This window comes from Felis catus, chromosome B4 (assembly GCF_018350175.1).
Source record: "Felis catus isolate Fca126 chromosome B4, F.catus_Fca126_mat1.0, whole genome shotgun sequence".
NCBI lineage: Eukaryota > Metazoa > Chordata > Mammalia > Carnivora > Felidae > Felis > Felis catus.
The window spans coordinates 81,352,629-81,424,717 of NC_058374.1; the positions used below are offsets into that span (position 1 = coordinate 81,352,629).

General features: G+C 36.5%; 4 protein-coding genes across 4 annotated transcripts; 3 read left to right on the forward strand and 1 right to left on the reverse strand.

The window, feature by feature from the left end:
* Window positions 1-1,189: 1,189 nt before the first annotated feature.
* On the forward strand, window positions 1,190-2,161 carry LOC101083947 (olfactory receptor 9K2-like). Its single transcript, XM_006933788.4, has one exon. The coding sequence runs from the start codon at window positions 1,220-1,222 to the stop codon at window positions 2,159-2,161; it is 942 nt and encodes a 313-aa protein (XP_006933850.2). The 5' UTR covers window positions 1,190-1,219.
* A 10,655-nt stretch (window positions 2,162-12,816) lies between these two features.
* LOC101084207 (olfactory receptor 9K2-like) lies at window positions 12,817-13,830 on the reverse strand. Its single transcript, XM_003988836.5, has one exon. It carries the CDS (start codon window positions 13,777-13,779, stop codon window positions 12,817-12,819), a length of 963 nt encoding a protein of 320 aa, XP_003988885.3. The 5' UTR covers window positions 13,780-13,830.
* Window positions 13,831-22,044: 8,214 nt separating this feature from the next.
* LOC101084462 (olfactory receptor 12-like) lies at window positions 22,045-22,983 on the forward strand. Its single transcript, XM_003988837.2, has one exon. It carries the CDS (start codon window positions 22,045-22,047, stop codon window positions 22,981-22,983), a length of 939 nt encoding a protein of 312 aa, XP_003988886.2.
* Window positions 22,984-34,960: 11,977 nt separating this feature from the next.
* LOC101084720 (olfactory receptor 12-like) lies at window positions 34,961-35,908 on the forward strand. The gene has a single exon (XM_003988838.3). It carries the CDS (start codon window positions 34,961-34,963, stop codon window positions 35,906-35,908), a length of 948 nt encoding a protein of 315 aa, XP_003988887.2.
* Window positions 35,909-72,089: the final 36,181 nt, after the last annotated feature.

A 72,089-nucleotide genomic window follows, 5' to 3' on the forward strand; every position in this document is an offset into this window, starting at 1 on the left:
CAAACAATATAAGGTAAGAGCACATCTTAAAACATGCAAACTCTGACGATTAAGTCATAAAGTGAGCACTCTTTTATTGGCTACTCTGGGAAAAATTCTCCATTTTCAGTTCTTCAGGTGAAAACTTATTAACATGACAACAAATTTGATAGGAATAAATTTGGAAAATTCAAATGAACAGTGTCCCTGCCCCTAGGCAAGATTACAGGAAAATAAGTAAAATATATTATTTTTCAAAAAATATTCATGGCTACATCAGGCTCTCTTTTCATGGCTTAAGTATCTTATACCTCCATAGGTCCTAAGTATGATCTATTTATAACTGCTCTTTTTTAATACTGATGCTGGCAGGTGGTCAGAGGACCTGGAGTTGAGAGGAGTCTCATAGGACCAGCTAAGAGGGTTTTTGGCTTCACACAGGGTGGAAATCAAACATGAGCCAACAGGATATGAAAGCAGAGTTTACAGAAGATATATATATATATATATATGGAGAGAGAGAGAGAGAGAGAGAGAGAGAGGCACAGAGAGACAGAGAGACAGAGAGAGACAGAGAGAGAGAGGGAGATGGAAAGAGTGTGTCCAGGAGACTTAAAAAGGAAAAGACCATGAGTTTTGTCTTTTTTCTGGGTCTGAGGTTTTTACTGAAGATGGTGGTCTGATGTACGTGTCCTCTCAGGCAACGAGGAACTGGTTTGAAGAAAGATGAGGGCCCAGGTGTTATTCCTTGGAACCAGGGGCTCTTGGCTTTGAGATATGTAGCTTGGTGTCCTGGAATATGCATATGATAGATTTATAAGGTCCTTTTCACCTGATCTTTTCTTAGATGTTATTTTTTCTAGAGAATCATTACCTCCATGTCCCTTACTTGATGGGTATAGGCTATTTGCATTACAAAGCATGTAGAAAGTGGGGTGGGGCTGCAGGTCCTAGAAAGAATAGAAGTAGGAAAAAAAAGCAGCTTTTTCTCTCTTGGGGTCCCTTAGGTTTCCCTGTCTCAATACAGTTCCAATGCTATAGAAATACAGCCCCAAAACTAACCTTTTGATTCATCATCGGTTGTAATTGGCTTAAACTTAAGTCAGAATAATTTACAAAGTTAATGAACAATGATTATAGAATAACTTAACAAATCCTAATATTGTAAGAGATTATTTGGAGCTTGGATCAAATCCAGAGTTCATTTGTTTTGCCTTGTGCCTCTCAGCAGGTTTCTGCCATGGGTGACAGGGGAACAGACAATCATTCGGAAGTAACTGACTTCATCCTTGTAGGCTTCAGGGTCCGCTCCGAGCTCCACATTCTCCTCTTCCTGATCTTTCTGCTTGTGTATGCCATGATCCTCCTAGGGAATGTTGGGATGATGACCATTATTATGACTGATCCCCGGCTGAACACACCCATGTATTTCTTCCTGGGCAACCTGTCCTTCATTGATCTCTTCTATTCGTCTGTTATTGCACCCAAGGCCATGATCAACTTCTGGTCTGAGGGCAAGTCCATCTCTTTTGCAGGCTGTGTGACCCAGTTCTGTCTTTTTGCCCTCTTCATGGTGGCAGAGGGATTTCTCCTGGCAGCCATGGCCTATGACCGCTTCATTGCCATCTGCAACCCACTCCTCTACTCTGTCCAGATGTCAGCACGTCTCTGCACTCAGTTGGTGGCTGGTTCCTATTTATGCGGCTGCATCAGCTCAGTTCTTCAGACAAGCACGACATTTACTTTGCCATTTTGTGGTTCTCGGGCCATTGACCACTTTTTCTGTGATATTCGCCCACTTCAGAGACTATCTTGTTCTGACCTCTTCATCTATAGAATGATTTCTTTTTCCTTATCCAGCATCATTACCTTGCCTACAATAATTGTCATTATTGTGTCCTATATGTATATTGTATCCACAGTACTAAAGATACGCTCCTCTGAGGGACGTAAGAAAGCGTTCTCCACTTGTAGCTCTCACCTAGGAGTCATGAGTGTGCTGTACGGTGCTGTGTTTTTTACATATCTCACTCCGGACAGATTTCCTGAGCTGAGTAAAGTGACCTCCTTATGCTATACCTTAGTCACTCCCATGTTGAATCCTTTGATTTACTCTCTGAGAAACAAAGATGTCAAAGAGGCTCTAAAAAAACTTTTAGAGATGAAAAATGCTATTCCTTGATTATTATTTCTCATCCATCGAAGGTATTGTGGCTATTTCTTTCATCTTTCTTGTGACCATTAATGAAAATTAATCTCCTGAACATCATAAAAATATTAACACAGCTTTTTCAAGATGATGTGTGTTCCACATATGACATTTTTTTTGCTCAGGGACATTGTTAATCCAAAATGTCCTTGATATCGGAAATGTCCTGGACATTAGGGCAGCATTTTTCAAGTTGAACCTTCCCACTGATCTAAAATAACATTTTATTTCCTGAATTGACTTTTATATTTTTATAGCTTGCTGTTAAATGTGATTTTGATATTTTATTACAGTGTACGAACAGTACTTGTTAAACAGTTATCAAACATTCAGTTTGACAAGTGAAAAAAGTATTATAAAATACTTTCACCAGCATTTTATATGTCATGTATTGAGAAGAAGTATAATTAGGAGAAACAAAAAATAAGTAATCTTCATAATACATATTAACTTGAAATATTGTTTATTGATGTGTTAGAGGCTCTGAGGCCCTCTAGGTGCTGGATCCCAACTAATATGAAGAAACAAGTGGGACAAAGAGAACTGCAAATATTTCTCAGTAGTCACTTCCTCAATTTGGATCTTCATAATTTTTTTGTGTTAATTATTCCATGAAATACTTTTTGAAAATTATAGCAGGAAGGTAGTCATCAAATACTGTATGATCCAAAATCACTCTTTTATGCTTTAGAATATTTATTTATTTGATTAATTTTCTTGATTACTTATTTGATATGTTCACATCTTGGGGTAAGCTCAGGTATAAATAAGGTCATTCTTTTGGGGGGATTGCATTTATGTATTTAATTTTATTTTTGAAAATGTAAAGTGTTTACATAGTTAAAAGTCAAAACTGTATACAAATATATTCAGAGAAATCTCACTGCCATCTCTTTCTCCTCCATGGTGTTGCCACCAGCTCCTTATGAGAAACCATTTTCAGTAAGTTTCTGATTTATCCTTCCTGGATAAATGTTGGCATAGTTAAATAAATAAGTACACACGTAAATAAATGGCTTTTCAAAAGTTCTTCTTACCTGGAAAGTAGCATACCATATACAGTCTTTTATACTTTGCTTTTATTTTTTGTTTTTGCTTTTATTTATTTATTTAAAAATTTTAAAGATGTTTTTATTTTTATTTTTTAATGGTTAATTTAGTTTAATTTAATTTTAATCTATGTTAGTTAACATATAGTGTATTAATGATTTCAGGAGGAGAATCCAGTCATTCATCACTTACATATAACATGCAGTGCTCATCCCAACAAGTGTTCTCTTTAATGCCCATGAACCATTTAGCCCATCCCTCCACCCACCTCCCCTCCAGCAACCGTCAGTTTGTTTTCTGTATTTAAGAGTCGCGTATGGTTTGCCTCCCTCTCTTTTTTTTTTATCTTATTTTTCCTTCCCTTCCCCTGTGTTCATCTGTTTTGTTTCTTAAATTATACATGTGAGTGAAATTATATGATATTCATCTTTCTCTGACTTATTTCACTTAGCATAATACACTGTAGTTCCATCCAGGCTGTTGCAAATGGCAAAATTTCATTTTTTTGATCACCAAGGAATATTCCATTGTATATATACACCACTTCTTCTTTATCCATTTGTCATTTGATGGATATTTGGGCTCTTTCCATAATTTAGCTATTGTTGGTAGTGCTGCTATAAATTTTGGGGGTGCATGTGTCCCTTCAAATCAGCGTTTTTTTATCCTTTGAATAAATACTCAGCAGTGAAATTGTTGGGTCATAGACGAGCTCTATAATTAAGTTTTTGAGGAACCTCCAAACTGTTTCCAGAGTGACTGCACCGGTCTGCATTCCTACTAACAGTGCAAAAGTGTTCCCCTTTCTCTATATCCTCGTCAACATCTGTTGCTTCCTGAGTTACTAATTATAGCCATCCTGACAGGTGTGAGGTGGTATCTCATTGTGGTTTTGATTTGTATTTCCCTCATGATGAGTGATGTTGAGCATCTTTTCTTGTGTGTGTTGGCCATCTGGATGTTAAATAAAATCATTCTTTAGGGAGCTTACAATTTAGTGTGAGAGTCACAGCTTACACAGGGAATTATAATCCAGAGATGTGGATGCCAATAATACATGCAAGTGGTAAGATTGTGGTTGGTAATAAGTGAAAATCTGCAGCGCTACGTGGAAGATATATTTAAAAGGAATAAGATTGGAGTCAGGGAAACTGCTGAATCAATTCATATTATTGATGAAAGCTTAAAGTATGCCCATGTAAATCTAAAAAGGCTGATTTGAAAAGCTGCACATAAAATACACAGTACTGGGGCACCTGCGTGGCTCAGGTGATAAAGCAATTGACTTTTTTTTTTTAATTTTTTTTTAACGTTTATTTATTTTTGAGACAGAGAGAGATAGCATGAGTGGGGGAGGGTGAGAGAGAGAGAGGGAGACACAGAATCCGAAACAGGCTCCAGGCTCTGCACTGTCAGCACAGAGTCTGACGTGGGTCTCGAACTCAGGGACAGTGAGATCATGACCTGAGCTGCAGTCCGACGCTTAACGGACTGAGCCACCCAGGCGCCCCATGAAGCAACTGACTCTTGATCTCAGCTCAGGTCCACAATCTCTTGGTTTGTGAGATCAAGCCCCGTGTTGTTGCGTTGGGCTCTGTGCTGACGGCAGGGAGCCTGCTTGGGATTCTCTCTGTCCCCATCTTCCCCTCTCAAAATAAATATACTTAAAAAAATACACAGAACTGATTAGCTGATTAGTATGAGGAGAGTACACCAAAGGAAGTGTGTCTCACATTTTTGAACTTGTATGATGTGCTTGGTGATGGTAAAAAGTCAAGGAGTTCTCAGCAAACTAGGAATAGAGGGGAATTTCCTAAACTTGAAAAAGAACATTAAAAAAAACCCCAAAACTACAATTAAGATTATATTTAATGCTGACAAACTAGAAGCTTTCTTGCTAAGATAGGAATAAGGCAAGGATGTCTCCCCTGATCACAACTTCCAGGATCCTTTTGCAAGTCTTAGGTAATGCAAAAGACAAAAAGGGAAATAAAAGTGGCTGAATTATGTCTTCCCAAACTCTGATTTTGTAGCCCTAACCTCCATTACTGTAATATGTGCCTCTATTTGGACACAGGGCTTTTAAACAGGTCATTAAAATACGGCTGTTACGGTGGATTCAAATATAATCTGACTGGTGTCTATAAGAGATTAGGACACACAGAGAGACACTAGATGTGCACATGTACTGAGGGATGACCATGTGAAGAGAGAGCGAGAGGCAAACAGCTGCAAGCCAAGGAGAGAGACCTCAGAGGAAACCAAATCTGCTGGCACCTTATTCTTGGACTTTGAGTCTCCATAACCATGAGAAAATAAATTTGTTATTTAAGCCACCCAATCTATGGTATTTTTGTTTTAGAAGCCCTAGAAAACTATTCCAGAAAGGTATACAGAATGGGAAAAGGAAAAAAAAAACAACACTTTTTTTTCACATGATTCTATGTAGAAAATCTGAGAGAATTGACAAAAACAAACAAACAAACAAACAAACCCTGAAACAGAGATTATACAAAGGTTGTGGGATATATGGTTAACATACAAAAGTTAATTGCTTTCCATACACTAGCAATGAGCAAGTGGAATTTAAATTAAAAACATAATATCACTTATATTATCATCCTTACCTTGAAATAAAATATGTATGTATAAATCTCACAAAATATGTACAAGATCTATAGAGGGAAAATTATAAAACTCTAATGGAAGAAATTAAAGACCTAAATAAATGGAGAGACATTATATGTTTGTGGAAAGGAAGATTCAATATTGTCAAGATGTCAGTTTTCCCCAACTCAATCAACACATTCACTGAAACCCCAATCAAAACTTCAGCAAATAGTTTCATGGATACTGACAAACCTTAGAAGTTGAATCTAAAGTGTATATGGAGAGGCAAAAGACCAGAATAACCAACACAGTATTGAAGGAGAAGAACAGAATCAGGGACTGATACCACACAACTTCAAGACTGACTATATAGCTACAATAATCAAAACAGTGTGGTACTGGTGAAAGGATAAAAAGATCAATGGAATAGAATAGAGAGACTAGAAACAGAATGACATCAATAGAACCAACTGATCTTTGACAGAGGAACAAAGATAATAAATGGAGGGGGGGAAAAACAGGCTATTTAACAAAGAGTACTGGAATACCTAGACATCCACATACAAAAATGTGAACCTAGATATAAATCTAACAGTGTTCACAAAAATTACTCAAATGAACTGTCGACCTAAATGTAAAACACAAAACTGTAACTTTTCCTAGAAGATAATATGAGAGAAATGTATATGACCTTGGGTATGGTGATGCCGTTTTAGATACGATACCAGAGTCATGGTCCATGAACAATATAACTGATAAGTGGGACTCCATTAAAATTAAAAACTTCTGCTCTGCAAAAGACATTGCCAAAAAATGAGAAGAAATGAGACAGGCTGGGGGAAAATATTTTCAAAAGACATATCTGATAAAGGATATCCAAAATATGCAAAGAACTCTTAGTACCGAACTGTAAAAAAAACAATCTGATTGGTCCAATGTCTTGAACTGACAGATCACAAACAAAGATATACAGATGTTCAAATAAACATATGAAAAGATGTTCCACATCATATGTCACAGAGAATGCAAATAAAAACAAGATGTGCTATAATCCTATCAAATTCACCCCAATCCAGAAACCTGACAACATCAAATAGTAGTGAGCATGTGGAACAAAAGGAACTCTTTACATTTTCAGTAGAAATGCAAATAATACAAGTACTTTGGAAGACAATTTGGTAGTTTCTTATAGAACTAAATATACTCTCACTGATCTGCAATACAGAAATTGCCCCTTGCTGTTTACCCAGTGGAGTTGAAAATTTATGTCCACACAAGAACCTATAGCAGTTTTATTCATAATTGCTCAAATTTGAAAGCCATCAAGATTTCCTTCAGTAAGTGAATGGATAAACCGTGGTACATCCAGAGAATAGAATATTATTCAACACTAAAAAGAAATGAGCTACCAGTGTGAAAAGAGAAGGAGGAAGTTTAATTGCATAGTACTAAGTGAAAGAAGCCAGTGTGAAAAGTCTCCCTATTATATGATTCCAACTCTACGACATTCTGGAAAAGACAAAACTATGGTGACAGAAAAAAAGATTGGCAGTTGCCAGGAGTTGTGGGATGAAGAGATAGAGCACAGAACATTTTTAGGGCAGTGAAAATACTCTACATGATACCATAATTATAGATACAGGTCATTATATATATAATACCATGTATATATACATAGATGTACATATATGTACAGAATATACAATGCCAAGAATGTACCCTGAAGTAGACTATGGATTTTGGATGATAAAATATGTTAATACAGGTTGATCAATTGTAATAAATTATGCCAGCCTGGTGAGGGATGTTAATTAAGGGCTTTTAAGCTCTGGAAGGACATGGAAGAATCATAAATACATATTACTATGTGAAAGAAGCCAATCTCGAAAGGGCACATACTGCATGATTCCCACTATATAACATTTCAGCTGTTGTATTTTTAAACTGCAGAATACATTTTTGAAATAATTTCTATATTTTTCTTGTTATTTGCCTATTTATTTATTTATTTATTTATTTATTGACTGTTTTATTGGCTTTTGTTTGCTCTGAGACGTCATTTGTGTCACTTGTCAGAGGCACAACCTTAGGCTTGTGAGTACTCTTGGATGACAGTGGTTTTATTGAAGCTAGTTTCTGCTGTATCCTCCCCTGAACATTTTATTGGGTGTACCTCTGTAGGTTTCCTAGCTAGCAGGGAAGCTCCATTAATTCTCCTTTTGTTCTATTGTTTTGACAGCATTGTGGGGCAGATATTTCTCTACTGTCCGATCCATTGTTTTTGTCACCTCTGCAAGGGTAGCCTTTAAGTCCAGTCTTAGAGGTTTGCCCCCATCCTATGAGGGCCTTCTTCACTGTCTCCTTCCCTGGTTCTCTCTGGTAAACTTCTACTTGGTCTGCATGTAGCTTTTTGTTCTCATGGAGCTACCAGCTTATCACCAAATGTGTATAATGTTTGAGAGTCATTTATGCCTATGCTTGAATTTTCCCACTTTTTTCCAAATAAATTCAGTTCACTTGAGGAGAGCTTTGGGGCCCTCTGTTATGGACTGCCTTTCTTTCTAGGTAAAACCTGTGTTCACCTGTTCTGGAACTGGGACAGGAGCAGTGGCCCAGCTCTCTCAGAGTGACACCCTGGATTTAGAACAGGTTTCTGGGTGAGTTCAGTAGCCCCTAGTTTTCCAAGCTTGTTTTTCTTGACATAGAACCTCTATCCTTTGAACTGAGGCAACTAAAATTGGGGAACCCATTATTCTTGCCCTATCATGCATGGGGTAGATCTCCTACCCTATGAATGGGCTTTAGATAGAAGAAGACATCTCCAGACATTGTAGCCACTCTTCCCTTGAATAGAGCTTCTGCAGCATGGAGCTGGAGGGAAAAAGGATTGTTTTCAGCCTGCCACTTTCGAGGTGATATGGTAGCTCTTGCCTGGGATGTAAGGGAAGAGTCTCTAAGTTCTTTTCTGCACTTGCCTGTGTGCTTCCTATCATGCTGGGCTGGGAGAGAAGAGGGAGGGAGTAGGTCCTGATTCAAATAATACAAGCAAATGTTCCTATTGGCTTTACTCATAGTGTCTAAAAGGTGAAAACACCTCAATTGCCCATGAATTTAAGAGCACATAAGGAAAATTTGGCCATATGTGTACAATGAAAAGCGGAATATGACTAAGCAATAAAAAAATGAATTACTTAAACAGATGATAAAATAATTAAATTTCAAATTCATTTTACTCAGTTAAAGAAGCCTACCAGAAACGAGTGCATACTGTATGCAGACTATATATATAAATATGCCACACAAAAAAAACAAAAAACAAAAACAGATCACTGGTGATGTGGAAATGGAGTTGGACAGAGGCATGGACTAATAGGGAGTATGATAATCTCTTAGAGGTAATGGAAATTTTCTGTATCTTATTGTGGTGATGGTTTTGTTGATGTATAAAACTGTTAAAATTCACAGAATTGTACATTCTGAACAAACATAGTTCATTTCACACAAGTATTCTTCAGTAAAATATTTGAGGAAAAAAATCAGAGGAGCTTTTTTTTTTTTAGATCCACAGACTTCATTTTAGAACAATGACTCAGATCTTTTTTTTGCACTGAAAAACAGGCATCTACTCAGGGCAATAGAAGATATTTATTGTAATAAAAAAATCAATGCAGAAAGTAGGATGAAACCTATTAAAAATATAATTATTATTAGTGTAGCAGCAGTGGAGGGAGGATTCACCACCATTAACACTATCATTTAAATTAAGAAAACTTTACCAGTTATTGATGCTGCAGTCAGCTATAATTATATATTTAACGGGAAGTCAGTAGATGCGTTTGAAGAAATTTCTTATGTGCATTATATTTTAGGTAAGGGTATTATTTAGGTACCAACAATGATGTTTTTAAAAAACCCAGTAATTCCTAAATCAAAATATTAGCTATATAGTATTAAAATGGCTTTTTACATGACTCGCACTACAACTTTGATTATTTGATGACCAGCATTATGACGTATATATCATATTTAGAGAATTACATATGTGTAAATTTATGTGTATGTATGCATTGATGCATATATTTTTATTAATTTATATTAACATGCTAGTTAAAACTATTGTTATTTTTGCTGCTTATCCCTGCTTTCAGAAATACTCCATACAGCATGTGCACCTTCTTGGAATCTAAAAGTAAAATGAGAAGAGCAAGTTCCAAACAAGAATGAGCACAGAATATACCTGAATATAATTCCTGTAGCAATGCCAGACAGTACTGGACATCAGGAAAAGAAGAGAAAAAGTCAGCATTGAAAATTTACTGCGTGTGTCATCTTACGGTGAGGTCTGTTAGCTTCTCCCTCTGCCTGAGGATTCTTTTCTGAGTCATCTGGATGATGCTGAACACACTGGGGAGTGAAATAACCAGTGATCATTCTCACAAAAGTATCCTGGAGAGAGAGGGAGAGAGAGAGAGAGAGAGAGAGAGAGAGAGAGAGAGAGAGAGAAAGAGACAGAGATACACAGAGAGACAGAGACAAAAAGACAGAGAGACAGAGACCATGATTATGTTTGATTATGTATACATATGAATGTGTCTGATGGTGGTTGTGGGGGTGCAGCACATGGTGAATATGGAGGAACGTTGTTCTCCTAACAGCACGATTGTTAGGGCCTTTTTTCTCAGTTTGATAAAGGATTGCTAATATTCAGTGGATGAAGATTCAAAGAATGAGAAGCCTCTTTCTTTGCAGGCTCGTTCCATTATAGGACCCAGAATGTTGGCAAAATGATTCTGCATTTTACTCGTAGGGGAGGGTTAGTAAAATGTGCCTCTCTCATCCTAAACATCTTTCTGCTTCCTGTCAGGAAAAAGGCAAGACGCCATCTTAAATCTTCATCAAGTTTTTCTACCTAGTGAGTCCCCTATTTTCTTCAGTAACCTGTATTAAAAAAAATGTGGGTGGAAGAGGTGACATTTGTTAAAGTATAAGGAAAAATGCTTAGAGAAAGACATGGGTAGAGACATGAACAGATATAGCATATGATGATGAGATACCATTTTGCGTTTAATTGAGACTCTTGTTATTTTGGTTTGTTTTTAATCTTTTCTATTAGTTCTCAGCAAAAAGAAAAATAAAGACTGAAATAACAAAGTTGGGTAAAGCAACCTCTGTCTATGGAAATGAAAACACAGGTACTCTTGCAGACATGGGATGCTTCTCGGCAGAGAGTGAAGTTACTGAGGGACAGAGAATGTTACTGTCTTTCTTCCTCTCTCAGACTTAACATAAATAATAGTAAAGGCATAAAGAAAGAACAAATCTGGTAGCCAATAAATATACAGATTTAACAAATAAGTATGAAATTTATGTCATGTAATCATTCAAGTAACTCTGAGATGTAGATATGTACCCCATTTTACAGGAGGAAATTACAAAGCAGAGATACTATGTTATCTTTCTCAAAGTTATACTATGTATAACTTTCTCTAAGCTACATTGGCAAAAACAGAATTTGAAAACTAAGTTTGACACCTGAGCTTATTTTTTAACTCTTAGGTTCATGATGAACTATATTACCCTTATATTTCCTTCCTCATTTTATGAGGTAGCATTTCTCCAGCAGAGATGCTCAAACATTAGAAGTCGTTGTTCAGTTCTACATCATTCTCATGTTATCAACCAGCAATCAATATTCAGCTTACTTTAGCTGCCATTCTAAAGGTCATCTCTTTCTTCACAGTCCCTAATAAGACTGCTTTTTGTAAAGCCATTGCAACCTCTTACATGGATGACCGCACAGTTTCTATGACTATTGTCTTCTCCTCCTGAATATTTATTTTCCATAAAGCGACCAGTATGGTTTTTGTGAAATGCCAAGTTGAATACAATATTGTCTTTTTGAAAAATCCCCAGAGCTTACCCCTTGTCTACAGAATAAAGGCTGTCTTCCTAGGCTCGACATATAGGTCTGCATGATTGCCATGAATTTCCTTTTAAGTCTCATCCCTCACTCTTTGTCTTGTGCATTAAAATACTAAACTTCATGGAGTTCACCATATAGTTATTTATTTCTCTTTGCACAGAAACCTGCTCAATTCTACTTATTTATTTTGCAAAGCACTTAAGATTTCTCTGACCATCAAGAACATTCACCTCTAAAGGCTGCATTTTTTTTTTGTATATTCTATAAATGCATTTTTCACTGAGTTTCTGTGTGGTGGTTTAGTTATCTATTCAGCTCTTTTCTCCTCATCTGATTGTGAGCTTAAGTACAGATTATTTACACTTACGGATTTTCATATGGCAAAATGCACATCAAAATTCAATAAATATCATTTGATGAATTTTTTCTAAGGCATGTACAACAAAAAATGAATTATCTTTGTTTTTGTTTCATTTTCTTTATGGTTTTCTTGTCAGGGGAGGATTTTCAAGAATAATTTAAGCCACAGAAAACTGTGAAATATGTGTGTCACTCATTGACCTTCTGGACAATTAAAAATGACTCATATGTCACCTTTAGGACTGTGTGCACTGCAGAGTAACTGTTTCTCTCATGCAGCATTCAAAAAGATTTCTGCAATAAATCAGATATTTTGTTCTGTCTTCTTATCATATCAGATTTTGTTACCCTACCAGTTACATACATATTACATAACATAAGTCAAAATAAACAATACACCCCAAACATCATCCTTAGAGTGCCAGCAGCAAACTTGGGATATATTTTCCCTAAAATCAAAATATATGGGAATCATCATCTTTACCCATATGAAGATGAAGTATGGCGAAAGCCATTCCACCCCAAAATCAACAGCCAGGCAAAATGTAGTCCTAATGTATCCTTCAGCTGTAAGTACATGGGTTTCAAATACGCAAAATTTCCAAAATTAAATATTTCTAATATCAATGGGCAAATTCTCTGTGTCAATGCCTCCCCAGATTGTCATAATGCCTCTGCCTTTCAGTTATGTCACTGTTAAGATAGAATTAAATAAAAGTATTTTTTTCCCCAGAATCTTTCTCAAAGCTTCTTTGACATCTTTGTTTCTCAGAGAATAAATCAAAGGATTCAGCATGGGAGTGACTAGGGTGTAACACAAAGAGGCCACTTTACTCAGCTCAGGAAATCTATCAGGGATGAAATACATAAAAATCACGGCACCGTACAACACACTCACGACTCCCAGGTGAGAGCTGCAAGTGGAGAATGCTTTCTTACGTCCCTCAGTGGATCTTATCTTTAGAACTGTGGACACAATATACATATAGGACACAATAATGACAATTATCGTAGGCAAAATAATAATGCTGCATAAGAAAAACGTAACCATGTTATGAAAGTAGAGATCAGAACAAGACAGCCTCTGAAGTGGACGGTCATCACAATAAAAGTGGTCAATGGCTCGGGAAGCACAAAAGGACAAAGTAAATGTTATGCTTGTCTGAAGAACTGAGCTGATGCAGCCGCATAAATAGGAACCAGCCACTAACTGAATGCAGAGACGTGCTGACATCTGGACAGAGTAGAGGAGTGGGTTGCAAATGGCAACGAAGCGGTCATAGGCCATGGCTGCCAGGAGAAATCCCTCCGCCACGATGAAGAGGGCAAAGAGAAAGAGCTGGGTCACACAGCCTGCAAAGGAGATGGACTTGCTCTCAGACCAGAAGTTGATCATGGCCTTGGGTGCAATAACAGACGAATAGAAGAGATCAGTGAAGGACAGGTTGCCTAGGAAGAAATACATTGGTGTGTTCAGCCGGGGATCAGTCATAATAATGGTCATCATCCCAACATTCCCTAGGAGGATCATGGCATACACAAGCAGAAAGATCAGGAAGAGGAGAATGTGGAGCTCAGGGCGGACCCTGAAGCCTACAAGGATGAAGTCAGTTACTTCCGAGTGATTGTCTGTTCCCCTGTCACCCATGGCAGAAACCTGCTGAGAGGCACAAGGCAAAATAAACAAATGAAATCTAGGTTTTGTTTCTAGTGGCATAAATAATTTCTTAAATGTAGAATAAATTATTTACATCGTAATTAACTATTGCACATAAAACAATTTTAATGTCATGAAGAATCAAGAATTTGCATTACATAATACTAGGCTTATGAGACTAATTAAGCAGTGAAAAAATTTTCTGGGTCACTGTACTTAAATCACAAATTTGCTGTGAGTTCAGCCAATAAGTAGCATACAATATTGTCTAATTTCAATCAAATTTGAAATTTCTATGCTTAACATTTTTATAGTAAAATAATTTTCACAATGTAAAATAGGAGTGTTACTAGGATCTAAAGTAGAGATATTACATGTAATCGCTATGACAATGTTTATAGCCTGTGATAGCCAAGTCAGTGGTTGAATCATTACATGACAGTAATAAATATATTTTAAAATATTGTTACCTTATTTACCTCAATTTCTTTCCTTTTCATTATTACTGTATCCATCTTTGAAAAAAAAATAAAAATAGATAAGTTATTTGTGTGTTAAAATTAATAAAATTTAAAAACCACTAATCCTAGATCAAATAAAATGCTCTAAAGGTCATTTTAAATAAATGGGCATTTCCTCAGATCAAGTCCATTCCCCCAAATAAAGGAATTTTTATTGCTTCATTACAAATATTTTACTTCCACTAGTAGTTGTTTAATTAAAATATGCCATAATCAGCTCCTTTTCTGAAGCGGGGAGAAGTTAATGAACATTCTAATACTTACAACACAATGATGCCTTTCTACCACAACTTCATCAATTCATGGGATCTGGCTCTTTGGGCAGGGCAAGTATATTTAAGGAATATATATAAAGGAGGGTTCCTTTCTTAAATCCTAGTAGGCTTTATACATCTTAAAATAAGATGAGTATTAAAGGACCATAGGAATTTTGTGTCATCTATAGTCTATCATCATTTGCTCCAGTATCAACAGTGGTTGTTTATGATGGTCTTACTTATTTTAGTCCTATGCAATCTTTCCTCAGGATATTTCAACATTAAGGTTTTGCTCATCCTCTGTGATGGATTCCATTGGGAGAGGAGTAATCATAAAGTCAATTATAGAGACATAAGTACAGGCTCCAGGGCCGTTGTCCATTAGGACTGCAGTAACCTCAGACACAAACAAATAATCTAATAATAGTCCAAATACAAGGAACTTTTCCTTTTGGTTGTATGTATGCTTTGGGAAATTTCTTTGGACTTAGTTTTCTTCATTGACAAAGAAAAACTTTCTGGTAATTATCATAGCATACATATTGGTATGTACAGAGAAACAGATTTAAAAGGTAGTACTATATGAGAAAAGTGTTAGATAAGTGAATATTTTTAATTACGTAGTAAATTACATTCACTATGCTTTAAAAAAAGATAAAAATTCACTCCAAGATATGGTTTGTCTATATTTCTTGATGTAGACATATTTCTTTTCTTTTTTTAAAATATGAAATTTATTGTCAAATTGGTTTCCATACAACACCCAGTGCTCATCCCAACAGGTGCCCTCCTCAATGCCCATCACCCACTTTCCCCACCCTCCCACCCCCCGTCAACCCTCAGTTTATTCTCAGTTTTTAAGAGTCTCTTATGGTTTGTCTCCTTCCCTGTCTGTAACTTTTTCCCCCCCTTCCCCATGGTCTGATGTAGACATATTTCATGATATGACAAGTACCCTGTAAATCACAAACTCAGAGTCAGATAATATTTTTCTAATGCTATGCTTTCTTATATTCAAATACTAAACAATTAGAGAAGAAATAAAAGCACTCAATAAAATGATTTTAAATTTCCTTACTAAAGATTTTAAAATATCTTAACTATTTTATCACTAAAGGACTGCATTAAAACCATAGACATAGGGGCGCCTGGGTGGCTCAGTTAGTTAAGCATCCGACTTTGGCTCAGGTCATGATCTCGCGGCTTGTGGGTTTTGAGCCCCATGTCGGGCTCTGTGCTAATAGCTCAGAGCCTGGAGCCCGCTTCAGATTCTATATCTCCCTCTCTCTCTGCCCCTTTCTTGCTTGCACTTCTGTCTTTCTCTCTCTCTCTCTCAAAAATACATAAACATAAAAAAAATTAAAAAAACAATAACCATAGGCATAATACTCTATTTAATGAGCTTAGTATTTTGAGCTTTATATATTTTCATCCTAAATATTTCCATAAGTTAATTGTAATAATACTTTTTAAATCCCCTTTTAATTAAAAATTATTTCTAGAGTTTATTTAGAATTTTCCTCTGTATGGAATACAAAATGATATAGGGTAAGAGTTTCTCATTATAATACAGTATTAGTAAAAGTTTGGTCAGTGTAGGAAGAAAAAGCAGATTAGGTATTTCATGTTTTTATTTTTTTAATATATATTTATTATAAGAGAAGGAGAGAGATAGAGGGGCAAGCAAAGGAGGGGCAGAGAGAGAGGGAGAAAGAGAAAATCCCAACCAGGCTCCACATTGTCGGCAGTATCTGATGTGGGTGGGGTTCAATCTCATGAACCATGACATCATTACCTGAGCTGAAACCAAGAATCAGTTTCTTAATAGACGGAGCCACCTAAGTGCCCCAGAAGTACATTACGTATGTTAAACAGGAAAATATTAATTAAGGTGAATTGAGGCCTATCAAATTTGGAAAGGCTGGAAGAATTTCTGGATGACACTCTTATAATGATTCTGAGACAAATTTAGGATACACTCACAAAGAGATACTACCATTGGGGATACAATTCAAAAGTACAGCACCTGACCTATGGTCCAAGGGATCAGATACACAGAAGCAAAAAAAGTCACTACTTCCTCATCCATCAAAATCACTTTTCTAGGAAGTTGGGGATTCAACAGCACTGCAGAAATAAGCCCACATGTTTCTACAACTTCCTTTTTCTACTGGTAGAAAGAATGGACAGAAAGTTGATCCCCAAGTCATTGTGCCCTTCTAAATTCTGAGCTTGTATAGATCTAATTGGTAGAGCAAAATCTGTGTCAAGAACCTGTGTGGCAGGAGACATTTGAACTTTCCAACATCTCTATCTAGAAAGCACATGAGATAGAGTTTGAATATCTAACCTGTAAAATGTACCATAATCTAATATGCTTTTTAATCCTTAAACTTTCCACAATAGCATTAATGGTAACAACATGCTATTTCTGACAAATACGTAGAGGGCCACTAACTGTCACAATAGTCGAGACATCAATAAACCCTTAACAAATTCATTGATTAAAATCATTCAAAATATGTTCTTGAGCATATTCAACTTAATATAGAAATCAAATAGATTTTTAGGAAGTGTTTATTTTTAGTGTTCATGCCCATAGAATTTTCTGGTTATCTATCATTATTGATTTCATAAGTGATAGATAACTAGAAATCTTTATGGGCATGGACATTAGAAATAAACACTTCCTAAAAACATACTGATAAAAAAGAAATCAAATAAAATTTTGATTTCAATTGAACTAAATTATAATGAATCATGATATATTTAAGTTTGGTAAGAAAAAGTAGTACTTAGAGGGATATACAAAACCTTACAGATAAATATGAAGAAGATAGGCAGAAACATTTAGATTTTAATAATAATCTTCTTAATAATGTGAAATAGAAAACAGCAAATCAAAACAAAATATGAGGCGCCTGAGTGCTCAGGGGGCACCTGCATGGCTCAATCGGTTAAGCATCCGATTTCGGCTCAGGTCATGATCTCGTGGTTCATGAGTTTGAACCCCAGGTCTGGCTCTGTGCTAACAGCTCAGAGCCTGGAGCCTGCTTCAGATTCTGTGTCTTCCTCTCTCTCTGTCCCTCCCTGACTCACACTCTTTTTCTCTATCTCAAAGATAAACAGTAAAAAAAAAAAAAAAAAAAAAAAAAAAAAAAAGCACAAAACAACAAAAATAGAAAAGAAATAATGTAGATAAAAATTACTTAATTAGAAAAAAATATGTATAATATAGGATAGCCACATAGTCTGACATTGATTCTTTGAAAAATTAGTAATGTGTATAAAATCCTAGCCAATTTAATGAAGGAAAAACAGCAACATTAAATCACAAGAGTCAGGAATTAAAAGGTGATGGCACTACAGATTCTGCTGATATTGCTAAAAAAATATTTTTACCAAAAATTGATGATTTTTTAAATAAAAATATTTTAAGTAGGAAAAAATTATGCGTAAAAGACAAGTATGAATTTTTAATCATATTTTCTAAAGAAATTGAATTTCGTTAATGATATTTCCATGAAGAATAGTTCTTGCCTAAATGACTTCACCAGTGTTTACTTCTGAACATTTGAGAAAGAAATAAGATCATTTATACATAAACTCTGTCAGGAATAGTCATAAAGGAAATACTCTCTAACTATAGTTTTGAGTCTCTCATAAGTGTCATAAGGACATTAAACTTTATAGGTAAATCTTACTCATAAACTTAATGTCAAAAGTCTAAACAGACAATAAATAAAATACTTCAGTAAAAAAAAGAATAATGCAATCTCACTGAAGTGTTTGTACTAGAAATGTTAAAGTCATTGAATATTTTTAAAAAATAGATTTAAGATTTTCCACATCTAGTTATTAATGCATAGCTTTTATAGATTTGCTTTCCATCACAAAAAAATTAAACTCTGGAGAAAATATATGAACCAAATATTTTTAGAGATTGCATAATAAGTGGTAAATGACTAAATACTGAGAAAAAGGAAACATACCAGGAGAAAAAGATTTTAAACTTAAATACACAGCAATAGAAACAAACCAAACCTAAGATTGAGTTAAAAAGGAAAAAATAGAAAAGAACAGATGTTCAATGACAACTGAGAAAATATTAACCATGTAATTTGGAAAAAGAGAGGCCAGAAAAATAACAGAAACTATGGTGGGCAAAAATTTTTTCTAAGTTGATGACAAATCTAAACACACAGATGCAAGGAAATGGGCAAGATCCCAAGCAGGATGAACAGAGAGAAAACCAAATAAAACACATCAGAATAAAAATCTGAAGGTGAGTGAAAAAAAGACACTGTCAAGAGGGGAAAAGAGAGACATTACACACAAGCAAATGAAAGTTAAATCATACACCTTGGTCAGAAACAATTCGAACCAGAGACAATGGAACAACATCTTTAAAGCACTTAAAGATAGGAGGAGGGGAGACCAAACCAACAAGCATGTGCAGGACAAATGGGCTTCAGAACTGAAGGCAAAAAAAGGAACTTTCTGACTAAAGGAAAACTAAGAGAATGTGTCATGCCAAATTTGCGGCACAAGAAATAGCAAAGAAAGTTGTCCTCGCTAAAGGAAACATTGTCAGGATAAAGTGGGAAGGATCTCTAGGATCCTGAAGACGCTGCTTTCACATTGACAGCAGAACTAAGGATGTGTGTGGGGGGCGGGGGGGGGAGTTTCCTTGTCTTTCAGTGTGCTCCTTAGGTTTTTTTCTTGTTGGTTCTGGCACAGGTGGGCACACCCCACCCTGGTGCTCACTCTTGAAGCAATTCCCAGGCTTCTGGGATCTTTTAAACCACCTCTTCTGTTGTCTTGAAATCATAGATGGAGGTATGACTGCCTCCTCTTGCCCATCTCTGTGTTACTTCTAAATATGCACCCCCGCGTTTCCCCAAACTCTTTAACTGACTGTTTATTCTCTGCGTAAATTTTTCTTCTAATACCAGCATGCTGTATTAACAGTAGAGTTAAGAAATGAGTTTCTAAAAGTAAGGGTTGTTTATCTACTCAAATGAAAACTAGTGAATATCCTTCTATATATCATGAAATTAAAAAAAGAATCAGGGGCGCCTGGGTGACTCAGTCTATTAAGATTGTACTTCCGTTCAGGACATGATCTCATGGCTCTGTGCCGACAGCTGGGAGCCTGGAGCCTGCTTCAGGTTCTGTCTCCTCTCTCTGCCCCTCCCCAACTTGTGCTCTGTCTCTTTCTCTCTCTCTCTCAAACATAAATAAACATTAAAAAATTTTTTTAAGAAAAAAGAATCAAGTACTTCTCATCCAAATGTGTTTGTTATTGTTATTGTTTTTATTAATTTTGTTCAGTAAGTAGAAGGTACTTCTCATCTCCTCAAGACAGCCCTTCTAACTTTCCAAAGTTCTGTTGAGTTTAATACTTTCTTTCCTCATTTTTCTTTTGCATTCTGATACAAAATACATTACTGGTGAGAGAGAGACTGTTGTCCCTGGTTAATATCTTGCAGAGGGAATGCTCACCACTTTGGTTTCCATCCTCATGAGAGAACTTCTCTTAGGAGCCACCCCAGGTCTGATTGATTTAATCAATGAAAGAGCACATTAAAAAAAGAGAGAGAGAGAGAGAGAGAGAGAGAGAGAGAGAAACTACAATTGTTGCTGGTACTTGTTCATCTTAGTGATTGGACTCTGATCTGAACAGTGAGGAAATACAATCCATTTTGCAGGAAGACTTCCTGTTAAACTAAAGTGTGCTTCTTTTCATACTTTTGTTTCTTCATGATTTCACATAGAGTAGAAGGTTTACAAGGTAAGAAATGTGTTCATTCTTAAGAATATCGTTTATATTTAATTTGTTTATTCTCAACACTTCTTTTTTAGATAATTTTAGTTATATCTTTCTTTTTTTCCCAATTTTTCTGTTGAAGTCAGAAACTTCTTTATGTAAAACATAAATTTAAGGAAACCGTGCATTTTTGTAGTTGATAGGCCCTACCAGAGTATATTTTGGTGATTCTCCTGCCTGCTAAAATAAATCAGTCAATATTTCTGTTAACCTTTAATTTTTTTAAGAAAGTAAGTTTCATACATACTGGACCAAATTGACTCTAATATACTTCCATAGTCCCAACTGTCTTAAAAGAATGTCAAAATTAGTGAAACCATACCAGTGACAACAATAAAAATTACAAGAGACATTATAAGGCATTTTATAATTTATATAATTTTATTTATGTATTATAATTCTATAATTTACATAATTATGTAAATACACAGAATTATAATTTTTATACTTATAAAATTATAAAAGACATTTTCATAGTATGTGAATCTTTGAATTTCTTGTTTGCCAGTTTTCTTTTACATGTTTTGATTATTGAATAGTAAACCCCTTTGCTGCTCAATCTCATGACTCTAAAGAAGCCTTTTAAATGTGTTTTTGTCTTAATTTCCCCATACATAAAATAAAATAAAAATTACTTCCTCCCTCTACCACAATATTTTAAGAATGCTTTATAGCCATAATAGTATATGCTGAAATCAATATAATGTAAGCTTGTTTAAATATATATTTCTTCCTTTTTTTCCATTTATACCTATCTTTAAATTGTCCTGTGTGTGTTCTATCTTCCCCATTCACAGATCTTTGTATTTTTTGTTAGATTTGTCTGTTTCTGAGAGGATAGAAAAATTGCTACCCAAGATCTTAGAATTCCTCACTTGCATTCCACTCTGTAAATTCCAAAGGGAATCAGAGAGGGAAAGAAGGAAGGAAAGAAGAAGAGAAAAAAATAAAAATCTGATTACATTGTGTTCAGAAAATACATGCAAGAATCACTTCTGTTTTTAGCAGATGAACTGTGCCACATTAAAGTGCATGTCACTATAGGGACAAAAATAATGGAAGAAATAAGAAGATGAAGTTAATGGGTAAAAGGATGATGCCTTTGTCAGAATTTGAAGGTTTTCTCTCCATATAAGAAAGATGGATAGATACAGTATTAGTATATCATTTTTCTATAATAGATAAGGAAACTAAATTATTTCTTTAAGATAAAATGAGACCATCAATTGAATGGATTTTCATTACAAATGAAAATTTAAGTGCATTGTAATGTCTGTGACAAATATTGTCCACTAGAAGAGCCAACTTTCAATGGCAGTAACTGATAATAAATCAAGAAGGGAAAACAAAGAGCAAGCTCTTGTTTCCAGACAGTTTCCTGGAATCTCCATTTCCCCAAAGCACACCTTGAGGGCACATCCTCATTATTTGCAAAATAAGTATATCTAAAGAGGCTGACCAATGAGATTGGATTCTTCATTAGGAAGACTTTTTAAAAACAGTAATCTGTCCTTTATTGGTGTTGTGTGATTTCTTGGATGATGAAAATTTTCCAAGCTGGATTTTAGTTATTTTTCCTAAAACAAGTATTCTGATGACTCATTTCTTTCATTTTTACCATCTCTCCAATTCCACCTACATCTCAGCCATGAAGAGCGAGCCTAACAGGAATTACTCAGAAGTGACTGAGTTTGTTCTACTAGGATTCATAACCCCTCCAAAAGTACAGATCCTCTTATTCCTAGTGTTCTTGCTGATCTACATGGTCACTGTGGTGGGAAATATTAGCATGATAATTGTCATTAAGGTGGACTCCAGACTTCATATGCCTATGTATTTCTTCCTTAGAAACTTGTCTTATTTAGATCTCTGCTACTCCACAGTCATTGCTCCCAAAACCTTAGCCAACTTCCTATCTAAGGGAAAGAAGATTTCTTACAATGGCTGCGCAGCCCAATTTTTCTTCTTTGCCCTGTTTGTCACAACTGAAGGCTTTCTTCTGGCTGTCATGGCATTTGATCGATTCTCGGCCATTTGCTCCCCTCTCCTTTACCCCGTGCACATGTCCCAGAAAGTCTGTGCTCAGTTGGTGACTGGATCCTACATCTGTGGAGGCATCAACTCCATGGTTCAAACAGGTTTCACCTTCAGTTTGCGTTTCTGTGGAGAAAACAGACTAGACCACTTTTTCTGTGACGTCCCAGCCCTGATCAAGATCTCCTGTGCGGACACATCTGTGAATGAGATTGTGCTGTACATTCTCTCTGCTCTCATCATCATCACCACCACAACTGTCATTGTGGTTTCCTATGCTTACATCCTGTCCACCGTCCTGAAGATCCCCTCGACCCATGGCAGGGGTAAGACCTTCTCCACCTGTGGCTCCCATATAGCAGTGGTGAGTTTATTCTATGGGGCTGTATTCTTCGTGTATGCCCAGCCTGGGGCTATCTCCTCTCCAGAGTCAAACAAGATTGTAGCTGTGCTGTACACACTGGTAATACCGATGCTAAACCCTCTAATATACAGTCTGAGAAACAGAGATGTGCAAGAGGCTATGAAAAGAATACTACTACACAGGAAATGATTCCTCCCCTGATAATTGTAAAACCGTCATTCAGTGGACACATTTTGTTTCCTAAGGGTCTCAGTTATCCTTGTTCTTGTAAAATTAGTATTATCAAAGATATTTTTATATACAGCAACAAATGTTTTTCTAAGTGTTACAAAATGGTATTTCTATGCTTAGAATATATGAAAGAATTATCTGTTTTCAATTTCTGATGTGATAATGTTTTCATTTCAATTTTGCTTTAAGAAATAAATGGTAAGAGGGGCGCCTGGGTGGCTCAGTCGGTTAAGCGTCCGACTTCAGCTCGGGTCACGATCTCGTGGTCCCTGAGTTCGAACCCCGCGTCGGGCTCTGGGCTGATGGCTCAGAGCCTTGGAGCCTGCTTCCGATTCTGTGTCTCCCTCTCTCTCTGCCCCTTCCCTGTTCATGCTCTGTCTGTCTCTGTCTCAAAAATAAATAAACGTTAAAAAAAACAATTAAAAAAAAAGTAAATGGTAAGAGCTGCTAGTATATAATAATTAAAATATTACATCTGTGTGAATGATTCTTTAACTTTTCTGCTTTACAAAACAAGTAAACTGATATTTTTTTAAAGCATTTTATTTAGAGAGAGAGAGAGAGAGAGTGCATGCGCATGAGCGGGGGAGGGGTGGAGAAAGGGGGAGAGAGAGAATTCCAGGCAGGCTCCACACTGTCAGTGCAGAGCCCCACGTGGCACTTGAACTCACCATCTATGAAGTGATAACCTGAGCTGAAATCAAGAGTTGGATGTTTAACTGACTGAGCCACCCAGGCAACCCCTGGTATTTGTTTGGAAAAGAGAACAGCCACACTGTATAGGTGGCAAAACAGAGCAGTAATGGTTACATAGAACACTTTTAAGTAAAGGCCCCCTTTTTCCCAGAGATCCAGGTTTATATTCTGAAAAGTACCATCCTTAGCATTACTACTGCTATAAAAACAGGAGGCACAATATCTTATTTGATTTGAGAAGCAATTATTCACATGGAAATATGTGTCAATGATGCTCTATTAAGTTTTTATTTCTTCATTTTCTTCTTAGTATAAAATGATATGTTTTATAATAAAAGCTGATGCATAAAAAGCAAATACCATTTTTATCAACATTTTCAAATGAGGAAATTGAGGCAGTTGGGAACTAAGGAACTTGGTGTAGCCAAAATGCAACACTAATATGGCACCAGAATTTTTATTATTCTAATATATGCTGTAAAGCATGTGGAATATTCTAAAAATATAATCTCCCAATCTGGAAACAACCATTTTTGAAGGACATATAGTTATGTGGCCAGTCTTTAAACTGTAACATATCTGACCCATTATCCTGTAATTAATTGTGCAAATGTAATTCTGTATTTATTTTCTTATGAAATTTTAATCAATTTTGCATGTAAAGCAGTATGACATTTGAATACCATTTTATTTATCAGTCTTTTTACTTTTAATTTATTGCCTATACTTACCCATTCAAAATCAGATAAATATTTTCGAATATTAACGTTTTTCTATAAGATATTTGACTTTTAGTTATTATAAAAGTGATTTTTCTATTTGGTGTGGATTGAGGTACTTGCTCAAGTTTTTTCTTTCTATCACCTAGAAATACTTAAAAAATTGTTTTTAATGTTTGTTTATTTTTGAGAGAGAGAAAGACACAGTGTGAGTGGGGAAGGGGCAGAGAGAGAGGGAGACACAGAATCCAGAGCAGGTTTCAGGCTCTGAGCTGTCCAGCACAGAGCCCGACACAGGGCTCGAACTCACAAACCGTGAGATCATGACCTGAGCCAAAGTCGGACACTTAACTGAGTGAGCCACCCAGGCACCCCTCCATTGACTAGGAATATTTTTAATACCTAAAAAAATGTGGAGAGGAAATAAAAGTTTTGCCCTGGTTTGTCATAACGTACAACACTTTATATACTGCTGAACATAATTTTCGAAAGCTTTACAATGCTGCGTTAACCTGATCAGAAGAGTTCCAAGATATTCTTTGCTAACGTTAAGTGGCTAATTATTGTGAAGTGAATTATATGATCCAGGTATGCATATATAGAACCGCTCAGGACTCCTTGGAGGGTTTGGCTCCAGAAGCAAACCATGGACGCAGTTGCAGTTGCTGCCATCTGGTGGCTGTCGTCCACTCCTACTAAGTCTGAAGAGAAGAGTCTGGATGCTGTGATAGAATGGAACTTCCAGAACAGTGGTTAAAAATTCAAAGTACTTCCTAAATTACTTGGCTTCCACCCCCATCATATTGTCCTGAGCAAGGGAGACTGGTTGACTATAAGCAGACATGTGGAAAGTTACCCTATTCCTCCCTGTCTCCTGAGGGAAAGTTGTCTGGAGTTGCCAGCCCTACTTTCCCACCCCTCCTTTTGTGCTTTTCCTTCACCAAAAATGAATCATGTAAGATCTTGCCCTTGTTTCAGAAAAGGGATGCGTAGAAAAGGGAAACTATTTGTCAATTATATTATTTCTGAATTTGTCTTATCTTGAGATATATATATATATATATATATATATATTTTAATTTTTTTTTACCGTTTATTTATTTTTGGGACAGAGAGAGACAGAGCATGAACAGGGGAGGGGCAGAGAGAGAGGGAGACACAGAATCGGAAACAGGCTCCAGGCTCTGAGCCATCAGCCCAGAGCCCGACGCGGGGCTCAAACTCACGAACCGCGAGATCATGACCTGAGCCGAAGTCGGACACTCAACCGACTGAGCCACCCAGGCGCCCCCCTTGAGATATATTTTGATAGGATTTTACTGAATGTTATTAGAATTGTATATGTTTATCACTGAGACAGAGCATTATTTGTTTTTCTCATACTAATTAGGGCACATTTTGGACTCAAGCTTGTCTGAACATCATTCAAAGATGGAGACTTTTTCCTCCTTGTTTATTCTGAAGAAGAGGTTGTGTAACAATGAAATTATTTCCTCTTTGAAAGTTTGTGAGAACTGATGGGAGATGCCATCTGGACAAGGAGTTTCTATTATGGAAAGAGTTTGACTGATGATTGACTTGATTTAGTGGTTACCAAAAGTGATGATAATAAAGACATTTAACAACTTGTTAAGTAATGTTTATATATCAATGTTTAATATATCAATCAATACAAAGTAGCCCCTTTAGTCTTCTTATTAAACTGCTGAACTAGTGGTAAAGTTTTCAACACAAATCATCCTAAAGTTTCCATGCCATTTCTTTTCCTTCCTCCGTCCCTCCCTCTATTCCTCTTCCTTCCTCCCTTTCTTCCTTCCTTCCCTCTTTTTCTTCCTTCCTTCCTTCCCTCTCTCTTTATTTTTCTTTCTTTCATTCCTTTTCCAAATTGTTGGGAGAAATCTTTGGTTTGATGTGTTATTTATTGCTAAATGCAATTTGATGCGAGGGGACTACACTAAACAAGCCATTACAATAGTTGTCCCATTAAATCAAAGTCATTAGATGATGTGGTGTTTGAAAAAGCAAAATTTCATTTCAACAAAATTGTTTATAATGCTGAATCTTCTGAGGCTTCTGCTAAACTAATACCAATTACATTTAAAATTTCCTAGCTCCTTCTCTTGCTCCTGATGTAAGAAGTCAGTCATTCTTTCATCATTATGGGGGATAATACCTATGGGTTTTGGATAGTTAATCTTTATTAAGCTGAGGGAAATTGCTGAGTTGTATCGGCTATGAATGAATGTCTGGTTTTGTCAAATGCTTTTCCACATCTATTGAGATGATTTTAAATACACACACACATATACATATATATGATTATGTACACAGGTGATTCTTGAACAACACTTTTGAATTGTGTGGGTCTACTTATATGCACATTTTTTACAACACAGTACTGTAAATGTATTTTCTCTTCCTTATAATTTTCTTACTAACATTATCTTTTCTGTATCTTCTTTATTGCAAGAATACAGTATATAATACATATAGCATAAAAATAGCAAAAAAATATGTGTTAATCAATGTGCTTATGTTATCAGTAAGGGTTGTGGTCAATAGTAGACTGTTAGTAAGGTTTTGGGGGAATCAAATGTTATATGTGGATTTTCAACTATGTGTGTGAGTCATTCTACACCCCTGGCCCCCATGTTGTCCAAGGGTCAACCACATATACACATGCACATACACAGACACACATACACACATACACACATATGCATATATGTGATATGTATTTTTATATATCACATGTTTATATATAATATATAAACTATATATATATATGAATTCATATAGCAAATATTTTCTCATATATAACACACATTTAGTTTATTAAATATAATTGAAATCTATTTGTTTATAGTATAGTAAATTAAATATAGTAAATTAAATTAATTTATTTTTGAATATTAAACCAGCTTTATATCCTAAGATAACCCCTACCTGGTCATAGTGTATGATAGTTTTGATCTTTTTCTAGATTGAATTTACTAAAATTTTGTTTAGAAATTTTGCATCTATGTTCACAACAGATATTGGCTAGTAGTTATCTTCTTCTTTTTCTATCTAGTTTACCATTAACAGTACACTAGCTTCATAGAATCAATTAGGAAGTAGTTTCTTGTTTTAAATTCTTTGGGAAAGTTCATGCAGAATTGTTACTAAGGTTTTGCTCAAATGTTTGGTAGAATTCACTAGTGAGCCAAACTGGAGTGTTTCTTTGTGGGATCCTTTTTAACTACAATTTCATTTTTTTGAAGTGTTCTCAGTGAAATAAACTGGGGTACTCATTGGGCTTACCACATTTCTTTCCCATTTTTTAGGAATCACTGTGCTTCATTGTCTACAATCCAATGTCTTCAATGTATATGTGTATATATTCGTATGTATATGTGTGTCTGTAAGTGTGTTTGTGCCATAGATAGATAATAGATGATAGATGATGATGATGATAGATAGGTAGATAGAGGTGCTGAGAGCCAGAGAGAGAGAGAGAGAGAGAGAGAGAGAGATGTTCCCTTTTTGTTGATTTAGGCTCCTATGACTTCTTCTTGAACAGAATCAGAAGTCTACTCATATCTTTTCTATTTCCCAAGTGAAATTAAACTTCGTTTTCAATCTGCTTGAGTAGTAGGGAAACATTTATTTTAGTTAGTTTTTTTTTTAATTATCTGTTTAACTAGGGGTTTTCATAGGTAGGGTCAATGTGCCCACTGCTTCTCATTGAACATTGAAGACTCACTGAAGGCAATTAAGTCCGAATTTTCAGTGGATAAAACTGTTCTATTGTTGATGAAGTTGCCTGCACAGGCTGCCTGAGGTTCAGCGAAGAAAGTTATCTATATCTGTTCTTTTTTTTGAAGGATGGTCTCACTCTTTGAAGGCCAAATTCTTTTGGGGATGACACTTTGATTCTTAAGACCACTTCTCTTAGTTCTCAGCATTTTGTATTCCATTCCAGAGAATTACCTTCGATTCTATGGCACAAATGATTTGGGTGTCCATCATTTGTAGACCAGGAATGATTGTTTGTTTCCTATCCAGGAATCTCTGCAGCAGGAGTTAGTCATGTGCCTTTTCTTATTTTTGAAAATGTAAATCACCACATTTGAGTTCATAGGTCTTCGGTCTTTTTACCCCATTGGTGTTATCAATCCTCTTTTCTGGACAGTAAAACTACACTTATTCTACTCTGCCACTCTTGCATTTTGGGAAGACAGACATCTTCGTGCCTCAGTAGCAATTCACTTTCTTCAAATCAAATGAGGGTCTTTTAAAATTTGTTTTGCTGCAAAGGATTACTACCTTCCCCCTTCATGGGCAGGATCTTTTATCTTTTTTTTTTTCTTCTTGTTAGTGCGTTATTGAGTATTCTTAGTGTAATATCATTGCTGCTGTTACTATGTAGCTTAATATTTCGTAGTTTATGTGAGATATAATAAGAATGATACCTTGCACATATCTATCTATCTATCTATCTATCTATCATCTATCTATCTATCTATCATGCTATGTTTTACATATATTAATAAATGTAATCCACACAGCAACTCTATGAGAAGTTACATTTGTTATCTCCAGTTTCCAAACAAACAACATATGTGATTGGAAAATGAAAAAAAAAAAGTGAGGGGATGCCTGGTTGGCTCAGTTGCTTCAGTGCCTGACTCTTGATTTCTGCTCAGGTCATGATCTCACGATTCCTGAGATCGAGCCCCACGTCACCTGCCCCCGCCCTCCCGTCCCCCATGCTGTCATAGAGGAGCCTGCTTGGGATTCTCTTTCCACCCTTCCCCCACTTATGCACTCTCTCTCTCTCTCTCTCTCAAAACAAATAAATACACTTTAAAAAAAAAAGTGGAGGGGCGCCTGGATAGCTCAGTCAGTTAAGCTTCCAACTTCAGCTCAGGTCATGATCTCACAGTTGGTGGGCTCCAGCTATGAGCCCAGCTGTGCTGACAGTGCGGAGCCTGGAGCCTGCTTTGGATTCTGTGTCTCCCTCTCTCTCTGCCCCTCCCCTGCTCATTCTCTCTCTCTCTCTCTCTCTCTCTCTCTCTCTCTCTCTCTCAAAAATAAGTAAACATTAAAAATTTTTTTTAAAAAGTGGAGATAGTGAAAAGTATGCTAAAACAAGAAATTTAAGGGGCTCCGGGGTGGATCAGTTTGTTAAGCCTCTGACTCTTGATTTCACCTTAGGTCAGGATCTGACAGTTTCGTGAGTTCAATCCCTCTGTACACTGACCATGCACACTGACCATGCAGAACCTGCTTGGGATTCTCCCTCTCTCCCTCTCTCTGCCCCTCCCTTGCTTGCATTCTCTCTGTCTCTCTCAAAATAAATAAATAAATATTTTTAAAAAATAAGAAATTTAAATATGTTTGATACCCAGTGTTGGGGAGGGATTATGAGTGCTGGTAGAGTTGAGTATATAAACACTCAAAGATAAATAGATTTAAGTAAAAAGTCAAAATGAAAACAGTTTGAGACAATGAAGATATATAATACAAGAATACTCAAGTAACTGTACATCAGGATAGTAGGAGTGTTACAGAATTTTAAAGTAGTTGGTAGCTATTATAAGGTATTTTGTAAAACATGATTTTATATACACAAGTTTACAAAAAAGAAATAACAAAATAAATTTAATATTAATTATATACCATGTATTGTGATGATATTAATTGACTGAATGACGCACATTAAAAAATAATTTGCAGGGGTGCCTGGGTGGTTCAGCAGGCTAAGCATCTGACTCTTGATTTCTGTTTAGGTCATGATCTCATGGTGATGAGATCAAGCCCTGTGTTGGCTTCACACTGAGCATGGAGTCTGCTTAACATTCTCTCTCCCTCTCTCTCTCTTGCCCCGTCCCCTGCTTGCACTCTCTCTCTCTCTCTCTCTCAAAACAAATAAATAAAATCTTTAAAAAATAATTTGCAAATCTGAAGGGTAAAAAAATCACTGATATTCCTTGCTTTCATTGTCCATTATTCTTGACTTGTAGGTGTATCACTTATAACTTAATACTAATAATTTTCAGTTAGCTGTTTTTAGAATTTGATATAAATCAGAAAACCTACTTGCCATTTTATTTATTTATTTATTTATTTAGTTAGTTAGTTAGTTAGTTTATTTACTTTATTTTTCAGAGAGAGAATGGGGGAGAGGCAGAGAGAGAATCCTAAGGAGACTCTGTGCTGTCTGTGCAGAGCCTGACATGGGGCTTGATCTCACAAACTGTGAGATCATGACCTGAGCTGAAATCAAGAGTTGGACGCTCAACCAACTGAGCCACCCAGGCTCTCTCTCTAACCTGTCATTTAAATGAAAAAAAAATTGGGGGGATGCGTGGGCGGCTCAGTTGGTTAAGCATCCAGCTTCCACTCAGATCATGGTCTTGCAGTTTGTGGGTTTCAGCCTTGCTCTGGGCTCTGTGCTGACAGCTCAGAGCCTGGAGCCTGCTTTGGATACTGTGTCTCCATCTTTCTCTCTGCCCCTCCCCCACTGGCGCTCTGTCCCTGTCTCTCAAAAATAAATAAACACTAAAAAAATGTTTTTAAATAAATGAGCAAAATTTTATTTATTATTGGGCTTTCATAAAGTCTCAGAAGTGTCTTCAAATATTCCATGCCAAGACATTTTTACTGTACATAAAATATACTCTCTACTTTTATAGCATTCTTTAAAATGTCTTTTAGAGCCCAAGATAAAAGTAGACGTATAGAGTGGAAATGTAAGTAAAGTAACAGTATGCCTTGGATGTGGGTGAACCTGGTATATCTAAGCAGGATAGATCTAGTTTAAATATCTATTGCATCTGGGGCACCTGGGTGGCTCAGTCAGTTGAGCAACCAGTTCTCAGTTTCAGTTCAGGTCATGATCCCAAGGTCATCAGATCAAGCCTTGCATTAGGCTCATGCTCAGTGTGGAGCCTGCTTTAGTTTCTCTCTCTCTCTCTCTCTCTCTCTCTCTCTCTCTCTGCCCCTCTCCCACTCACTCTGTCTCTCTCTCAAATAATAAAATAAAACAAAGAAACAAACACCCACTGCATCAGAAAAGCAAGAAATAGGTTGTATATATTCCATATTTGTGTTGGATAAAGACAGAAATTCCTGGAAGTATTATTTGTAAAACAATGCCTTGAAGGATGAGGAATATCCTTTTAGGAGAATCTTTATAATTAATAATGATTTTGATTGACTGTGAGTGACTCAACCACTATTCTTCCAGGAAGCAAAAAGAAGACTAAATTCACTGATTCTTGAACTTCTACCTGGAGACTGATTTCTTAAGTCATTTGAAAATCTTAAAGTACATATGAATGCTTTTCCATGTTCATCTCACTAATAAGATAATTTTCAATGTTAAGATTAAGAATGAGGTGTGATCCAGGAATCAGTATTAAAAGTAGAGTGAAACAAACCCTTCCCAGCTGATTCTGAGGTATGGGGAAGTTTGGCAAACACTGACCTAATTGACCTCCAGGGCCTTCTTACTTTTCAAAAACATCTGACGTCTGTGTGTGTGTGTGTGTGTGTGTGTGTGTGTGTGTGTATTTCTAATCTACTTTCTGGGTTTTAAGAATAACTATATGGCTAGATCAAATTTATGGCAGATCACATATAAGAGGAATCGTCAGTTCTGTCTTTGCAGAATATAAAGAGTAAGATATTTCTTTTTTTTTTTAATTTTTTGAACGTTTATTTATTTGTGAGAGACAGAGAGAGACAGAACGCACACGGGGGAGGGGCAGAGAGAGAGGGAGACACAGAATCGGAAGCAGGCTCCAGGCTCCGAGCTGTCAGCACAGAGCCCAATGCAGGGTTCAAACTCACGAACTGTGAGATCATGACCTGAGCTGAAGCCCAGCGCTTAACCGACTGAGCCACCCAGGCACCCCAAGAGTAAGATATTTCTTGAGTTTCAAACCAAAGATCCAGATTAGATTTCCTTTTGGTTCAAATAAGTAAAAATGAGGAACATAAGACTTAGAAATAAAAAGACTCAGAAATAAAGACTTAGAAATAAAAAGACTTCTAATCATAAGACTTAGAAATAAAAAAGTCTGCTTATTGACTATACTCAGAACAAATCTAATATATATTGTGAAGCATTTTTGTAATTAACTACACTTTCGTCAAAGCTTCCTTTAAAAGAATAATCAATTATTAAAGAGTTTCAATGAAGCTTCTTTTGGAATCTGCTGGATCTCAAGTAAAGTAAGTGGTTTTTGAACATCAACTTTTTCTGAAGGTAATTTTCTTAGTTTAGCAAACCTTTCTTTTTTTTTCTATTAATCTTTCATAGATCCATTATTTATTGAGCACTTTTTTCTTCCCAGTCGCTATATATTTCATTTAATTTAAACATATTTAATTTAATCCTTATAGTAAGAATCCTATGGGGTAAATGTTCTAAGGCATACCTTGCTGATGAGAAAACCAAGGTGAATGAAATGTGAACAATTTTCCCAAGATTAGTTAGTTAGCCAGTGAATGGCATGACATGGATTAAAATTCAGATTTATGTGAGTTAAAATGTCACTCTTTAAAAAAAATGCCACGCTTTTAACTAATAAAACATTTTGACTTTACACACAAAAAAATAGTGACAGAAGCTACACCAGTTTTACTTCTGATTCTATGGTACTTTTAATTTTATGAAAATTTCTGAGTAACAATGTGACTTCAAATATCATAGTAAGTTCCTTGAAGGGAAAAAAATTGTCAGTTCTGAAATTAAGTAAAGTAATGGAACCATAGAATTATAAAATTTCTTATATTTCACTTGACTTTAATATTTCTTTAAAAAAATTTTTTTATGTTTATTTATTTATTTATTTTTAAATGGTTATTTTTGAGAAAGAGACAGAGCACAAGTGGGGGAGGGGTAGAGAGAGAAGGAGACACAGAATCTGAAGCAGGCTCCAGGCCCTGAGCTGTCAGCACAGAGTTGGACACGGGGCTTGAACCTACGAACAGTGAGATCCTGACCTGAGCCAAAGTTGGATGCCTAACTGACTGAGCCACCCAGGTGCCCTAAATTTAATATTTCTGATACTTAAAAATACTGACTTTTTTTTAAAAAAGAGAAGTTCTTTTATTTTTTTAAGTTTATTTATTTTGAGAGAGAAAGAGAGTGGCAGATGGGTTGAGAGAGAAAGAGAGAATTCCAAGCAGGCTCTACACCATCAGTGTGGAGCCTGACTCAGAGATCCAACTAACAAACCATGAGATCATGACCTGAGCCAAAACCAAGAGCCAGAGGCCCAACTGACTAAGCCACCAGGTGCCCCCAAATTATTGATATTTTATCCATATGCCTCTTTAGTGCTTAGTATTAAGATGGATAGTTATTTAAAAAGCAAAAAGCAAAACCTATGAAATATTGATATTTTTGGCTCTATTTCCATTGATGCCTTCAGTTTCATTAACACATATACAAGGAAAAAAGGGACTTCTTGTTGATGAAAGTTAAGCTGGTACTTCAACCATAATACCTCTATATAAACAGAATAACTTCTATAACTGAGATGTTAGCATTTGACAGGAAAAGGCAAAGTCATGCTGGAGTTTGGCTGCCAACAAGGGAGTGGAGGTACCAGAATCAGAGATTAGAGATTTGCAGTAAGTGACGTAGGAAGTAGAAGTTGAATAAAGCATTAGTGGAAGAGTTTGATCATTTCATGTGACTTTCTTTGAGACTGGTGCTTCATTCTCCCTCCTGAAACAGTAATCCCATGTTTCCTAATGTCTTTTAAATAGCAGAATGTTTTGAGAACCAAATTAACTGTGTCTTTTAGTGGGAAAGGAGATGACCTGTGTTTTCACCCAGTCTTCCATTCCTAACACAAAAATAATTTTTAGGTGTTTGTTTCCTGGTTTATTTATTTGACTAATATTTGTTTGTTTTAGGCTGTTCTAGTAATTGTAAAACTGAGGGTTGATGGGAGGGGAGGGTGGGTGATGGGTATTGAGGAGGGCACCTTTTGGGATGAGCACTGGATGTTGTATGGAAACCAATTTGACAATAAACTTCATATATTGAAAAAAAAAGAAAATGGGCAAAAAAAGAGAGATGTTCTAGTAATTGTAAATATTGCCTTTCACACTCAGTCCCATGTTATTCTCACAGTAATACCATAATGTAGGTATTATTATTATCTTCCATCTGATAGAAGATTTCAAGATGGTGAGAGTGCAGGTCATTATTTTAGATTCTATTAGATTGAAAGAGGTAAGATTTGGACTCAGTCCATCTTATTCCACAGCTCTGAACAAATGGCATAAAATGACTGACCCAGATGTCCTCATTTCCCATATTATAATGACACTAAGTACAAAATATGTGATATATTTGGGTACTGGTACTCCCAGGTAAGGCTATTCTGTCAGATGTGTTGCCAAGGACACTTAGCATTTTTTTTCATTCACTGGGAACTTTGGGAACCAAAAGTTAACAAGGCATTCCACAGGCTTCCTGATCATCCACTCATTTTCTCAGATAGGTCTCAGCTATGAAGAAAGAGCTGAATAGGAATTACTCAGAACTGACAGAGTTTATTCTGCTGGGATTCAGAACATCTCCAGATGTACAGATTTTTTTATTCTTATTCTTCTTGCTTATCTACATGGTCATTGTGGTGGGAAATATCAGCATGATAATTGTCATTAAAATAGACTCCAGACTTCATACGCCTATGTATTTCTTTCTCAGAAATTTGTCCTATTTAGATCTCTGCTACTCCACAGTCATTGCTCCCAAAACTCTGGCTACTTTCTTGTCCACGGACAAGAAAATTTCCTACAATGGCTGTGCAACACAATTCTTTTTCTTCGCTCTTTTTGTTGGGACTGAAGGCTTTCTTCTAGCCGTGATGGCATATGATCGCTTCTCAGCCATTTGCTCGCCCTTCCTCTATACTGTACATATGTCTCAGCAGGCTTGTATTCGTTTAGTGTTTGGCTCCTATATCTGTGGAGGCATCAACTCCATGGTCCAAACAGGTTTCACCTTCAGTTTGCATTTCTGTGGAGAAAACAGACTAGACCACTTTTTCTGTGACGTCCCAGCCCTGATCAAGATCTCATGTGCTGACACGTCTGTGAATGAGATTGTGCTGTACATTCTCTCTGCTCTCATCATCATCACCACCACAACCGTCATTGTGGTTTCCTATGCTTACATCCTGTCCACCGTCCTGAAGATCCCCTCGACCCATGGCAGGGGTAAGACCTTCTCCACTTGCAGCTCTCACATTACTGTGGTGAGCTTATTCTATGGGACGGTGTTCTTCATGTATGCCCAGCCTGGGGCCATCTCCTCACCACAGAAAAGCAAGATAATAGCTGTGTTCTATACTTTTATCATCCCCATGTTAAATCCACTGATTTATAGCCTAAGGAATAGGGAGGTGAAACATGCTGTGAAAAGGATACTGTTGAGAAAATTATCTTTTCATTGACATCCAGCTATCTATAAAACTGTAGAATAGAATAAAAACAATATTTTCAATAATTTGTTATAGAATAGTTTCAACTAAGGCCATCCAAAAGTTTTGAGTATCAAAGTGTTTTTTTTTTTTTCAGGAGTAGAATTTAGTGATTCAACACTTACATATAACATTCCGTGCCCATCCCAACAAATGCCCTCCTTAATGCCCATCACCCCACCCAACATCCTCCAGCAGCATGATATCAATAGATTCTTTAGAAATGAATTTAAAAATCAATATAGATTTTTCATATTCCTACATAATTATTTCATGGTGTGATGTCTAGTTATTATGTAGATTTGTTGTTCATGTTTTATTTTTCTTAGATGCAAATGCAAAATTATAACTTACAAATACAGTATCCTAAATTAATACACACATTCAATTTATTAATATATATCTACAAATATATATAAATATGTGTAAATATTTACATCTCCATCTATATATCTGGAGAGGGAGAAAGGTGGGAGAGACATTATTGAATGTTCAATGCTTTGTTTTCTCCAAATCATAATCAAGTTTGCTACTGTCCAATCTTTGCAAATGAGATTTCAAGATACTATGGTATTATAAATTATTGGCTCTGTCTATATTATACAAAAGAATGGTAGAAAGTATTACTTCAATAATATTCTTAATAATATCTTTCCATTGTCTAAACATTAATGATTGCACCAAGAAGCAAAAACTAAAAATAAATAAGTAAATGTGATATGGTTGATGTAAAACTATCTTGTCATGGGGGTCTTCTTCTTCTTTTTTTTTTTTTTTAAATGTTTATTTACTTGAGAGAGACAGCGAGTGTGGGGAAGGGGCAGAGAGAGAGGGAGAGAGAGAATCCCAAGCAAGCTCCGTACTGTAAGTGTAGATCCCAATGCGGGGCTCTAGCTCACAAACCATGAGATCATGACCTGAGCCAAAATCAAGAGTCAGATGTTTACCTAACTGAGCCACCTGGGTGCCCTGTCATGGGGGTCTTAATAACAAATATTTGATCATCTTTCCAGTATTGCTCATGTGTATGGGTCTCATTACTGTCTATTTACATTCTGGGATCATCTTCACAGATTGTGTATTGATTGAAAATCATTATTTTTCTCTAAATTTGAAAGATTATTGCCATAGAATGACATAAAATCGTGGCTTATAATAATTTCTTTCAGTGTGTTTCATTATCTATAGTTTTATTATTAATCCTTAGAACTTTATCCTTTTTTTTGTTCTTTAATGAAATTTGCCAAGGGTTTGACGTCATGCCTTTAGACTTTTGAACTCCTGGTCAATGTTTTTAAACTAGTTATTGTTTTAAAAAGTTAGTGGTATCTAGCCGTTACATAGGTTTATTGTTCTAGTTTTGTTTTGCTTACATTCAAAATTGAAACTCCTGAATTTAATACATAAATACACACATTAGATTCATTCATATAATATCTGCATATACATTTGCAAATATACATAATTATTTTGATTCATTCACTTATGATCTGGTTTTATTAAACTTTTGCTTCTGAGTTCATATGTTGAATGCTTGGTTAGTTTATTTTCTGTTTTTACTTTAATGACATATTTAAAACTTTTACTTACTGGGGCGCCTGGGTGGCTCAGTTGGTTAGGCGACCGACTTTGGCCCAGGTCACAATCTCACGGTTCATGAGTTTGAGCCCCGCATCGGGCTCTGTGCTGACAGCTCAGAGCCTGGAGCCTGCTTCTGATTCTGTGTCTCCCTCTCACTGCACCGCCCCTGCTCATGCTCTCTTTCTGTCTCTCGAAAAATAAGTAAATGTTAAAAAAAAATTAAAAAAAATTAAAAATAAAGAAAAAACTTTTACTTACTTTTCCATGTATCTTGCTTTTGTTTTTGTTATTATATAAATAATTTTTCTGCTTAATTTTAATGTTAAGAATTCTTTAGATGATGTTTCTTATTCCATTAATAGTTGATTTGTTTGAATGATAACGTTTTATTGTTGATGAAATATAAAAAACAATATCTCACAGATGAAGAAAGAATATTTGATAAATTTTTACACCATTTTATATTAAAAACAGTAAAATCATAAAAGTAACCAAACATCATTAATCTGTCAAATTACATTTATATGAACTAATGAACATTCTAAAAGAAAAGATATTAGACATATATGGATAAAAAATGTCCATTATCCTCAATGTAGTTCAGCATTTTATTATTTCTAGTCAGAGCAATATGATAATAAATAAAAGCTTAAAAGTATAAGGGATTAAACATAGGATTAAACTGTTCACTTACATGATTATTTACAAAGAAAATCTGAAGAAGTGTTATACAAATGTGTGAGTTAACATAGAAAATCAATTTCATGTTTATAGAAGAGTAGTGAACAACTAAAATATTTAATTAAAAGGCCGCACCATTTCTATGTATATCAGATATTACCAAGGATTTAATACAATTTAGCAAAAGGTATATACGACCTCAATGTGGAAAATTAGAAAATTCCTTAAAATCGGCAGTAGAAAAGTAACATTCAAAAATACAAAGAGGGAAGAGTGATGTCAGCAAGACGACAGAATAAGCTGTACCCTTCTCATATCCCTCCTGAACAATAATTTGGCATTCATCCGTGGACAAAGTGCCTTTGTGGGAGGTTTGGGATCCAGGTAGGAGACTGTGCAACCCTGGTATAGTCCGCCACTGAAGACAACCATTTTGAGATCACAGGCCGACATCCAAGCAGTTTGACTCGTGGACGTGGTCCCAGCTGTGGTTCTGGAAACAGCTCCATACCCCTGAGGACTCAACTACATCCCCTTTTGGCTTGATCCTGTGACCAGTACCAAATGCCAGGGCACTCAGAGGGAATCATGCCCCTCCATAGGTTGGGGAATAGGCATATAGACCTCCCGTCTTGTCTGTGGACCTGGAAGTAGCTGGCAAACCAGCTCCAGTCCCTCTCAGCCAGAGTCTGGGAGTTCCTGAAAGTAAGCCCACCAAACGCAATCAGATTGTAGATTCTGAGTCGTCCTGTAACTGGGTTCCGGCCTGTCCCAGCAGCAGTTCATAAATTGTCCTGCTGACACAGAGACTAGGCAGGAAACACTCCTGTCTGCACCACTAAAGATCCTGAAAGGGCCATATATTTCCCTACAGCCACAGTCTGCCAGCAGTCCTGCGAGTCCAGGGACCCAGCAGGAGACACTCCTGTCTGTGCACCTGGCAAGAGATACATGAGGACCTGACTATGGACCCTGAAAGAGATCCTTGTCCCAGTGCCACCCTACTGAACAAGCTGCCGGAGGCAGTCCATCCACCCAGGGACCAGACAGCATCAGTGCTCACCCTAGCCCCTGGTAACAAGAATGCCAACAAAAGACTCCACTACAGACCCAAGGACAGTCTTCAACTGGCTCCAATCCAGCACCACTACAATTCTGGAGGTGATTCCTTTAGCTCAGGAAACCAACAGGAGGAGGACTTTACCTGCTGAAACCAGTCCATAAATCCTGGAAGGGCTGTTTGTTCCCTAAAACACATATATACCAATCCAAAGCCACACGGATCACATAGAATCAGGTAAACACGATGACGTCGACAAATGAATTAATAAAGCTCTTGTAACAGACCCCAAAGAAATGGGGATCTACAGTTTGCCTGACAAAGAGTTCAAAATAATCCTCTTAAAGAAACTCAGTGAACAACTAAACAGAATCAGGAAAACAATGCATGAGCATGCTGTCATGTGGAAGACAGGTTTTCTTCATAATTTTAATGTAAACATATCAGCCAATCTAATAAACTTTTCTGAAAGTTTCAGCACAAAGAAAGAATTCAAGGGAAAAATAAATTTCTCAGGAATGAATAAATGTAGCTTTGATCAATTGTGCCTTGGGAGCATAAATTATTTCTCATCCATAGGGAAAAAAATGAAATAGAGAAAAAGATTTTAAAGATTACAAAGGGCTTCAATCATGTAAGAAGAGATAAGTACATGTAGGAGTAGTTTTGCCCAACAAAGGCACTTTATAAAAAGTAAAATCACAAAATGCAAGCTTAAAGAATATGTTTATAGTACATGTTCACATCTACACAAATGTTCACAACCAATAAGATTATATACTGAGCTCGAGGCACCTGAGTGGTTCAGTCGATTGAGCATCGGACTTGGGCTCAGGTCATGATCTCACGGTTTGTGAGTTAGAGCCCCATATTGGGCATGCTGTGATCAGCCTGTCAGCCTGTGAGAACAGAGCTCACTTTGGTTCGTCTGTTCCCCCTCTCTCTGCCCCTCCCCTGCTTGTGCTCTCCCCAAAATAAAAAAAAAATTAAAAAGATAATATACTGAGCTCTACAAACGTATAAGAAAGGCACAATTAACCAGGGTGAAATGGATAAAATATTAGTACACATTCTACAGAAGAGCAAACAATATTGCAAAATTTAATTGGAATGTTTTATATCAATAGTGATTAGGGAAACGTAAATCAAGATTATAATAAAATTCCATTTTATGCCCATTTAATTAGAAAGAAGTGAAAAAGTCTGACCATGCCAAAGCTGGAGAGTACATGCTCCACAGCACACATTCTAAACAGAAGGATATTTTCTCTAAGGGAGCAAAAATTGTTTCTGGCTTGTGATATAAAAATCTTATCTTTTTAGTTTAAAATATTCTTTTGTATCATATCCTTTTTATTTACACATGGAATAAAAATCATATTTCTGTATATATACACACAGTTATTACCATATGATTGTAGTATTAACATTTCATGGTGGTGATTATAAAAATGTACAAAATAAGCCGTTGCGGATGACAATGAAAAAATAAGATTCAATCTGCAAGTGGTCCACAGGTTATATTTTACATCACATTTGGTAGTGTAAATCAATACAGATATTTTGGGAAGTTTGTCATTATCTTCTACAGTGGATTATTTATGTATCTTATGACACAAAACTCTATTCTTGAATAGATACCCAAGAGGAGATCTTGCACATGAAGTGGAGAAGATATGTGTAAGAATGCTCATAACAGCATAATGAACAAGATAAAAAATTCCAGAAATAAAATGCTCATCAATGGGATTTTTGATCAATGAAAACTGGTGTTTTTACACAACAGAATATTATGCAACAAAGAAATGACAGATACACCCACAACAAAAGTGAATCTAAATAATAATATGTTAAGGAGCAAGTCATTCCCCAAACATCACTTATGGAATATGATGTTTAAAAAAATTAAAGTCTATACTTTATTCAGATTTCATTAGTTTTTTTTTTTCCATTTCCCGGAACTCTCTCAGGATACCATGTTATATTTTATTCTCATGCCTCTATAACCTACTCTAAACTGTGACAGTTTTTAGACCTCCCTTGTTTTTGATAATCTTGATAGTTTTGAGGAGTAGTGGTCAGTTATTTTGTAGAATGCCTCTCAGCTGGAGTTTGTCTGATGTTTTTCTTATGGCTAGACTGGGATTGTGGGTATCTATAAGGAATATCATACAGGTGAAGTGACATTCTCAACACATCCTATCAAAGGTACATGGGGTACATACTATCAACATCACTTCATCCCTGACAATGTTAACTTTTATCGTCTGGCTAAGGTGGTGCTTATCAAGTATCTCCTCTGTAGTTACTTTTTCTCTCTTTTCATACGATTCTCTTTGGAAGCAAATCACTAAGTACAGCTTCCTCTTAAAGAGTGGGGAGTGAAGCTTTACCTCCTGGTGAGGTGTGTCTACATAAATTATATGGAATTCTGTATGTGACACTTTTTAATAAAATAAAAGCAACTGAAATAAAAGTAGTTAGAAAGACCTGTGTATTTACTCAAACTATTTTAAATGTTAGCAACTGGACGATTAAGGCAGTGAGATTTGGGATGGGAGGATGCAGGTATGAGAGGGAACAGCATGGTCTGAAGTTGACAGTGGAGCATGAAACAAGGATTACCACAAATCCGTTTCTGCACACTTGAAATTCAAGTGTGTTCAAATTGTAATTTTGTATTATTTTTGTGTGTGCTTAATGATATTCCCCAGAATTCTATCTGACACATTAATATTTTTGTTTCTTCCTTTTTGTTTTCAGTTTGTTTTTTCCTTAACCTTTGCAACTCTCTTTATTTTCAGTGTTTATTCAGTTCTCTTTCTTCCCACTTGGTCGCTTTTTAAGCTTTATAAGTCATAAACATTTTCCTAGGTTTCCAAGGAATTTTATATTTTAGTTTTTGCATTTATTTTTGTGATGCATTTTGAATTAATTTTTTTTTTCAACGTTTATTTATTTTTGGGACAGAGAGAGGCAGAGCATGAACAGGGGAGGGGCAGAGAGAGAGGGAGACACAGAACTGGAAACAGGCTCCAGGCTCTGAGCCATCAACCCAGAGCCTGACGCGGGGCTCGAACTCACGGACCGCGAGATCGTGACCTGGCTGAAGTCGGACGCTTAACCGACTGCGCCACCCAGGCGCCCCTTGAATTAATTTTTGTATGTGGTGAGAGGTATAAATTAATTTTTTGCATATAGATATCCAATTGTTTCAGCACTTTGTTGAAAAGATTATCTTTTTTCCACTGAAAAAAGATTTTGTATCCTTGCTGAAAAATCAACAACCATGTAGGCGTAGATCTATTTCTGGACTCTCTTGCTTTGGTCTATCAGGATGTCTTGATATAAATTCCATGCTGTTTTGATTTATAATGTCTAGAATTACAATGCTAGTATTAGAATTAGGCCTCCAATTTTGTTCTTTTTCAAGTTGTTTTGGAAATCCTCTGTCCTTTGAATTTCTATGTGAAAATTTAGGATAAACTTACCAATTTCTACAAAAACCTTGTTGGGATACTGATTCAAATTGATTTGAATTCATAGATCAATTAGGGAATAACAAATCTTCTAATATTATTGAATCTTCCAATGATTTAATATGGCATATATCTCTGTAATTTCTCTTCTGTAATTTCTCTCTGCAAATTTTTTAGTTTTTAGTAAACTGGGCTTGCACATTTGTCAGATTTATCACTAAATATTTAATATTTTTATTTTATAAAAATTTATGTTTTTAGTAGAATACAATTCTACTCAAACTCCTCCAGAAAATGAAAGTAGAAATAATATATCCCAAATCATTATGTGGCCAACATTACTTTGATAGAATACCCATCTCTCATGTACACAAATATGCAAAAGTTCTTTTTTTCTTAAGTTTATTTACTTATTTTGAGAGACAGAGAGAGTGAGTGGGGGGATGGGTAGGGAAAGAGGGAGAGAGAGAGAATCCCAAGCAGGCTCCAGACTGTCCGTGCGGAGCTGTTGTGGGGCTCAATCCCACAAGTGTGAGACCATGAGACCTGTGTCGAAACCAAGAGTGGAACGCTCAACTGACTGAGCCACCCAGTTACCAGATACAAATATACAAAACTTTAATAAAATTTTAGAAAAATCAAATCCACAATACATAAAAGGGATACTGCATCATGACCAGTAAACTTTATACCTGGAAAGTAAAGTTGGTTTGACATTTATTATTTCTGGTAGTTTTTCTGTAGATTCTATTGAATTTAATGCACAGATAATCATGGCATCTGCTAATAAATGCAGTTTTACTCTTCTTTTCCATTTGGAGTGCCTTTTTAATATCTTTCTTAACTTATCACACTTTCTTGAACACTCAATTCAATGGTGAACAGCGGTAGTGAACCAGATATCCTTGTTTTTTCCCTGGTGTTAGCAGAAAATTCTCTAAGGTATGATGTTAATGGTTGTCTTATTGCAGATGCTTTTGGTAAGGTTGTGAAGCTTCCTTTATATTCTAATTTTCTCATAGCTTGCACCTATAATGCAGGTTGAATTTTTTCCTTATCAATAAATTTTATCATGGTTTTTCATTTTTAGTCTATTAGTAGGCTGAATAATATCCTCTAGTTTTCTCATGAGGCTGTATGGTTATGATATCACCAAAAGGATATGAGCAGCAGTGTCATTTGAAAATTATAAGTACCCTTAAAAGAAATTTGTGCATTGTTCTTCTTCCTCCTTAATTTATAAGGGCTTTAATTTTTTTTTAATTAAAATTTTCTCTCTTTGGCTGGAGCTCAACAATGGTATGTATCAAAACTTAGTGGCTTAACACAACAAACATGTAAAAGCTCATCATTTAATGATTATCTAGAATATTAGCCCAGTGTCCTTAACATGATGATGGGCACAGAGTTCACAAATACAGCAAGAGGGGTATTTGAAAATCCTCATAAAGGTTAAAAATTCCCACAACATCAACGCTACTACATTATATAAGTCAGTGTGATTCACAAGGCCACCCTAGATTCACCTCTTTGTAAGAAAGACCTGGAAAATACCAGAGTGATATTTGTTATTAACTACAAAGTGGTATCTCCCTGTTGAAGGGTGTAGACTAACAAGTTAGAAAGAGCAAGTGTCCTTGATGAATGTAAAACTACTACACGATTTCTTCATTGTTTATCTCAAGACATCAGTTTTTGAAAAGGAAATAAACCTACAGTTAATTTAAGCCGCATTTATTTTGTGATTAACAAACTAACAACTTTCAAGAATCATGCTTACAAATATACAATTCAGCCTGGATTCTTCTGTAGGGGAGTCAAAACTTTACTTCTACTCATCTCAGGTTCTCATTTGGGGCTCTTAAACAAAAAGAGATTGACAAGAGGAAAACAAAACAGTTTATTAATGTATGCAGTGCATATCACATGGGAGAAAGCTAAAATAAAAATAACTTACAACGGTGATTTAGCATTCCGGTTCACATAGCAGCTTCAGCAAACAATACATGTATTGAGAAATGATTGGACAAAGGAAAGCAGTTTTAGGCTTCCACAGTGGCAAACTGAGAGAAGGTAAATATATATGGGGGGAAAAAACCCAACAACTAATGGACTAAGCTTTATTTGCAGATTTCTCTGGTGCCATCTCTGGGGTGATGAGTCTGTTTCCAGCAAAACAGACTCCAAATTTGAGCCTTTAGCTCAACATACTTTTTATGTCAGGGAGGCATATTTTGGGATGACATTCCTTCATTCCCCCACATAGTGATGCTGGGTGATTGCTTCTCCCACACTACAGCTTTGAGGTTTATTTCCCAGGAAGTGTCAACTAAAAGATTTCTAGATTTGGAGACAGCAGAGAACATGGGTGGGCATCATACCAAAAGATGGAGCAATTAAAAACTATATTCTAAACAATTGTGAGATGCGCCGGGATTCCTCCCTCACTTGCATGCCGGAATACTGGCTATCAGACTGCTATCCATTATTCAGTAATTCATATTTCCCAAAGGAAAGACTCAAATATACTGAAATTGAGGATTTACCCATAAATGACCCAGAATTAAAGTAAATTCTCAAAGCAATAAAAAAATCATGTTATGTAAAGAATGAAATGTGCATTTTAGACATTTTGTCTTTATCAAGAGTCTTTAACAAACAATGTGCTAAATAAATGTGGAAAAATACAGACACAAACAAAAGCATCAAATAAAAATATATGGAGGAAATGTGCAATGTAGCAGGATCTCTTTTGCAACTTCTGAACTCTGTCATTGTAACAAGAAAATAGCCGTGGAGAAATAGGAATGAATGAGCATGGCAGAGTTCCCATAAAATTTTACTGACACTGAAATTTAAAATGCATATAATTTTCATGTGTCATAAAATATTTTTTTTACATTTTTTCCCAATCATTTAAAATTGTACAATTTAAAAATGTGAAAAATGTTTCTAACTCACAGGCATGTAAAATCTTGTGGCTGACCAGATTGGATCCAAGTGATGAAATTTGAAGTGGGGTTCGTGAGCAAATGGCTAAGAAAAAATTCTTAAGACATTTTTAGTGCGACAAGGTGATTTTATTATAGCACAGGGACAGCACCCATGGGCAGAAAAAGCTGCTCCAGGATTGTGAGGAGTAACTGATTGTATATTTTTAAGTCTGTGCAGGGAGGGGGTGGGAGAGATAACGTTAGTTTCTAAGGAATTTCTGTAGGCTGAAAGCTGGCTCTTACAAGATTCAGAATTTTAGCTATTGTCAAGATAAGGTTGCTTTTAGTTTTTAAAAAATGTTACATTAAGGCCTTAAGGCAGCTCTGAACTTCCCGAGGAATGTTACTGGAGCTGCACGTCTCTGGTATCTATCAGTGGGCTGTAAGCTGCAAGGAGATTTAATTTAAACTACATTTTTCTTGCCTTTGTTTCCCTCATCACAAGGGCTATACAGTGTGCTGACTCCTGATTTAAAGAGTTATCTTTTAGAGAAATTTAAAATGAGAAAACAAGGGGAGCCTGGGTGGCTCAGTCAGTTAAGTGTTTGACTGCAGCTCAGGTCATGATCTTGCGGTTTGTGAGTTCAAGCCCCGCTTCAGGCTCTGTGCTGACCGCTCACAGCCTGGAATGTGCTTCAGATTCTGTGTCTCCCCCCCTCTCTCTGCCCCTCCCATGCTCAGGCTGTGTCTCTCTCTGTCTCTCAATAATAAGTGTTAAAAAAATAAAATGAGAAAATAAGATTTTATTTTATATTCATTTAGTCCATTTTAAAACTTGTAATTTCTTTCTGTAGATCAAGTTCTTGACCCATATTATATTACCTCTATATGAAATACTTTACACACATTTTTTAAAGTAGGAAATAAATGTCTTTAAGTTTTTATCTTGGACAGTCTTTCTCCTTTGTATCTGAAGGATATTTTCACTGGATGTACAATTCTAGGTCTGCAGTTTCTCGTGTTTTTTTTTTTTTTCCTGTCTGTTTTTTAGCAGTTTAGAGATGTTACTCTATTGTTTCCTTGCTTGCATGGTTTCTTATGAGAATTCATCTGTATTCCTATTTCTCCTTATCCTGATTTCTTTTCTTTTTTTTTAATCTTTCTTTCTTTCTTTCTTTCTTTCTTTCTTTCTTTCTTTCTTTCTTTCTTTCTTTCTTCTCTCTCTTTCTTTCTTGAGAGAATGAAAGCAGGGGAGGGACAGAGTGAGGGTGACAGAGGATCCAAAGCAGGCTCTGCGCTGACAGCAGTGATCCTGATGTGGGGCTCAAACTCACCAGCCTTGAGATCATGACCTGAGCTGAAGTTGGGTGCTTAGCCCACTGAGCTACCCAGGCGCCTCTTTATCCTTATTTCTTTTATAGATGCTTTCTCTTCACTTTTCTGGCTGCCTTCATAATTTTCTCTGTCTCTGTTTTAAGTAGTGTGAACACCATATGTCTAAGTGCAGTAGTTTTGGTATTTTTCCTGGTTGGTGTTCCCTGAACTGTGTGGATCTCTGGATTTGTGTCTGTCATTTATTTTGGAAAAATTTTAGCCATTATTTATCAAACTTATCTTCATACTTATCTGTAACTTACCTGTGATTTCAAAAAAAAAATTTAATGTTTATTCATTTTTGAGAGACAGAGAGAGAGCATGAGCGGGGAAGGGGCAGAGAGAGAGGGACACACAGAAGCAGGCTCCAGGCTCTGAGCTGTCAGCACAGAGCCTGATGCTGGGCTCGAACTCACGAACTGCAAGATCATGACCTGAGACGAAGTTGGACGCTCAACTGACTGAGCCACCCAGGTGCCCCCCTGTGATTTCAATTACACGTGTGTTGCACTGTTTGGTATTGTCCCACAGTTATTCGATGCTCTGCTTTCTCTTTTAAAAATGTTTTCTCTCTTTACATTTCATTTTAAAGAATTTACATTGATTTATCTTCATGTTCATTAATTCTAATAATTTTGGGGAGATGTATAAAGTCTACTAATGAGAACAGCAAAGACATTCTAAATCTAGGTTACTGTGTTGATTTCTAACATTTCCATTTTTTTCTTAGAGTTCCCATCTTTCCCCTAAAATTAAATTTATGATCTTCCATGTTGTCTATTATTTCCATTACATGACATATTAATTAATTACTTTAAATTCTCTGCCAGAAAGTTACAGGTAAGTTGAAAAAATAGTAAAAAAAAAAACCCTTTCCTTAAAAGTCTCCACTTCCCACAATGTTTATGGTTTACATAATCATAGGACAATGATCAAGAATAGAAAATTAAACAGTATCTTGACTATACCTTATGACTAAAGACAAAAGGTCATACCCAATTGCTGTAATCTAGTAGGGAAAAGTGTTTTTCACAATTTTGTTTTAAATTAAAAAATATTTGATTCATAGTATTTTCCATTATTGTGGAGATATAAATATGTTTTATAGTTTTTGACCAGTGGTTTACTTGGTAATAGATTGTAAATTTTACAAATATGAGGGAACTGTTGCCATGGCCCAGAAGCTCAGTGGGATCCTGTCCTTCATCCCCAAGATCGAGAAAGGGTGGAAGAAGCTGGACTTCAAACTGCACTTCAGCTGTACCTCATACTTGGTCACAACGCCCCGCTACAGTGATGCCTTTGCCAAGTTGCTAGAGTCTGGGGACCCGAGCATGAGCTCACTCAAAGTCAATGGTATTAGTATGTCCTTCCAGAACCTTCTGGCATAGATCTGTTTTCATCACCATTTTTCTGTGGTGGAGAGAGTACACTCCTGCACCTCCATGTATATACAGCCGCTCCATCCAGGGCCACCATGCCTGTCTGCTGGTGAACAAGGAAAGAAGTCCCTGTCACTCGATGGGAAAGCAGTGAATGGATGTTGCTGAGCAACTTGCTGGAGGAGATGAAGGTGATGCCGACCAAGTGCTGAGCCCGCCCGCAACCCTCCGAGACAGCACAGCGCACGACGTGGGCCAGGACAGGAGCCAGGTGGCCCGGGTCCACCGTTGCCCGCCGTTCAAAAGGAGAGGCGATATGTTGTTACGCTGGTTTATCTTGTCATTTTTACTTTGACTCTTTCTACTCTCTTTGGCGAGAAGCCCTCATCCAGCCCCCAATCCACGGGGCGCTGGCAGCTAGGCCGGCCCCCTGGGGGAAAAGCTTACCTGCCAACAGGCTGAGGACACTCAGTGGACTGCACAGGGTGGTGCGTCTTGCTTCTGTGAGGCCATCTAAGTCCTATAAGGCCCCCAGATATCTTGCTCGGGGGCACCTGCTCGCCGCAGAGACGCTCTCTGTCACCCTCACAGCTGTGATCCAGGACACCTGGTGGCCAGAGGGTTGTTTAGCCTGCTGTCCCTTGTGTTCTCTGCATCCCACTGGTGCGTTCATGTGCTGGGCCCGGAGCAGGGGGCTGCCACCTGGGGTGGGGGTCCACACGGGATCCTTGATGGAGCAGGATCTGGACCTTGCTGGTTTACATTTTTTTCCTGTTCAGTGAAATGTGTCTTAGTAAGCACTGTTTGATGAGTGGTGGGACTGTTTGGGATTATAGGTCCTGTCACTGAATGCTCCACAGGGTTTGTTCCCACGTTGTGCCCGCAGTTGCCAGGAAGGCCCCGTCCTGGGGTGGCCCCAACCCCTGGAATGCACCTCATGGGCAGGCCAACCCAGTGAAATGCACTTCCTTAGAGATGATGGTCCTCAGTGACAATTAATTTCCTTTTGATGAACACTGTCACTTTAACATGTAATCTAGTATAGAATCCTGTGCAGGATTCTTTTACAAAATATGACTGGAATTTTAGTTCAAAATTGTATGATGTGTTAATATAAGAATTTATTCACCATGACATTTCCGCATAAAGGAGAGAGGGATGTATCACACTGCCGTAATGATTTTGTGTCACGATGATCCAATAAACTTGTAAACAGAAAAAAAAATATGAGGGTACTGTTAATGAGCTTTTCCAGTTGTTGCCTTATTTATTTCCAAAGAATGCTATCCATATATGTATTTCTAATTGTGATGTATCTAACTTGACTGCCTAATTTATGATTTTATTTTGATAATTATTCCTCATGTGCTGAAGAAGAAACTGCATTCTTTTGTTTTGGGGGCCCATACACACATTATACATGTGCATGTTTATATATATTTTAGCAGGTGCCTATCATATCAGTCTTTTTAACTATACTTCTTTACATTTTTTCTGATTTCCTGTCTGCTTTATTTTGTAATATTTAGTGAGATATGTGATGATCTCCCACTATGATGGTGAACTCGGCAACTTGTTTCTGTAGCATGTTTTCTATATAGAAGCTATTTTATTAATTACAATTTGAGACTAGTTTTATTCAGTTCTAAATTTAAGTTTTATCAATATAAGAATACTTCTATTTTAATAATGTCCTTCTTACATTGGTGCCTTTAACTTCTCTATGCATTTGAACTAAATCAGAAGTTGATAAGATGTCTATACAGCCTCCAGAAAGGTAGGAGAATTCTGGTAGCTCCTTGTCTTTGCCAATTGCTTATCTGTCTTCTCAATATTAGCCAGTCTAGTTTGTGTAAAGTGGCCTCACATCATGATTTTAACTTTAATTTCCATACTAAGGATGTCAAATTAGTATGTTTCTGTGAACTCATTGGCCATAAGCTGTCAAATAAATGGATGTTCTTTTGTCCATTTTTATGGTGATATGTTTGTCTTTTAATTATTGAATTCATAGGCATTCTTATATACTCAGGATAAAAGTCCTACGTCAAGATACATGAATCATAGGTATTTTCTCTTAGTCCATATTTTGCCTTTTCATATCAAATGTGATGTCCTTTGAAGAACACATTTTTTTAATTTTGATAAAGTCAAATTTATCATTTAAAATAATAGTGTTTCATGTGTTTTTTTCTGAGGGATGCTTACCTCCTCCAAGTTTTCAAAGATAAACTGTGTGTTTTTCTATAAGTTTAATAGTTTTGGTTTCATGTTTAGGTCTGTGAATCCACTTTAAGTCAATTAGGGGACATGGCACAAGGTGGGATCCAGGAGCATTTTATTTTTATTTATTTATTTATTTTTTTTTATGGCTAGTTATTTCTGCACTATTTGTTGAAAAGAATTCTCTTTTTCCAGTGAATTTCTCTTTGCTAAAAATCAAAAAATCATACACATGCAGTCTTTCTGCATTCTCTTTTCTGCCTCACTGATATATTCTTATGCCAATACAACAGTTTTCTGATTGCTATATCTTAATATTAAATCTAAATCTAAAACCAGTTTAAGCCCTCTGATTTTCTTTTTTTTTAATGTTACTGCTATTCTATATTCTTTGCGTTTTCATAAAAATAATAGAATCAGCTTTTCAACTTTTTACAAAATATGACTGGAATTTTAATTCAAATGGTATTAACTTTATAGCTCAATTTGGGGGAACTCAGTAAGTTAATAATACATCTTAACAATTCATGAGTATAGTATATTTCTCTATTTAAGCTTTCTGGAATTTCAGCAGTGCAGATTTCAGTACAGAGGGCTTATGGATATTTTGGTAAGTTTATTCTAGCTTTTTAAATTTTTTAATGCTCTCCTAGATGGTGTTTTTAATGCTGTTATTCAATTGTCCATTGCTTATAGTGGAAATGCATGTTCTTATTAAATTAAATTAGTATTTTGCAATCTTTGTGAACTTAGAAATTTCCTTATTTTGTAGATGCCTTGAAATTTTAAAACATTTGGTTTTGAGATAAAATATATATAAAATAAAATTTACCAATTTTAACTGTATAATTTAATGGGTTATGGTAAAAGTATACATTCATGGGGCACCTGGGTGGCTTGGTCAGTTAAGCGTCCAACTTCGCTCAGGTCATGATCTCACAGTCCACGAGTTCGAGACCTGCATCGGGCTCTGTGCTGACAGCTCAGAGCCTGGAGCCTGTTTCAGATTCTGTGTCTCCCTCTCTCTCTGCTCCTCCCCTGTTCATGCTCTGTCTCTCTCTGTCTCAAAAATAAATAAACGTTAAAAAAAAATTAAAAAAATATACATTCATGAAATCATCATTAAAATCATGATTTGGGGTGCCTGGATGGCTCAGTCAGTAGAACATGTGACTCTTGATCTCAGAGTTGTGAGTTCAACTCCCATGTCGGGCCTAGGGTTTAATTTAAAAAACTAAAATAAAGTTGTGATATAGAATATTTCCATAGTCCAAAAAATTTTTTCATACACCTTCACGTTCAACCCCTTACTCCATTATTAGCCTCTAAGAATCACTGATCAGCTCTGTCACTATATTTAATTTTCTAGAACTGCATACAAATGGAATTTACAGTATTTATCTTTTTGTAATAACATCTTTCTCTTGGCATAATGCTTTAGAGATTGATTTATGTGTTTATACCAACAGCTTGCTCTTTTCATTGCTAAGTAGTATTTTTATTACATAGATGTATTGCAATTTATCCATTACCTATTGAACCTGAATTTGGTTTACTTCCTTTTTTTTTATGTTTATTTATTTTTGAGAAGGAGAGAGAGACAAAATGAGCAGGGGAGGGACAGAGAGAGAGGGAGACACAGAATCTGAGGTAGGCTTCAGGTTCTGAGCTGTCAGCACCAGCCTGACACAGGGCTCAAACTTACTAACTGCGAGATCACAACATGAGCCAAAGTCAGACATTCAACCGACTGAGCCTCCCAGGAGCCCCTATTTCCTTTTTTTAAACTCTTATGGTAAGGCTGCTATTAACACTCATATACATAACTTTGTGATGATATATATTTTCATTTCCTTTAATAAAATAATTGGGGTGATTATTGATTTAGAAAGCGGGTATTTGATTTTAATGATACTCCATACTGGTTACAAAGGAGCTGTACATTTTGCATTACTTACCAGCAATGTGTGAAATTTCAACTTGCTCCAAATTCTATCAACACTTGGTATTCTCAGTGTTTTTAACTTCAGTCATTCTCATGGGTATGTATTGACTTAACTAGCATTACCCTGATAACTAGTCATATTAAGGCTCTTTTCATTTGATTAACATTCATATAGCTTGTCTGGTAATGTTTCTGTTAAAGTTTTTGCCTATTTTTTTTTGCCTTTAATTTTTGAGTTATAAGAGGTTTTTATATGTTGTAGATAACTTCTAATAGATAAATGTTTTTCAAATATTTTTTTCCCAATCCATAGCTAGCCTTCTCCTCCTATCTCCCAGGTTTTGGCAAACACCATTCTATTACTTTCTATCTCTATGATTTTGACTACTTCAACTACTTCATATAAGTGGAATCATACAGATTTTGTCTTTTTGTTTGGTGCCTGGCTTATGTCACTTAAAAAATGCCTTCAAAGCAAATGTGTCTTGTAGCATATGTCAGAATTTCCTTCCTTTTTAAGGCTGAACAATATTCTGTTGTTTATATATATCATATTTTGCTTATCCATTCATAAATTGATGGGCACCTGGATTGCTTCCATGTTTTAGCTACTGTGAAATATGCTGCTACAAACGTGTGTGTACAAATATCACTTTGAGATCCTGCTTTTAATTATTTTGAGTATGTACCTAGAAGTGGAAGTGGTCGATCTGATGACAGTTCTATTTTTAATATTTTGAAGAATCCACTATGCAGATCTTCCTCAACTTATGATGGGGTTATATTATGATAAACCTATCATAAGTCAAAAATAACATAAGTCAGAAGTGCATTTAATGTATCTAATCTACTGAACATCATAGCTTAGCCCAGCCTACCTTAAATGTGCTCAGAACACTTACATTAGCCTACCGTTGGACAAAATCAATGAACACAAAGCCTATTTCATAATAGTGTTGAATATATCATGTAGTTTGTTGTATATTGTACCAAAAGTGAAACAGGTGGTTGTAGAGGTACAGAATTGATGTAATGGTATTGATTGGTATCCCTTTCATGTTACTATGGCTGACTGAGAGCTACAGCTCACTGCTGCTGCCCAACATCTTGAGCGAATATCATACCCCATCCCCCTAGCCCGGGAAAAGATCAAAATTCAAAGTACCATTTCTACTGAATGCACATTGCTTTTGCACAGTTGTAAACTCAAAAAATAGCAAGTTGAACCGTCATAAATTGGGGGCCATCTGTACTGTTTTCTCCAGCTATACAGCTTTACATTCCCCCCAAAAGTGTACAAGGTTCCAATTTCTCCACATCCTCACCCATGCTTTCTTTTATTTATTTATTTATTTATTTATTTATTTTTATAATTTTTAAATATTTATTTATCTTTGAGATAGAGAAAAAGAGTGTGAGTCAGGGAGAGGCAGAGAGAGAGAGGGAGACACAGAATCTGAGGCAGACTCCAGGCTCCGAGCTGACAGCACAGAGCCCAACGCTGGGTTCGAACCCACAAACCATTAGATCGTGACCTGAGCCTGAGTTGAATGCTTAACCAACTGAGCCACCCAGGTGCCCCTCTTTTCTTTTTAAATAGTAGCCATCATAATTGGTGTGAAGTGATATCTCACTGTAGATTTGATATGCATTTCCCTAATGATTAGTGATGGTGAGCATCTTTTCATGTGATTGGTTTTTTTTTTTTTAATGTTTGTTCATTTTTGAGAGACAGAGAGACACAGAGTGTGAGCAGGGGAGGAGCAGAGACAGGGGAGACACAGAATCCGAAGCAGGTTCCAGGCTCTGAGCTCTCAGCACAGAGCCAACGTGGGGCTGGAACTCACGAACCAAGAGATCATGACCCAAGCTGAAGTCAGTCGTCCAACCAACTGAGCCACCCAGACGCCCCACATGTGATTGTTATTTGTATATCATCTTTGCAGAAATGTCTATTAATTTCCTTGCCCAATTTTGAGTCTTATTTTTTTGCTTTTTGTTGTTGAATTTTAGGAATTCTCTATATATTCTGAGTACTAGTCACTTATCAAATATGTGACTTGAAAGTATTTTCATCCATTCTGGGAATTGCATTTTTATTCAGTTGTCTTTTGAAGCAAAAATTTTTTTAATTTTTATTAAGCCTTTTTTGCCTGTATTTTCTTTTGTTCTCTATGCCATTGGTGTCCTATCAAACAAATATCAATAAATAATTGACAAATTCAATATAGCTTTACCTTCATTTCAGTTATTTTATCCCTCGTATCATTTAGTGTAAAATCATTCAGCTCAGATTTTTTTCGTTTTTTAATTCCACTTTGATTCATGTAGTTTTTAAATGTTTATTTATTTATTTATTTATTTATTTTTATTTTTTTATTTTTTTAATATATGAAATTTATTGTCAAATTGGTTTCCATCAACACCCACCCAGTGCTCATCCCAAAAGGTGCCTTCCTCAATACCCATCACCCACCCTCCCCTCCCTCCCACCCCCCATCAACCCTCAGTTTGTTCTCAGTTTTTATTTATTTATTTAAAAAAAAAATTTTTTTTTCAATGTTTATTTATTTTTGGGACAGAGAGAGACAGAGCATGAACAGGGGAGGGGCAGAGAGAGAGGGAGACACAGAATCGGAAACAGGCTCCAGGCTCTGAGCCATCAGCCCAGAGCCCGACGCGGGGCTCGAACTCACGGACCGCAAGATCGTGACCTGGCTGAAGTCAGATGCTCAACCGACTGCGCCACCCAGGCACCCTGTTCTCAGTTTTTAACAGTCTCTTATGTTTTGGCTGTCTCCCACTCTAACCTCTTTTTTTTTTTTTTTTCTTCCCTTCCCCCATGGTCTTCTGTTAAGTTTCTCAAGATCCACATAAGAGTGAAACCATATGGTATCTGTCTTTCTCTGTATGGCTTATTTCACTTAGCATCACACTTTCCAGTTCCATCCACATTTCTACAAAAGGCCATATTTCATTCTTTCTCATTGCCACGTAGTATTCCATTGTGTATATAAACCACAATTTCTTTATCCATTCATCAGTTGATGACATTTAGGCTCTTTCCACAATTTGGCTATTGTTGAGAGTGCTGCTATGAACATTGGGGTACAAGTGGCCCTATGCATCAGTACTCCTGTATCCCTTGGATAAATTCCTAGCACTGCTATTGCTGGGTCATAGGGTAGGTCTATTTTTAATTTTCTGAGGAACCTCCACACTGCTTTCCAGAGCGGCTGCACCAATTTGCATTCCCACCAACAGTGCAAGAGGGTTCCCGTTTCTCCACATCCTCGCCAGCATCTATAGTCTCCTGATTTGTTCATTTTGGCCACTCTGACTGGCGTGAGGTGATATCTGAGTGTGGTTTTGATTTGCATTTCCCTGATAAGGAGTGACGTTGAACATCTTTTCATGTGCCTGTTGGCCATCCGGATGTCTTCTTTAGAGAAGTGTCTTTTCATGTTTTCTGCCCATTTCTTCACTGGGTTATTTGTTTTTCGGGTGTGGAGTTTGGTGAGCTCTTTATAGATTTTGGATACTAACCCTTTGTCTGATATGTCATTTGCAAATATCTTTTCCCATTCCGTTGGTTGCCTTTTAGTTTTGTTGTTTTCTTTGCTGTGCAGAAGCTTTTTATCTTCATAAGGTCCCAGTAATTCACTTTTGCTTTTAATTCCCTTGCCTTTGGGGATGTGTCGAGTAAGAGATTGCTACGGCTGAGGTCAGAGAGGTCTTTTCCTGCTTTCTCCTCTAAGGTTTTGATGGTTTCCTGTCTCACATTCAGGTTCTTTATCCATTTGGAGTTTATTTTTGTGAGTGGTGTGAGAAAGTGGTCTAGTTTCAACCTTCTGCATGTTGCTGTCCAGTTCTCCCAGCACCATTTGTTAAAGAGACTATCTTTTTTCCATTGGATGTTCTTTTCTGCTTTGTCAAAGATGAGTTGGCCATACGTTTGTGGGTCTAGTTCTGGGGTTTCTATTCTATTCCATTGGTCTATGTGTCTGTTTTTGTGCCAATACCATGCTGTCTTGATGATGACAGCTTTGTAGTAGAGGCTAAAGTCTGGGATTGTGATGCCTCCTGCTTTGGTCTTCTTCAAAATTCCTTTGGCTATTTGGGGCCTTTTGTGGTTCCATATGAATTTTAGGATTGCTTGTTCTAGTTTCGAGAAGAATGCTGGTGCAATTTTGATTCGGATTGCATTGAATGTGTAGATAGCTTTGGGTAGTATTGACATTTTGACAATATTTATTCTTCCAATCCATGAGCAGGGAATGTCTTTCCATTTCTTTATATCTTCTTCAATTACCTTCATGAGATTTCTATAGTTTTCAGCATACAGATCTTTTACATCTTTGGTTAGATTTATTCCTAGGTATTTTATGCTTCTTGGTGCAATTATGAATGGGATCAGTTTCTTTATTTGTCTTTCTGTTGCTTCATTTTTAGTGTATAAGAATGCAACTGATTTCTGTACATTGATTTTGTATCCTGCAACTTTGCTGAATTCCTGTATCAGTTCTAGCAGACTTTTGGTGGAGTCTATCGGATTTTCCATGTATAATATCATGTCATCTGCAAAAAGTGAAAGCTTGACTTCATCTTTGCCAATTTTGATGCCTTTGATTTCCTTTTGTTGTCTGATTGCTGATGCTAGAACTTCCAGCACTATGTTAAACAACAGCGGTGAGAGTGGGCATCCCTGTCGTGTTCCTGATCTCAGGGAAAAAGCTCTCAGTTTTTCCCCGTTGAGGATGATGTTAGCTGTGGGCTTTTCATAAAAGGCTTTTATGATCTTTAAGTATGTTCCTTCTTTCCCGACTTTCTCAAGGGTTTTTATTAAGAAAGGGTGCTGGATTTTGTCAAAGGCCTTTTCTGCATCGATTGACAGGATCATATGGTTCTTCTCTTTTTTTTTGTTAATGTGATATATCACGTTGATTGATTTGTGAATGTTGAACCAGCCCTGCATCCCAGGAATGAATCCCACTTGATCATGGTGAATAATTCTTTTTATATGCCATTGAATTCGATTTGCTAGTATCTTATTGAGAATTTTTGCATCCATATTCATCAGGGATATTGGCCTGTAGTTCTCTTTTTTTACTGGGTCTCTGTCTGGTTTACGAATCAAAGTAATACTGGCTTCATAGAATGAGTCTGGAAGTTTTCCTTCCCTTTCTATTTCTTGGAATAGCTTGAGAAGGATAGGTATTATCTCTGCTTTAAACGTCTGGTAGAACTCCCATGGGAAGCCATCTGGTCCTGGACTCTTATTTGTTGGGAGATTTTTGATAACCGATTCAATTTCTGCACTGGTTATGGGTCTGTTCAAGCTTTCTATTTCCTCCTGATTGAGTTTTGGAAGAGTGTGGGTGTTTAGGAATTTGTCCATTTCTTCCAGGTTGTCCAATTTGCTGGCATAAAATTTTTCATAGTATTCCCTGATAATTGTTTGTATCTCTGAGGGATTGGTTGTAATAATTCCATTTTCATTCATGATTTTATCTATTTGGGTCATCTCCCTTTTCTTTTTGAGAAGCCTGGCTAGAGGTTTGTCAATTTTGATAATTTTTTCAAAAAACCAACTCTTGGTTTCATTGATCTGCTCTACCGTTTTTTTAGATTCTATATTGTTTATTTCTGCTCTGATCTTTATTATTTCTCTTCTTCTGCTGGGTTTAGGCTGCCTTTGCTGTTCTGCTTCTATTTCCTTTAGGTGTGCTGTTAGATTTTGTATTTGGGATTTTTCTTGTTTCTTGAGATAGCCCTGGATGCAATGTATTTTCCTCTCAGGACTGCCTTCACTGCATCCCAAAGCGTTTGGATGGTTGTATTTTCATTTTCGTTTGTTTCCATATATTTTTAAATTTCTTCTCTAATTGCGTGGTTGACCCACTCATTCTTTAGTAGGGTGTTCTTTAACCTCCACGCTTTTGGAGGTTTTCCAGACTTTTTCCTGTGGTTGATTTCAAGCTTCATGGCATTGTGGTCTGAAAGTGTGCATGGTATAATTTCAATTCTTGTAAACTTATGAATGGCTGTTTTGTGACCCAGTATATGATCTATCTTGGAGAATGTTCCATGTGCACTTGAGAAGAAAGTATATTCTGTTGCTTTGGGATGCAGAGTTCTAAATATATCTGTCAAGTCCATCTGATGCAATGTATCATTAAAGGCCCTTGTTTCTTTATTGACCGTGTGTCTAGATGATCTATTCATTTCTGTAAGTGGGGTGTTAAAGTCCCCTGCAATTACCACATTCTTATCAATAAGGTTGCTTATGTTTGTGAGTAATTGTTTTATATATTTGGGGGCTCCCGTATTCGGCGCATAGACATTTATAATTGTTAGCTCTTCCTGATGGATAGACCCTGTAATTATTATATAATGCCCTTCTTCATCTCTTGTTACAGCCTTTAATTTAAAGTCTAGTTTGTCTGATATAAGTATGGCTACTCCAGCTTTCTTTTGGCTTCCAGTAGCATGATAAATAGTTCTCCATCCCCTTACTCTCAATCTAAATGTGTCCTCAGGTCTAAAATGAGTCTCTTGTAGACAGCAAATAGATGGGTCTTGTTTTTTTATCCATTCTGATACCCTATGTCTTTTGGTTGGCGCATTTAATCCATTTACATTCAGTGTTACTATAGAAAGATACGGGTTTAGAGTCATTGTGATGTCTGTATGTGTTATGCTTGTAGTGATATCTTTGGTACTTTGTCTCACAGGGTCCCCCTTAGGATCTCTTGTAGGGCTGGTTTAGTGGTGACAAATTCCTTCAGTTTTTGTTTGTTTGGGAAGACCTTTATCTCTCCTTCTATTCTAAATGACAGACTTGCTGGATAAAGGATTCTCGGCTGCATATTTTTCCTGTTTAGCACACTGAAAATATCGTGCCAATTCTTTCTGGCCTGCCAAGTTTCAAAAGAGAGATCAGTCACGAGTCTTATAGGTCTCCCTTTATATGTGAGGGCACGTTTATCCCTTGCTGCTTTCAAAAATTTTCTCTTTATCCTTGTATTTTGCCAGTTTCACTATGATATGTCGTGCAGAAGATCGATTCAAGTTACGTCTGAAGGGAGTTCTCTGTGCCTCTTGGATTTCAATGCCTTTTTCCTTCCCCAGTTCAGGGAAGTTCTCAGCTATTATTTCTTCAAGTACCCCTTCAGCACCTTTCCCTCTCTCTTCCTCCTCTGGGATACCAATTATGCGTATATTATTTCTTTTTAGTGTATCACTTAGTTCTCTAATTTTCCCCTCATACTCCTGGATTTTTTTATCTCTCATTCTCTCAGCTTCCTCTTTTTCCATAACTTTATCTTCTAGTTCACCTATTCTCTCCTCTGCCTCTTCTAGCCGAGCTGTGGTGTTTTCCATTTTGTTATGCATTTCGTTTAAAGCTTTTTTCAGCTCCTCATGACTGTTCCTTAGTCCCTTGATCTCTGTAGCAAGAGATTCTCTGCTGTCCTGTATACTGTTTTCAAGCCCAGCGATTAATTTTATGACTATTATTCTAAATTCACTTTCTGTTATATTATTTAAATCCTTTTTGATCAGCTCATTAGCTGTTGTTATTTCTTGGGGATTCTTCTGAGGGGAATTCTTCTGCTTGGTCATTTTGGATAGTCCCTGGTGTGGTGAGGACCTGCAGGGCACTTCCCCTGTGCTGTGGTGTATAACTGGAGTTGGTGGGCGGGGCCGCAGTCTGACCAGATGTCTGCCCCCAGCCCACCCCTGGGGCCACAGTCAGACTGGTGTGTGCCTTCTCTTCCCCTCTCCTAGGGGCGGGATTCACTGTGGGGTGGTGTGGCCCGTCTGGGCTACTTGCATACTGCCAGGCTTGTGGTGCTGGGGATCTGGCGTATTAGCTGGGGTGGGTAGGCAAGGTGCACAGGGGCAGGAGGGGCAGGCTTAGCTCGCTTCTCCTTAGGTGATCCACTTCAGGAGGGGCCCTGTGGCAGCGGGAGGGAGTCAGATCTGCTGCGGGAGGTTTGGCTCCGCAGAAGCAAAGAGCTGGGTGTTTGCGCTGAGCGAGCAAGTTCCCTGGCAGGAACTGGTCCCTGTGGGATTTTGGCTGGGGGATGGGCGAGGGAGACGGCGCTGGCGAGCGCCTTTGTTCCCCACCAAACTGAGCTCTGTTGTCCGGGGTGGGGGGGAGGGGCTCAGCAGTCCTCCCTCCCTTTGTCCTCCAGCCTTCCTGCTTTCCGAGCAGAACTGTTAACTTATGACCTCCCAGACACTAAGTCGCGCTTGCTGTGGGAACACACTCCGTCTGTCCGGCCCCTCCGCTTTTGCCAGCCAGACTCGGGGGCTCTGCTTGGCCGGCGAGCCGCCCCTCCGCCCCGGCTCCCTCCCGCCAGTCCGTGGAGCACGCACCGCCTCGCCGCCCTTACTACCCTCTTCCGTGGGCCTCTCGTCTGCATTTGGCTCCGGCGACTCTGTTCTGCTAATCCTCTGGCGGTTTTCTGGGTTATTTAGGCAGGTGTAGGTGGAATCTAAGTGATCAGCAGGACACGCGGTGAGTCCAGCGTCCTCCTACGCCGCCATCTTCTTCCCTCTTTTTTATTTATTTTTTTAGAGAGAGAGAGGGAGAGAGAGCGTCAACAGGGAGGGGCAGAGAGGGAAAAAGAGAATCTCAAGCAGGTTCCATGCTGTCAGCACAGAGCCTGATGTGGGGCTCAAACTCTTGAACCATGATATCCTGAGCTGAATTTAAGAGTTGGATGTTTAACTGAACCACCCAGGCACCCTGATTCGTGTATTTTTTAAAGTTTCTTTTATTTATTTTGAGAGAGAAAGAGCACTCCAGAGAGTGAGTATGCACACATGGGCAGGGGAGGGGGAAAAAGAGGGAGGATTAGAGGGAGAGGGAGAGAGAGAATCTCAAGCAGGTTCTGCACTGCCAGCACAGTGCCCCTTGCAGGGCTCCAAGTCGGGAATAGTGAGATCATGACCTGAGCCAAAATCAAGAGTCAGGTGCTCAACCAACTGAGCCACTTAGATGCCTCTTTGATTCAAATATTTTTAGATGTTATTTAGCTCTAGCTATTTGGAGATTTTTCTAGATGTATTATTATAATTATTATGGATTTCTAATTAAATTACTATTTTCCTATTGTGGATTAACTAAGAAATAAAAGCATGAAAATTTTTGAAGACTCAATAATGATAAATTGTGTTTGGCAAATAGGATTGTGAAATTAAAATGAATAATTTAAAAAATCAACAAATCTCCTGTTTAGATGTTTGTTTTATTTTCTCTAAAATATGGTAGGCATCTGGTGTTTTGAATTGAATATATATCAGCCTAGGGAATAGAACAGGAAATTGTGTATGCAGTAGTTTTCATGGAGTTTTTAATTCAGTCTTTAAAAAAGTCTGTGATATAAGGCTGAAATTCTTAAGGATTTTAAATGAGAAATACCTGAAAAGTAAAATGGTTAGCCAGCCCATGTGCACACTTCTTTTGGTACCAATCACTACTAGAATCCAATTCTCCTAATTCCAAATTCTTATTTTTCCCACAATAATTTACCTATATTTAGATTAGAGATTAGATAAAAATAATTCATGATAACTAGAGTTTTTTCCTTTTAATTCTGAGATTTTTGTATAATTGATGGGGAAATTTTCTGATTAACTTTTTTTGATTCTTCTTCCTTCCTTCCTTTCTTTCTTTCTTCTTTCTTTCTTTCTTTCTTTCTTTCTTTCTTTCTTTCTTTCCTCTTTTTTAAGGACTGTCTCATCTTAATTATGTGAGGGGACAAAATCCCTTTAAGATACCCTTTTCACCTAGAGTGTTTAATGCACCTTCTGGGGTTTATAGTCAAAAGAAATTTACATTTTTAGTTCATCAAACCCTGGAGACCAATCATAAACTCATAGAGCACTTCTCTATTGTTGCCATTAATCATATTTATCCTTGGAGAATATTTATATAAATTATTTTAAATTTAAGATGATGTTATCCTCAGGGTAACATTTTGGAATCAGTTTACTCTGATGGTTTCCAAATACTGTGATTCCCACTGGATGCCTAAAATAATACTCCATTTTCACAGTTAAAGGTACCAGTTAGAGACATACCTATGAGAGAAAGAATCATACCTTTAAAAAGGTTAATAAGAAGATGGGACCCCACTGGTCTCAAGACACAATTGCCTCAAGATACAACTGGGGCGTGAGGTAAATAATTCCTCAAACTTCCTCAGACAAATTGATCTTGTTTTGGCATAATTAGCTATGGGTTACACCAGGGCAACCAGATGATTCCCACTGGTGGAGTGAAACTTTTGTATCCTGCTATGAATCATCTTAAATAAAGCTCATGTAAAACAACTCTTGATTTTAATCAGTCTCATTGGACCTTATTTAAAAGTGAATTTAGTCAAAGAACTAAATTAGAAAGAACCTTAGGAAATCCCTGAATAGATGATCACTAGGCAACTCAAGCTTGAAATAGTTTTAAGTGATACATTAAATGTTAAAAAATATAGAGTCAGAGACAACTGTTTCCCTTAAATTTTCATACTTGTCATACACACACAGACCCAGCACACACAATGCACTTCCAAGAATCTTTTAGGTAGATGCCCATATTAGTAGAGTAGTTACCAAAGAGTCCACATGTTAAAAATATGTATATATGCAAACACTATTTTCTGACTCTTTCCATGAGAAATTATATTTACCCTTGACCATATATTAAAAACAACAACAACAGTCTATTTGAAGGTACAATTTATAGCTTCCAGTTTAAACTCATTTTACGTTCCTAATATCTGGAAGTTAGTTTAGAATTTATTTATGTTTATTATTCCTTCAGTGGAAATAGTAATCTTATGTTATTCATCAGGTTTAAAAAACATAACCTAAAATAAGTGTGAAAAAATTAAAGCTCTTTTTCTAAAATGGTTTCCCTTATGTATAGACAAATTTGAACCACAGTTTCTCTTACTTCTAGTACACACATGTAAAATGACATTTTACCCAATTTCTTGAAAGTTTAAATATATTTTTTTCTTTTAAAATAACTATGGATCTGGGGCACCTGGGTGGCTCAGTTGATTAAGCGTCCGACTTCGCTCAGGTCATGATCTCACAGTTCGTGAGTTCGAGCCCCGCATTGGGCTCTGTGCTGACAGCTTGGAGCCTGGAGCCTGCTTCAGATTCTGTGTCTCCCTCTCTCTCTGCCCCTCCCCCACTCATACTGTCTCTCAAACATAAATAAACATTAAAAAATAATTTTTTAAATAACTCTGGATGGCAAGATATAATTAAATAATTTCTTTTGAGATGATGCAAAATTTTTACAGAAAGTTCAAAAAAGATATTTCCATTAGTCAAACATGTTACAATCTTTACCTCCCTCAATTAATATACTATTATTATTTGTAATCACTTCAAGCTTTTATATACATATATTGTATATATATAACCTTTATATAATATGTATATATTTTTAATATATATATTATACATATATATAATATATATTATATATATGTATATATTTTTAATATATATATTATACATATATATGTATAATATATATATTATATATATATGTATATATTTTTAATATATATATTATACATATATATGTATAATATATATATAATATATATATTATACATATATATGTATAATATATATATTAAAAATATATACAAATATATACAAATATATATAAAAATATATATATATAATTATATATATATTATACATATATATGTATAATATATATATAATTATATATATATAAAATCAGGGTTATTGTTTGATTGGTTAGACTGAGTAGTTGTTTTGAACTACATTAGAAACTATGTTGAGTATGATGCACTATTTTCACCTAGTCCTTTTAATCAGAGCAGTCACAAAACAGAATAATGAATCATCTCAACATTAATGCTCCTAATACTTGATATCAATTAAATATCAAAATCACATCACAAGTTGTAATAACAATTAAGTATATGCATAGGATTTGAGAAATGGCTACCAAAAATATTTTTATTCAAGTCTTCTCAAAGACATCTATTATACTCAGTCACCTTAAAAGAGTTTTTCTCCTGTACCCCACCAAGAGTTAGGGATAACACTGGAAGATAATTACAGGTAGAAATTCCCTGACTGTGATGACTAAAATGATAAATATGAAAGAAGAGAGTAAAATGGTGAGAATAATGAGTCTGTAATTTACCCAAAACAATGCAAAGTGGACTGCCTTCAAAAATACAAAGTTCTCTGGGGTTCCTGGGTGGCTCAGTCGGTTGAGCGTCCGACTTCAGCTCAGGTCATGATCTCATGGTCCGTGAGTTCGAGCCCCGCGTCGGGCTCTGTGCTGACAGCTCAGAGCCTGGAGCCTGCTTCAGATTCTGTGTCTCCCTCTCTCTCTGACCCTCCCCTGTTCATGCTCTATCTCTCTCTGTATCAAAAATAAATAAAAAAACATTTAAAAAATTAAAAAAAAATACTAAGTTCTCATTTAACAAAACTAAGTATATCCTAACTGGCTACTGACTTAGGAAGTAACAACATACTAACTATGTTAAATTTTGGCCAAAAATAAAACATTTTATACCTTCTGTTTGAGGCTAATCCCAGACACTAAATAATTAAGCTATAATTCAAATGTTTCTTTCATGTTTCCCAGACCTTTTGTCACTTAGAGATAGGGGTTTCTTATTCTAAGTAAGAGATGTAGTGTTCTAAAGCTTTCAAAATTTTAAAGCTTTCCTTAAAGTGGATACATATTCTTCTTCTTATTTTTAGTTAAATAAGAATTTGATGATAGGTTCTCAGAAGATTATGGAATAGAAATTTTTCTTAAAGAAATGTTTGGTTTTACTTGTCTATTTTACAGCATTCATGTATACAAATAACCCTCCAAAAGATTGGAAACCATATTCTACCTAAAGATAGAGAGAGGATGGGGGTCAGGAAGAAGGAAGACAATGGAGATTTAAATTTTAGGCACCTGCTTTTAGTGTTTTTAATACTTTCAAATGAGGAATGTGTTGTGCTTTCTTATGTCATAGATGTGTGTTAAGTAATTTAACCTAACGATATTCAAAGTCCTTTCTATATGCTTCCTAAATCAATTATCAATTAGAATACACTTGAATATTTTTGACAACTGAGAATTTCATATTTTTTTCAAGCAGTCCATTTCATTTTCAAAAAGCTATGCTTCTTAGAAAGATTTTCTTTATACTGAGCAGAAAGGTGCTTTCCTGTGACTTCCTCTCATTGGTTTTAACTTTATGCTTTCCATATTTGAGAATAAATTAAGCCTCTTGTAAGAGTTCTTTAAACGGGTAATGATAATGACTTTATCTTGTATATATTCAGCTTCTCTAATGACTTCAGTTGAACCTTGTTGTGGCCAAACAGCAATTCTGTCCACCCCTATGAATTTGCTCTTTTACTTCATCTGGGTCTTTCAAATCTGGTAACATTTAAAATTGAATGATATTATCAATAATGTATTTATTTAAACTATTTAATGCTTTCTAGGTCCTCTCTGAAGGGTGGAGATATCATCTTTGGACTTCTTTATTGGAAATCATTGATGGCCATGACAGTAGTCATCTCTGCTCTCAAGCAGCTTGTAAGTTTTTGTGGAAAGAGATGCAGGGAGTTATAAGTGCTTTACAGAATAATAGAGTTCAGTGACAAAAAATGAGTCATATGAGACATGTTCTTCATTTGATGTATACATAAAACAGAGTGAAGGAGCAAGGGAAGGGAATGATCATATTTCTTTGGGTAGATTTTAAATAATTATAATAAATAGAATAGTTTTAATAAAATTGCATATGTCTTAAGAGCTAAAGTGTCACAAAGTGTCAGGTTTTTTTTAAGTGTAAAAATGTCCAGACATGACATACCTTCAGACACAATCTGCCAAACAAATGGATGACTCCAAATTATTTGTTCTATAAGATTTGAATGATATTTATTGAACACATTTGCATCATTCTGGAATTACTCTTAAAGGCTATGTGCATGCTAGATTTGTTTGATTAATAGAATTATTAAAATATATTTTAATTATGAAATTTGTGGGAGTGCTTGAGTGGCTCAGTCGGTTGAGCGTCCAACTTCGGTTCAGGTCATGATCTCAAGGTTCATGAGTTAGAGCCCCATGGCAGGCTCTGTGCTGACAGCTCAGAGCCTGGAGCCTGCTTTGGATTCTGTGTCTCTCTCTCTCTCTGCCCTCCCCCGCTCATGCTCTGTCTCTCTCTGTCTCTCAAAAATGAATAAACGTTAAAAAAATTTTAATTCATGAAATTTGTAGGGAAGACCATTGAACATTTTCACCATATAAAGTTATGTCAAGCTAGAATGTACAGCAATAGCTTATCTTTCCTAGAAAAGTAAAAAGAGTAAAAACGTAGCTAAGTCTAAGTCTCTAGAACATGAGTTAAAATGTTAAAATGGCTTTTGAATCATTGAGGATTTTTGAGTTACTGGCAGGGAATACCTCATCTTAAAATAATGTAAAAAATGATAAAAGAGAGAGAGGGCATTATTGTCTCATGCAATAGAAAATTGTAGCACATTATGAAAACTGGATTCACTAGCCTATGTTGTCCTGACTCAAGATTTATGCAGCTCTGAGCAGTGTTTTCCTCTCGTTGACATTACAACCAAATTATTCTCTTTCCTTGTGCTACAGTCCTCAGAAGCTCCAGAGTTATATATTCCCAAGTTCAAGTCCAATGGAAAAGATATCCCTTTCTTGTTTGCTTAAGTAAAACCTTAAAAGTTAGTTTGATTGGACCTTACTGGGGTCATCAAACTTTGAGCCGCTCTCTTCTATGAGTGAGGCCTTGGCCACATGCCCACCTGTGTTATGTGGTGCTAATGTGTGGTTTGAGAATTGGTAAGATGTGCTTCTGAAATGAAACAAGGCAAAGTGTCATTGGTTGCTAAGGAGATTAAAAATTCAAAAGATGTCTCTTACATGTTAGCACTAATAAAGGATGAAAGAACGAAAACATAATGAAATGTGTTTAGAATAGATTTCTTTCCTCCAACCACAGTTTTACAGTTTCAGGTATGCCCAACACCTGTTTTTTGTCTATCCATTTCCCATTGCTTTAAAATGGTGGATTCTTCTAATAGAGATGTTTCTTAATCTGTGCTCTCAGAATGACAAATGTCTCTGTCTTCTAAAAAGTAAAGTTTGGGTTTAATATTTCTAGTATGCATCAGAAACTTTCTTACTAAAAGAGTTGGAAATTTTTAAGAGTATTGAAAAAGGAAGACTCTAAAAATAAAGTGAATAAGTTCTGTGTACATTTTATTTCATGAATTTACAGATCGGCACATTAATTATAAAGGAAATTATCAATTTAACATTAATAAGGTGTTCATTGTTTTTGATAAGTTCTCCTACTTGGGAAATAATGTGTGGATAGATCATTCTAGTCATTCCAATCCACTTAAGCCAGAATACAACATACATACTATATGTAACTGACTTTCACATAAAGAAATAAGACATTTGTACTAGAATGCTCAAGTCTTTAGGAACACAGCTATGAAATGGTTGTACCTTTTTCCAATCACTGTTTAACCTTGCTGTTTTGATTTCTCCCTTTGTATTCCTGAACTATTTCAGTCAGTTTCTATAACGTCCAGTTATCTTTTAGGGATTAACATTTAGTGAAATGGAATTTTAAATCTTTCATTTCATTTATATAAAAACAAGCCAGTGCCCAGCAGTTTGTAGACCTTGGGTTGGTAAGTCAGGGATGAGAAAGAGGAAAAGGGCAAATGTCTTTACAAACGTGAGGCCCAGGCAGTGATAGCCTATAGTTAATTATGTAGTTAGTTATGTTGCTGATACGTACAAAGCTATTATGTTTCCTTTTTTTCAGTTCTTTGATTTCTTCCATCAGAGTTTTATAGTTTTCCTCATATAGATCTTACACATATTTTGTTAGATTTGTACCTAAGTTGTTTATTTTTTTCTCTACTCCATTCCTGTCAAACGCTGCCTTTAAAGATTCCTACAGCGAGCCGCAAAATAACAATATTAACTGGATAAGAAATGATTCTTGCCTTTATGGTTACACAATCCCCCAAACTCCAGTGGATACAAGCACAATATATCTGAAACGTTTTGTCATGTGAGGTTTCACTCGGATGCATAGGTGCTACATCCCAGCAAGCATCCAAATGGAGAACTACAGTCCAGTTTCACTTTTTAAGAGACAGGCTGTTTTCTGTAATTTGGTGGATTTACTGCTTTTGTTTGCCATGTAGTGTGAGAAGAAGTAGGAAAATCTCATGAACCTGGCTGTTTTACAAGTGTAACAGTTTCACTGCCTCACATTCTCCTCAGCCTTCCTTATACACGGGGAGGTGGTGGGGGGTGACTTCCTACTTTTTTTTTTTTATATCCAAGTTAGTTAACATATAGTGTAAAAATGGTTTCAGGAGTAGAATTTAGTGATTCATCACTTACATATAACACTCAGTGCTCATCCCAAAAAGTGCTCCTTAATGCCCATCACCCATTTAGCCCATGCCCCCACCCAACACCCTCAACAACCCTTAGTTTGTTCTCTGTATTAAAGAGTCTCTTACAGTTTGCCTCCCTCTCTGTTTTTATCTTATTTTTCCTTCCTTTTTCCTATGTTCATCTGTTTTGTTCTTTAAATTCCACATATGAGTGAAATCATATGATAGTTGTCTTTCTCTGACTGGCTTATTTCGCTTAGCATAATACATTCTAGTTCCATCCATGTTGTTGCAAATAGCAAGATTTCATTCTTTTTGATTGCTGTGTACTATTCTATTGTATATATATGCCATATCTTCTTTATCCATTTATCAGTCGATGGACATTTGGGCTCTTTCCGTAATTTGGCTATTGTTGATAGCGCTGCTATAAACATTGGAGTGCATGTGTCCTTTCAAGTCAGCATTTTTATATGCTTTGGATAAATTCCTAGTAGTAAAATTTCTGGGTCATAGGGGAGCTCTATTTTTTAACTTTTTGAGGAAACTCCATACTGTTTTCCAGAGTGGCTGCACCAGTTTGCATTCCCACCAGCATTTCTCCATAACATTGCCTTGTTTCCTGAGTTGTTGATTTTAGCCATTCTGCAGGTGCGAGGTGGTATCTCATTGTGGTTTTGCTTTGTATTTCCCTGATGATGAGTGATGTTGAGCATCTTTTCATGTATCTGTTAGCCATCTGGATGTCTTCTTTGGAAAAGTGTATTTATGTCTTTTGCCCATTTCCTCGCTGGATTATTTGTATTTTGGGTGTTGAGTTTGATGAGTTCCTTACAGATTGTGGATACTAACCTTTTATCTGATATGCCATTTGAAAATATTTTCTCCCATTCCATCGGTTGCCTTTTAGTTATGTTGATTGTTTCCTTTGCTGTGCAGAAGTGGTTTTTGTTTTTTTTTAATCTTGATGAGGTCCCAATAGTTCATTTTTCTTTTTGTTTCCCTTGCCTCCAGAGACAAGTCTAATAAGAAGTTCTGTGGCCAAGGTCAAAGGGGTTGTTGTCTGTTTTCTCCTGTAGTATTTTGATGATTTCCTGTCCTACATTTAGGTCTTTCTGCTTTTTTAATAAACCTAATTATTATTGATCCATTTGCAGTCTTATTTAGAATTTCAAGTGCCTCTTGCCTTCAGCTTTGTCCTCATCTGAAATTGTTAAGCAAATGGAAAAATCACCACTCCATGCCTATCGCATATTTAAAACAATAGTTACAGTGAATATAATATGAACTTTTTTGCATGATTTAAAATTAACAAAAAGGAATTTAATTAGAGAGAGAGTGCAAAAGCGGGGGAAGGGGCAGAGGAAGAGAGAGAGAGAATCTTAAGCAGACACCACACTCAGTGTGGAGCCCAACTCGGGGCTCAATCCCATGACCCTGGGATCACGACCTGAGCCAAAATCAAAAGTCAGACACTCAACTCACTGAGCCACCCAGGCACACCTTTAAAAATGTTTAATATCTTAAAAACATAGAATGTTAAGTGTAATATCAGGTTTTATCATTTTGGAGGTCTGTAATGGTAGTAACTAAAGATTTTTGGTACTTAAAATTAGTTTTGGCTTTGGAAGTGATGTCAAATTGTCTTAACGTCAGGGAACTGAGTTCTGGGCAAGTCTCAGAAAAGTAAGTATGTACTGGAAAGCATCTCATTAGTGTCCATAACTTTCTATTACTTAAACTAAGGATGTATACACATCTTTTTCCTTTCATACTTTTTACAATAGGGTACTTTTTGAGGTTGCTTTTTTGGAACCTCTCCACAGTTTTCTAAACCAATAGTCAGCATTGATTTATCTTTTGTGGTATGTGTGGAAAATATTCTTTAAACTTTTGACTTGGGGGTAAACTGCTTTGAATTCAAGAAATAAAATGCCACACAAGTTTAGTAAAGAAATTTTTGTTGTGTCTTTTCCTGAAAATTAAGCATTCTGATTTTGGGGAACTAGAGGTTGAGAAACTTTACTTCTGGTGTAAACATGGATTGATTTCTTAATACTTTGGTAATAAAGAGCAACAGCAAATCCTCTCTAAGTGGTTTTTCAGGGCAGTGAGTATTTGAAAAGAGCAAAACAATAAAAGGGATCAGACACTCTGTAATGACTGGCAGCTGTTGGACTTACGGTATGTTGGGAGGTGCAGATGTGAGGCAAACATTATGTACCTCAGAGACAACTAAGATACCTTTGAAGAGGGTGAGGCTCTGCTATTACAGTGCCCATAAAGCCTTCAGCCATTCCTCTCTTCTGAAGTTTCTTTCACCTAATGTTACCACAGTATCCCATGTACAACCACAAACACTCTCAACAGGAGACAGCACACATTCACGTTATTCAGTCACAGGAGATAAAACATGTTTGTTCAGCTTCTACTTGTAGTGACAGTTAGTTTCTGAGTTTAAAATACCCAGATGTATCCTTTCCAGCTGTAATTCGATTGATAACCATCCAGGTTCTGATCACCACAACTCTAAAACTTAGGACCTGGGTGATAATTTGACTAGAATGATAATGTGGGCAAAACAATATACTGTGTATTCAATACAGGGGAAGACAAGATGATTGGGTGGGGGGAAGGCAACCACAATTTAAAAGTAAGATAAACAGGAAACACTTTCCATAGCAGTGTCATATATTTATCACTAGCCCCCCCACACACACATTATGTAATCTTTTTTTCCCCAAAATAGTGAATGTAAGGTAACTGAGAGGATGAGTGAATGATGACACAGGGATCAGTTTTATCACATCCTGCAATGTGAAATGAATTCTTGGTTATCAAATTTAGCTGCTTCCCTTTCTGTCCCCTTCAAGTATTTTGTACTTGTCTTTTCTTGAGCATGGATGATAAGACTACTGGAGATTTGCTATGAGAAGACAATATGGTTAAGTAATCACAACAGCCATTAAAACAAGAACACACCATTTCTCAGTACTTGAAAGCTGAAACTGTGT

Bases quoted from the DNA above. Each gene is read 5' to 3' on its own strand.
- LOC101083947 (XM_006933788.4), top strand. From the start codon at position 1,220: ATGGGTGACAGGGGAACAGACAATCATTCGGAAGTAACTGACTTCATC.
- LOC101084207 (XM_003988836.5), bottom strand. From the start codon at position 13,779: ATGGGTGACAGGGGAACAGACAATCACTCGGAAGTAACTGACTTCATC.
- LOC101084462 (XM_003988837.2), top strand. From the start codon at position 22,045: ATGAAGAGCGAGCCTAACAGGAATTACTCAGAAGTGACTGAGTTTGTT.
- LOC101084720 (XM_003988838.3), top strand. From the start codon at position 34,961: ATGAAGAAAGAGCTGAATAGGAATTACTCAGAACTGACAGAGTTTATT.